This window comes from Rhamphochromis sp. 'chilingali', assembly GCF_963969265.1.
Source record: "Rhamphochromis sp. 'chilingali' genome assembly, chromosome: 6".
NCBI lineage: Eukaryota > Metazoa > Chordata > Actinopteri > Cichliformes > Cichlidae > Rhamphochromis > Rhamphochromis sp. 'chilingali'.
Genome location: NC_137933.1, coordinates 17779648 through 17847237, shown reverse-complemented (window position 1 = coordinate 17847237; position 67590 = coordinate 17779648). Strand labels below are relative to the sequence as shown.

The following is a 67590-nucleotide window of genomic DNA, read 5'->3' as shown; positions in this document are numbered from 1 at the left end:
CTGTAAAAAGTTCAGGCTTTGATATTTTAAAGTTTTTCAAAAACAACTCTTTACAACTGAAACTATTCCTTGTAGAGTGCACATCAGCAACTTTTGCAAAACTATAAAGGCACTAAATTTAATTCCGGCCAGCCAGTTGAACTGGAATGAACCTTTCTCCTTGAGTCTCGCTCTGCTGGCCTCACAGCGAGCTCACCATCATGGACAAAACAGTGGCAGAGTAAGAGGGCTTCAAAGAGCGGGCTGTCTCTACAAAGCAGCAGTTCAAGCTTCAGAAGCAGCTACAAACAGGGAGCCTAATGGCCACCAGCCACAGAGTGCCTTTTCAACGGGACATGAATGTGTGATAGGGTCAGCAACATCAAGGTTGTAATGTTAGATGAAGTTGTGATCTTAAAAAAAAAAAAGTTCAAAAATGCTTCGTCTTAGTTTGGCAAGGACAAGCCAGTCATTTATATGAAAGTTAGCCAGCAGTTTTCGACACAAAATAAGTGACACTGTTCTGTGATTTAAGACCTTTGACTGAAGGCATCCAATTACACATAATGTTATTTTCTTTTAGGCTGCAGTAGATAATGCAAAGAGGACCTGTGGTATTTCATTCACTCAACAGAAAACTGTTATTTGTATATTTATTTATGGCTATGTTCTAGGACCACCCTGGCCTTTCGCATGCAGAGACCAGCAGCAAAAGCTCAGCACAGAAGAGGGCAGGCGTCAGTTACATGATAAATGACACAGATTCAGTCAGACTCTAAATTAAAACGAGATGTGGTTGGAGGAGGGTTGCTAAGTTGCTTGCAGATATACTGTCACTTTGGGCAGGGTAAAGCAGCTACAACACCATGCCCTATATAAAATCTGCCTGTCGATTGGGTAGAAAGGTATCAGCTGCTTTGAGCTGGCACTGAAATGGTCTGATCTGCTGTGGAGAAGCTTGAGTTTGTGGCTCATCTGAATGTTACAGCAGAGTTATAAATTCAGAACCTTAAAAGAATAACTTGACAGCTAGTTAAAAAATGATATCCTACTATCCTCTCTGCTTGATAGCTACAACTCTGTTGCTTGTTGGACCAAAAACTGTCCACAGACTGTCAACCTCTTGCTTAATCACAGACATCCAAAATTCCCTAAACAGATGAGATGTGCAGCTTCTTTCAACTTGTTAAATTCCGGCTATGCACCGTGGCTCGTCCCTGTGACATCCTGCAGTTATAGGGGGCAGGAGAAATGTTACATGCATGGCTTGTTGGCTTTGCAACTGATGGTGCAGCTGCTGTGAGGGACTGATTGAGAGGAACAGTGACAAGATCAACCCAAACCTGACCGTCATTCATGGCATCGATCACAAGTTAGATCAACATGCTGCACACACATTACACAGCCAGGACACTGTCACATAATTATTAACTCTCAAACTATGAACATCTGCTGCTGATCTCATTAGATCTCATCTGTATCTCATCTGTTATTATCATTATTATTATTATTTTAAATCACTCACTGCAAGCATGATGGTACCATGGATCCAGGTTACACTGTGGGGTGAGAGTGGAGTTGTGTCTTTATAATGTATTTGTTGACATTTTAGAGCATAAAGTTAGTTGAATTAGTTAATTAAAACACTTCTTTCTGGTGTGTATAAGATAAAGTTTCCAACTGTATTTTCTTCGGGGTCACTTGGTAGGCCTTTATTTGGGTTTCTGTTTTTGTCCACTTGTTGTTTTATTTTGTTTTTGCTCATTGTTTGATTAGGTTTAGACACCAGAACCACTTAGTTAGGTTTGCTATTAAATCATCCATCCAGCTTCTCCCTCTTATCCAGCTTTATCCAGCACTGGAGCCTAACCCCAGTGCTAACCCCCCCAGCTGTCATAAATTGAGGGGCTAATGAAACATTCAGATCTATGGCCAATTTAAAATCACCAGTTAACCTACCACATGTGGGTGTCACTGGACTGTGGGCGAAAGCCAAAGTACCCAGAAGCACTGGGAGGGCGTGCAAGCTCCACAGAGAAAGGCCCGCCTTTAGTCAATGCAGCAACATGAGATTGTGAACCAATGGGAGCCATAGGTAAAAAAGCTGTTAGACCAATTCTTAATCAGTCATTCATATCCAAATGACTACAAAGACCAACTTACATGCCATATGTTCACTCTGTTTGATTGATTTAAGTCTTAGTTTAGAATAAGCTCTATGCTGAAATGACACCTTCCAGGGAATTTAATGATTTGTTTATTGCCCTAGATTCTCATTTAACATCTGTCCTGCATTTAACGCTTTCCTTAAGAAATGTTTCATCTTCTGGGACTGTTTTTGTTCTGTGTGTCCCCTGGCCACAGCTATTACATATATTTTAGTTACACAGATGACATTGAAAACTATTTTACCACCGAGGCTCTTTGCTGCTTTTGGTTTTGGAAAAATGTTTGATGTTTTGGGCTGAAATTTCACAGGGTGCGTTTGAACTGAAAAATATAGACCCCCTGAATTTGAATGCAAACAGCACTGAAAGCAGCTTTAAAAGAACTAGCAGCTCTCTTCTTAACCAAAGATGTCAAAAAAGAAAAAAAAAATACTATGTTGCTCTTCACAGTCTCTCGATAATCACTGCCTGTCTCTCAGCAAGTGAAGCATCAAGCCATGCTAGTGGTATGGCTCCAGGGATGGCTGCGACTGCCATGAACAGACATTCATGGTAGACATGAGGAGGAAGCTCAGCTTCACAAAGCAACAGCCATTTCTGGAGACTCTTTTTCTTATAAAATATTGAATAAATAGCTAGTAGTCCTTTTCCGACATTGTGTACGCTCACGAGGAGTTCAGCCACTGGACTGAATTAAAGGTCAAATTGTTTGGAGGCTCTCAGAGCTACAATACTGCACAGTTTATGTAGTTATGAAATTAAATGGTATTAATGGCCTTGAAGCAATATCTTTTTTAATCTTTCACTATATGCATAACACAAGATGTTATGTATCTTATGTAGACACCCAAACCGATTAAAATAGATCTGATAGACTGTATACAATCACTTCCCAGATGAATATCCTCTGAAGGATCTGAAAAAGTCTGTCATCCATTGTAGCTCTGACTTTGACAGGACTTTGTATAAATACAAAATCTTCAGTTGATTACTAGTTTTCTGTCCTTACAGTCGACTCAAACCCAGCAGTTTAGACATCCTGTGATAATGACGTGAAGACAAGTCGATGTGACCTGTGACTGCAGTTGGACAGTTTCTTTTAAAAACTTTGTACTGAGAGGAAGCAAGGCGAGAGTGTAATTTGCGTTATTTTCAATCAAAGTTATATAGACCCTCAGAGAAGTTCAATAAAGAACTGCTGGTTGTGAGGTAAGCAGAACCAGGCCTCAGAGAGCCTGAGGAGTAGCAAATAAAATAGATTCATCACAGTGTCTTTCTGGTTCCCACAGGTTTTAAATTACCTTTGAGAAACATTCTGCTAAAAATAGTAACCTAATTAAGGCTGGCATTATAGCTGTAAACATAAAAACTTTAATGAATTCTACTTTCATTTTCACGTCGAGCTTCAAACTGACTTCCACTATGTACATTCAGCCTACAGGCAAAAGAGTCTTTAGTATAGTGAATTAACTATAAGAAATCCATCTTCTTAAGAACAAATCACCAAGGCGATTTACAAAAAAAGCAGAGTTTCTGGAATGAGTAAAAATAATGTCCTCTATTTTGTAGAAGCCCCATTTTCTGGTGCAAAACTGCAACTGGATCATTATTGCAGTATTATAGCTGGAGGAAGATTTTAGCAAGTGATTTCATAAGTACATAATCACCATAGTTACCGCTGCACCTCACATGTAGGTGTCGATTATCAAGCAGCATGTCACGTGGAGGGGGGGGGGGGGGGGGGGGGGGTAGAGACTTTTTCCATCTGTTGCCCCAGTGCTGTCTGTTACCTAATGTGATCAAAGATGAAAAATTAAAGAGCCAAAAAACAGAGAAGCTAATAGATATTACACATGTACTAGACAATGTCCTGAAATAAACGGTGCAGCTGTGTTTCACTGGCTAATCTCAGAAGACTCCGTGTAAGTTTTAACGATCACCATGAGTGAGTTGCAGCATTTATGGAGCTCAGGTTCTTCAGTGTTTCAGTGCACCAGTGATGACTGCATTCATGCCCGTGTGCGCACAAACTGCATCAAACATAACAAACTATTCACACTGCCACACCAAATTCATTTAGAAAAAGAAAACCAAACTAAGGTAAGTAAATAATAAAAAAATACATATAAAGTCTGTACATTGAATAATTAAGCAAGTAAGTCAGGTAAGTAAAATGTATTTATAATGCACCTTTCACGGAAACAGAAAGTACACACAGTAAAGGCACCATGAAAAAGAAATAATACAACACAACCAAAAACAGCCTCATGAAAATGCAAGGTCAGCCATGATTACCTAAATGTTTGTCTAAACATGAAATTCTTTAGCCGTTTTCAATAGGTAGAGACATTCCTTTGTTAAAAAAAAATAAAGGAATGAAGGTAACTCAATCCAAAGTTTTTGGAGCCACTATCCCAAGAGGACTAACCCTGCGATTTTAAAATGAGTGCGAGGCACCCGAAGTAATCTCTGCTCTGAAGACCAAAGGGACCGGTTAGAAGAGTAGATCAATGAAGGCTCTGAGGGATACTTGGGTGCTTTACCGTTCACAGCTTTTTAAAACAAGAATTTTAAAACTGACAGAGAACCGGTGAAGAGAGTTTAAAACTGGAGAGGCATGAGATCTCTTCCTGGAATTAGTTAAAAGGCCAGCCTGCAAGTGACTTTGCTGATCTTGTGTTAGGATACAGAGGTGTGGACTCGAGTCACATGACTTGGACTCGAGTCAGACTCGAGTCATTAATTTTATGACTTTAGACTTGACTTGAAAAAATGTTCTAAGACTTGTGACTTGACTTGGACTTTTACACCAATGACCTGGGACTTGAATTGGACTTGAACCGGTTTACTTGAAAAGACTTGATATTTCACCCCAAATATAAAATTTAACATACATATTATATAGAAAGTGTGCACCATTAATTCAATTCATTGATTCATTTATTCAAACCACACTCCGTACGTATGTGTGCGTGAGCTGTAGCACAGTCAATCAAATTAACCAGATTAAAAAAAAAAAAAAAACGCTCAAAAATGCTGCAAGGAGTTATTTTTTTCAGGTACATAAACTATGAAGTAGTCAACAAAAAACTGAAATGCAATATGCAAAACATGCAAGAAGAGAATCACAGACAGAGATGGAACAACTTCCAACTTTCTCCGACAGTTGAAGTTGCATAAAGAACGGTAGGTGGTGCTTCTCTCTTGATGAGATCACGACTTCATCTAAGCAAACCGTTGGTGATACAGTTTTTTTTAATGTGTATGATATTTTTGTCATGCGATTTTAAAGCCGGCCCTACAAGCGCATCCAAGAATAACATGCAGCTTATCTCAGAACTGTCGGTGAAAATTATTATTGGCACTAAGTTTAATTGAGCTGCATTTTATAGAGGTGCAATTTCACAATTTGTGTATATTTTCCAACTTCACTATTTCGTCATGTGTTGAGAAAAACACAGATTTTAAAATTACATGGTCTAATATTTACATTTAGCATAACTGCAACATTCTTTTTACGTTTTTTTTTTTTAAAGACTTGAAAGGACTTGAAATTCAAAGTTTCAGACTTGTGACTTTACTCGGACTTTTACACCAGTGACTTGAGACTCGACTCTGACTTGCCTGACATTACTTGAGACTTGACTTGTGACTTGAGGATAAAGACTTGAGACTTACTTGAGACTTGCAAAACAATGACTTGGTCCCACCTCTGTTAGGATATTTAAATTGGGAGGCGCAATAGTCCAAATGAAAAAAGATAAAAGCATGATCAATTTGCACCAATTTCTCGTTAAAAATATATTAATCTAAGATTAGCAATTCATTCAGAGGAAACAACTAAGATCACATCAGCTTCGTGACATGACAGAGGTCATGCAAGCTAGGTTTAGTAGAGCAGCGGTTCCCAACCCCCAGGCCACAGACTGGAATGGTCCGTGAATCGTTTCATACCTGGCCGTGAGGGTTGAGGCTCTGGTGTGAAATTTATCGCGTTGTTGTTGCGTGTCTTATTTTGAAAGAAATATTTACACACTACCATAGCGACCAGAGAGAATTAAGGGGCAGAGAGGAGGACGTTACTCTCAATGTTGTTAGTGCATTTCAGGAGGACGCTGCTAATAAAGTTACACAATTACACTGTGAATTTGCCTTTATTATTATATTTACAAAATACCACAGTTTTTGTCTTGGTCGTATTAACACATTAACACCTTAAAGGCCGGTCCGTGAAAATATTGTCTGAAATTAAACCGGGCCGTGGTGCAAAAAAGGTTGGGGACCGCTGTAGTAGAGGAGTCCAGAAACCCAAGACAGTGTTTGATACTTGGGATGGAGCTATCTGGAACAATTATAAGAGTCTCTTTTGTGCAGAAAATGTGGTTTGCTAAATGCCATGAAAAGGAAGAAAAGTACCCCGAAACCCTGATGCTGCCTCCACTGAGCTTCAGTGTTGAAGCAAAATGTTAGTTTTGGTGTACTCTGCCTTTTTGCCTGCTTTCCCCCCAAAAGTAGATTTTTGTCTTATCTGCCCAATGAAAAATGTTTCAGAAGTGTTAGAACATCCAGGTGGTCTTGCACACTTGAAACGTGCTGCAATGTTTTTTGGAGAGCAGTGATTTCCTCCGTTGAGTCCTTCCATTAACACCTTTCTTATTTGATTTTTCTTTTTGTGGACACATGAAAAAAGCTAAAAAATAAAAAACTAACACATTTTCTGCAGGTGTTTTTGCTGTTATTCTTGGATTATTTTCCCCCTTTTTTCTGGCTTGCTTGTTCCAAAGGGAGTAGCAAAAGCCCTAAATCTTCTCTATTTGCGCAGTTTGTTTTTTTGTGGACTGATGGAAATACAGGTCTTTAGAAATGCTGTTGTGGCCTTTCCCAGCTTTGTGCATCTCCTGTTCACACTATAAATCCCATCTCCTTAATTGGAACACCTGACGCCAAGGAGCTTTTAGAGAAGTCAGTAGCACAAAGGTTCACTTAGTTTTTCCAGCCTGGGTTATGAGTGGGATTGCTCAGTGATTTCACTACCCAGGAAAAGTATATTTGTATGTGTTTTCTTACTTCAGCCAGATTGTTTTTGTCTTGACTGTCTCATATGAAATATAGAGGACATTTTATAAGGAAAAGTATCATTTAATTCTCACGGCACCACTGTTTCCCTCTTCCCCCTCATTCACACAATAAAACTGAAATTCAGATTTCAAACTGAAAACAGTCGGAAAGTAAACCCACTTTTAGTTTTTTTGGTAAGCGTCACATCAGTGAGGCGTACCATGGACCAGTCTGTTTACAGAAGATATTCCTGGTCTCTTTCTTCATTTTAATGCACAAGGTGTTTGTGAAATATGACATGGATGGGATTGTGTGATTGTGTTTGTGTACGTGCCTGCTTCTGTGTGTGTTATAACTGAGGGGAAGCTAGAGGAGAGGCAGAAGATGAACATGCTTTATGGCAGTAGTAAAATTCTCCATGGTCCGTCTGCTAGGGAAGAGCCAAGGGCAGAATGTTTATAGCTCCCAAACATTATAAACTACCTCTGTGCATTTACCTCAAGCTGCTGTGTTTGGCCAGCCATGTCCCTGTGTAGCAGAACGGGCGCTGGAGTGGCGTGTCCCTTCATGAATACTAACTATACCTCTGTTTCACTATCATTAAATGTATCTTTGCTATTTCCAGACTCAGCCCGTCTTCTGGTGAAGTCAGGAGCACCGAAGTGTGATTTCATGCTGTGAATATCAACTGGTACACAGTCTACACAACCATATTGGTTGAATGCAAGTGTGTCCTCCTCTGTTACGAGAGTATGACCCGAATGCAAACTGAAAACAAAAAAAACAAACTCACTTATGTCTCGTTGAGGTAAATTCTGATGCCGTTACACCCCAAAAGACAAACGGACTTTTTAAAAACATGCCACTGGATTTATGTGCCAGTTGATGAACTGCTATGACCTGCAAGGTTAGGGTCCCCTAGTCACATGAGTTAAGTAGTGATGAGACATTTGTGAATGTGTGAGTTACACAAACGATTTGCTCTTGGTGATTTTCTTTCCTGTGCAGGTTTTTGGTACTTTACTCTCCTTTGATTATGTGACTTACTGTTGAGATTTAGCGTACTGCTTAACCCTGTTTATGCTAACAGGCAGAGATGGGCAGTAATGCGTTACTTGTAACGCATTACTGTAATCTGATTACTTTTTTCAAGTAACGAGTAAAGTAAGGGATTACTATTGATAAAACGGTAATTAGATTACCGTTACTTTTCCTGTAGGAACGCTGCGTTATTGCATTACTAAAACCGTGATTCTTTTGCAAGAATGTCTCATGACAGTGACGTAAGCGAGTGCGACGTTAGTGACAACAGCTGTGTGCAGATTAACAATGGATCATATATCGAGTGCAGGAGAGAGTATGAGCGTGCAGCGTTTAAAGCGTGGAAGTACTGACCTTACTTTGAGTTTGATTCCATAAAAAGTGACCAAAACATTAGCCTCCGTTGTGCGTGGGAAGAAAACTTCTTTTTACACCGACAAAAACCCTAAACAAGCTCTGAGTGCGCAACGACGTAATGGGAAATTCACAGAGAAGCTCGCGGATTCTTCAACTGACCGCTGCGGCACACCTGCACCAGTGTTGCCAACTCCTCAGTAAGGAAAATCGCTATTGGTTGTCCTAAAAGTCGCTTGAAGTCGCTAAATGACATCATCGCCTAATTTGCATAATTGGTCATGCTAATCTAATTGTAACCTATATTGTTGGAGAGAGAAATAACATCGTGGAAGAGACATAAAGTCAGTAAAAAACGTCCTAAATGCATTTAGAGTTTATTTAGAACTACAAATTAAATTTCTTTTAGCAATTATTGTTTTTTTTAATGTCACAATTCCAACCCTGCTCCTTTACCCGGGCTTGGACAGGCAAAAGTGACCCGAAACAGGCACTCTGGTGGAGTTATTGTGTGTGTGTTTATAAGTAGTTTTAAATCTTGTGATCCACAAAACAGCGTAAGAGTAAAAGAGTAAAAGAAGAACTGACTGCGTTACAGCACCCGCTGCTTGTTGAGAGTAAAAGCACTTTCACGTCTTTTTTTAGCGACATTTTTTAGAAAAAAAGTCACTAAGGGGTCTGAAAACTCGATAAATATAGCGACAAAGTCGCTAAGTTGGCAACACTGACCTGCACCAGGGTAACCCTCCGCCTACCGCAGTCCTGCTTTACAGGTGAAAATAGAGCAACAGGACCGCTAGTCTTTGATTTTATTTATTTTCTGCTGTGTTTTACTTGCATCTATTTGAAAGTCTGAGTGTAAACACAAAAAATATTTTATTTTATGTGCTGGAATGTGCAGAAAATAAGTTTAAATGTTAAACTAATTTCTTCAAGTCAGAGAATGGTGCATATAATTAAATTTTTGCTTGATGCATAAAGTTAAAAGATTAAAAATAATAAAACAAGTTTTAAAAAGAGACTTTTCTATTTGATTACATTTTATTGATGGATTATGCAGAAAAAGTAGAATTGGGCTGACAGATCTATCGCTTTATCACCTATTCAGGTTGTAAATCGTGTTTTTAAAAAGTAACTAAGTAATTAATTACTTTTGAAAAAAAGGCATCAGTAAAGTAACGGGATTACTTTTTTGGGGAAGTAATCAGTAATTAGTTACTGATTACTTTTTTCAAGTAACTTGACTAACACTGCTAACAGGTAACAGACAAGTTGGTGAATGAATCAAAATAAAAAATTGAATTAAACAGAATCACACATCCATCCGTTTCTTTAACTACTTGGGTCACCGAAGGTTTGAGGGTGGGGTGGTTGGAGCCGATCTTTTCTAGGGAGAGAAGCAGGGTACATCACATTCATGACAGGACTAACACAAAGAGAAAGGCAATCAAACAATCTCATTACCACACGTAGAGCCAATTTAGAATACATGTTAGGTAAACTGCTGATTGACCCAAAGAGGCACAGGATGAACATGAAAGTGCCGCACCAAAATGTCTGAGTCGACCCGGAGGTTTGATGAGAAAGAAAAACATCCCATCTGTAAAGCTAAGCTAATCTTCAAGCAGTTTACTGCCTGCTGACTCGTGTTGGTTCTATTACCCAGTACACTGAATATCCAATGATTAGAAACACTTTTCATAATGTGATTTTTATTATACAATCTGAACAAGGTTTCTGATGTTTTTCTTTCAGTTTTCTCTTCTAACCAAGAATACTGTGTTTAAAAAAAAAAGCTACATAAATGCATATTTAGTTATTATTATTATTATTATTATTCATTTTTTCTTAAAACTAAGCTTTTGCTAGTAAAAAGTTTACGAATTTTACATGTAGATAATTTAGCAAGACAATCAAAACAAGCCTACAACACTCATACTCATACACACTCGTGTGTCTTTGCCTGTGGTACAGGCTAACAAAGTTTTCTCTAATACTTGGCGTTAGTTCAAAATGTTCTGATTTTGTATCTACAGCCATGTGAATAATTTACTACTTCCAGAGGAACTAAGAGGGTGAGTAGCAGCCAGGTGCTCATGAGCAAGTGCACTTCATTAATTGAGTAACTGAAGTGTGAGCATCTCTAAAAAAGCAGAAATTTTGGCAGTTAGATGGCTTGGAGCAATCTGCCCAGGAGTAGATATCTCAGTCAGTTCACATGAAGGTCAGACTGTGCAATGCTCAGACAAACTGCAAATAACCCAAGAGCAACATCTCAGACTCTACAGGCCTTTGTTAACATGTGAAATGTTAAAGTTCATGACAATACAATTAGAAAAACACTGAATAAGCATGACTTATTTGGAAGATTTTGGAAGACCAAAACCGAGATGTTTAGCTATGATCTGGGCTAGTTTTGCAGCTACACGACCTGGGCATCTTGGCCACTCAGTTGGCCATGAAGACCTCCTCTATGTACCAAAATGTTCTAGAGTTAAACGTGGGGCCATCTGCCCAACAGCTAAAGCTTGACCCAAACCTAATCATGAAGCAGGTGAACGATCCCAAGCACAACAACAGAAACAGAAAGAATCACAGTGTTGCAATGGCCTTAAGTCCAGACCTCAGCCTGACTGAAATGCTGTGGTGGGACCTTAAGTGAACTGTGCATAAATGAATGCCTGCAAACCTCAATGAACTGAAGCAACACAGTAAACACAACACAGTTCTCAGAGTGAGAAAGTCACACAGACGAGATGACTTCAAGTTATTGCAGAGGGTGGTTCTAGAAGCTACAGAGTCACAGGGTGTAACTTTTAAAGGTAATAATCAAAACTATGGATATAATAAATATCCAGTTACATCCAATGGCATTTACACAAGGAATTCCCCTGCAGCGATATTTACTTTGATGCTTTTGGTACATTATCCTGATAATATCTAGATATACTTACTTAAACGGCATTTACGGTGCACATTTTTTAAATATTTTGACTTATCTTTACTCCCCACACCACAGTGCTCTGGGGGAACTTATTCAATTTAGTTATTTTTATACTTACGCACTGAGGCACTGATTGTGTCTTTATGGGTTCTTCACATGTGCTGCATCCTCACAGCTAAAATCTAATTTGCCAGTTGAAAACAGCCAACAACTCCATATTACAATACAACCAGCAATTACGACGCAAGCGATATCTCCGACATCGTACGAGACAATCAAGTATCTCTGGCCTTAAATTGGGCTCCCACATGTTTCTCAAATTCAAACCATATTTTTTTTTATTGGTTGGCTGCATAGAGAATTAGCCCCTGCAGCTCTTAGTCGCAAGAAGGGGACCTTCCTTCATTTTTAGTAGAGTACATAATGCACACCCAAGTCCTGATGCACAGAAGCACTCCATCTGAATCCTAACACCATTTTACACTCAGACTCTGAAAGCTGCTGTCACAGGATACAAGATTTATTTGCCTGTAATTGCCTAATTTTGCCTTTCCTGGAGGCTCAGAGGGAGCCACAGCCCACCGATAGACAGCCTAACCTTGCCTACTGAGGAACAGTCCAAGGATGTAATACTGTCAGCTTCACATAGTCCTCACTGGTGATTTATCATCACTGCCTCCCTCTCTCGCTCCCTCCTGCACTTCTCCCCACCTTTTGCTTGAACAAACACTTAGTGAGTTGTTATGGCTCTGCTTATTGAAGGTAAAATCCACTGAGTGTTTGCGTTGCAACGCAAAGAAGGGATCTGTTGATAGAGGTAACAGAACTGAGACACGAGGAGAGAAGTGTTAGATGACTGCGACACACCCTGGACAGGTTGTTTGTCAGGATCAATAGCCCGGTCTGAACAAGCAAGCAGAGGAAGTGTCTTTGTTATGCCAGGTTGGATTCAGGTCAGTGATTATGAGTGTTTACTCTTGTGAGGTGCTGAGATTGACAGCTCGGGAGAGGCGATCAGGAGGACATTTTGACAAAACAAGATGGCCTTATTCTTTTAGCATTATTAAATTCATAGGTGTGTGAGTTATTTCTCTTCCAAGCGCAGCGTTTGGTGAGAAAGCACTGATGTGTCCTAGTACTGCAGTCAGACATTTAACTAAACACACACGCTGCTTCAGACAAGGCACGACAATGCTGCTGTCCTACTTTTAGACATTCAGTGAATAATTTCTGCAAAGCTCTTTTAATGGAGTTTGTACCTGGAACATGTTAAAATAACATATTGACGAGACAGTAGACAGCCAGTGATCACAAAGAGTTGATGTACAGGCTGAGGTGCATGATGCGTAAAGTCTATAGCCTATTTTCCACAGCGCATCCAGCAGAGTAAGCCCAATTTTACTGCTTATCTACAGTCGCTCACCGGCTTTAGCTGGGGTAAGCCCGGACTTACTCTTTAAATTGCTCATGCAGTTTTAAGATGTTGTGAGGCTTATGGCTCAAGTGCAAAATTATTACAAACAATTCATTTTTTTTCTTTTTCGAGTCTATAAATATTTTTTTTTTATAGGTAATGGAAAAAATATTTTTTTTGCTTCCAGGAAAATACATGCCAGGAATTTTAAAACTGCTGGGTGAAGAAGAAGAAACCGTGTAAGTGTAAAGTGTTTGTGTGTAAACTAATCTATAATTTATCTAGTCAGTAAGCAATAAATGGCACAACTGATGTCCCGCAGCTAGTGGCTTAGGGCAGAAATTATGAACCAGCCAACGCCACAGACTGTGATAGGAATCTATCGCACAAACATGGTCTTTAGCCACGTGATGATGTAGAGCAAACTGGTTATTGTTGCCAAATAAATCCCGACAAACAGGAAACGCCTCGGCTCTCTCTTATTCTGTTATTCTGCTTAAAATATACTTTTTAAGGATTTATTTTAAATGTTTTATTGATTTGTTGTTGTGTTTTTCTGCACTTTGTCAAACATGTGATTTTACTTTAAGTGCTCTATAGATATAATTTACCACAGCATTAGTTTGAATTGATGACCTAGATTAGCAGTACTGGTAATTACCAAAATATGTTTTTATGTTTCTGTAATGATAACCCACTAGTATGTGCAAGCCCTTTAATTGGAATGATACTTTAATGTTAAAATATAATTACCTCCATCACCGAGGCTATGTTGTTTGCGTGCGCGTCGTTCTTTCTGTCTGTAAACGAGCTTGTCCAAAACACTTGGAATTAATTTTGTAGTATATAAGTCATATGAGCAATCCACTAAGATCTGGCGTACATCTGCTAAGATCTTCAGGGTCAACTGAATGATTTATTGGTTAGAAATTGACAAAAAAAACCCTCATAACCTAAACTATTTGATTCTCACAAGTGTGTTTTGTATCATCAACATATAGAAAACACTGTATAAAGATTTAAAATATCATGTCACATTTGCTCTCTGACCTTTCCTTCAGGGCCAATATATTGATCCTTACAGAGCTATTTTTTTTTACTGTCACTGTTTGTAGGTAATGACGTGAGGAAATGTTGGGTCTGTGTTTCCACATGCCCCGTATTCCTCATGAACAACGCAAGACATAACAGAACATCTTCAACCGGTTTTTCACTCGCTAACGAGGGAAGTTTTGGGTCAGAACCAGCTCTTGGAGCTCACGCTCCTCACCTGACTCCAAACCCAAATCCTTCAAAGAGCAGCTGTCCTCGTAGCCTTTTTATTGACATGACAGTTACAGTACACATCACAGCACAAGCACTTCCCTCCATAAACCCCCCCTTGGTTCTACGACAATGCACTATGTGGGTGTATGTGTAAGCACCTGTATGCATGTGCAAGAACGTGTGTGTATGTGTGTGTGTGTGTGTATATGCATGTGAAAATGTCTGTGTGTGTGTCATGGGTGTGCGTTTGTGTGACCTCCTGCTGACCAAAAGGGCCATAAAAGCAGGAAGCAACATTACAGGAAACAGATCTTTCAGATAGGATGTGTCTGTGATAAAACCTCCCCCAGCACAGAGTGGCTGGAGAGGTGGTCAGAGACAAAGGAATGTCTTGATCCTAATGCTTGAACTAAGACTTTACAAATTTAAGAAACACAATGACAACATTCAACAATTAGACTTAACAGGAAATTATTATTTTGGATCAATGACCTCTTCTTCAAGGTCAGACAACTGAAACTTTCATAAACTGTCTTTTATATTTAAAACTAAGCTTTAAATTATTCTGCCTTCATTTGTATTGGTAACATGCTATCATTTTTTCTGTAAAGCAAATTTACCTGTGGGTATAAATAAAGTAACCTTAACCTTATTTTTGGGAAATGACATCGGTTTATGGGGATTCTAAATATTACATCATAGTTTGCATCCAAAAATGTCAATTTTAACCTCTGACCTCTTCCTTCCGTTCAGATTGACCACAAAATGCGTTACAAAAGTGTCAAGAGAAAGTGAATGAGCTGTAGTATACTGTATATAATATTAAATAATAAGCATGTCCAGTTATTTACAAATAAATACCTATTATCCACTCCTGTTACCTACTCCTACGCCATGTTTGTGTAATCAAAGTAAACATCTGCTGTGCTAATCTTATCTGATGTTTAAAGCACTACAAACTTATTAAAGTATGGTTAAACAAAGAAACAAAGACAACAAATATATACAAAATACAGTAATAGTCCCTTAAAAGTAAATAGAGCCCAGAGAGTGAGCTACTGTGGTGGAGGTTTGTGCTTCTTCTTGTCAATTTTCAAATGTACCGTTTTACAAAAAGCAGATAAAATAGTAAAACATCTTGCTGTGTTTGATTAAGACTCTGTTCCTGAACAGAAAAAATTGTTTTAGTGGTTAAATGTTAGCTTTGATTAGTTTCTGACTTCATTAAAGTCCAGTGTGCCAGCTCAAGTTTGAACTTAAAAATGTGAATTCAGTTCAGTTAATTTTTGTTTTGACAGATTTCTAAATTATCTATTTATTCATATTTTTTTATTACAGGTAGATTAATAAATTTGCTAAGCAATGTATATGAAACTGCCAAAATGAGATGAAGTGATTGTTATCGTATATATTCTTTATAAATCAGTCATGTTGAAGGCCTCCATATGCCGTCAACACGTACACCTACACAGGTTATTTCACCTCCTGATTAGATGCTTTCTCAGGATCGCGTATGAGTTATGCATATTTTAATTAAGCTTATTTGTTAGATTTGTGTGTCAGTTCTACACATATTAATTTTAAATTACAAAGTATACTGAGCCAGTGTAAAATAAGCACATTTTACTCAATTAAATGTTACTAAAAAGAGATATGTAAAACCACGCAGGGCTCTGTTTGCTTCATTTGTGCATGCCTGGACTCATGCCCTGAAGCATAACGTTTTCTCACTCTAGAGGCACCGCCATGTTCTCGCTATTGAATGTTGTTTCAAATGTTTCTGAATTTAATAAGTAAGCATTTGATTATCATACATTTTAGCTTCTAGTGTGTCTCTTTTCATTTCAGTATGTGTTTTGATAGGAAAAACAGTAGCTTCAGCTGTGTGTTATAATGGTTTACATTTATTTCATGCTAAATCTGTATTTATAGTACAGGTTGTTATTTTAACTTGATGTGGTTCGTACATTTAATGTAATTCATTCTCTCTTCTTAGACTATAACTTGTGTTATATTGTGAATGCTACAGATTCAGTGCCTTATAGATTTACATTTATTCGTGTCTTAACTTGTAGACAGTCTAAGTATTACTTATAATAAATAAAAATCAAACTTTTGTAGATTATTTAGGTTTTCTGAAAGTAAAGGAGTAATGTAAAATTCTTATATCTCACATGTGAATATGCATAAGAATTAAACCATTTTGCTCAGTACAAAATTGTTTATAGTAAATAAAATGTTTATACAATTTAAGTACAATCAACATGAGTTAATTAAATATTTTTAAACATTTAATAAATAAGTTCCCCAATTCAAGGTTGGGGATGGGCTGGAGCCTATTTCAGCTGTCATGGATTTCTTTCGTGCAGTCAGACATCTTGCTTTCGTAAACTTTGACATTTTGTCAAAGGCCTGCATTTTCAGGCAAAACAGAGACAATGAAAACAAAGTTTGAAAGTCATTATAATTCATTATATATATATATATATATATATATATATATATATATATATATATATATCCAGCTGCTCAAACGAGCAGCTGGATAGCTAAGCAAGCCTACCGCAGACATGAGTGAGACAGATAAATATGAAGGCATGCCGGCTCGGACGTCGCCCGGATCAACAAGGTCCGCGTCAGGTGTTGAGGAACCAGGGCACCCTGACGAAAAGTGGGCTACTGGAACAAGAAGGCATCGGTGGGCAAGGGACGAAAACAGGGCGTTGTTGGAATGCTACTACGCAAGTAACCCCGGCGGAAGGGGCTACATGAATAGGATGAGGGACCTATGGATTCTTCGATACCCAACATCCACAATGACGGCGAAACAACTAGTAGCTCAGTGTTCCAACATTCGAAAGAAGGGACTGCTCTCACAGCTAGAGATTGACGAGGTACAACACAAATGCTACGGCAAGGAGGAGTCAGGACGCCAGGTCAGGGGGGAGATATCATCACCCCCACCCGAGATTGGGTACATAGCCCCAAGTGTGATAGGAGAAGGATCGTTGAGTGCGAGAGGAACTGACCTGAAAAATAGGATCATGGCCAAGCTTGAAACCTGGATCCCCCGTAGCCGGTTACCAAGATTACGTGAAGTACCCTCAGAAGGTCTGCTAGATGATGTTAATGCAGCACTACGGGCAATACCTACAACCACGATTACCGACACTAACAAGCTGATCTACAATACGGCAGCAGTGATCAGTGAGATGCTTGGCTACAAGTTGAACAGCCATAAGGGGCAGTACCCTCCATGGAGAAGGAGGCTAGAGGGCAAGATCAAAGTAGCACGGAGAGAGGTTAGCCAACTAACGGAGTTGCAGAAAGGTGCGACGAATAAGGTGCCTAAGAAATACAGCAAGCTGTCCATACCTGAGGCCTTGGAAACTGCCAAGCAAAGACTCACAGCCTTGGCCAGCCGCTTGAGGAGGTACACCAGAGAGATAGAAGGCAGGAGAATAAACCAGCTGTTCTCCACAGAACCAGCAAAGGTGTACTCTCAGTGGCAAGGGAACAATAATAATAAGAGAACAGCACCACCAAGGCTGGAGACGGAGCAATACTGGAAGAGCATATGGGAGAAGGATGCAACCCATAACGGCAATGCTCAGTGGCTAGAGGATCTGAGGGCAGACCACAGCGACCTCCCTGAACAGGGTCCAGTAACCATCACAGTGGCAGATATCCAAGAAAGGGTCTCCAGTATGAAGAGTTGGACAGCACCAGGGCCCGACATGGTTCACGCCTACTGGCTGAAGAAGCTGACTGCACTCCACGAGCGTCTGGCAGCACAAATGAACCAGCTGCTAGTTAACGAGAGACACCCGGAATGGCTAACTGAAGGCCGGACGGTCCTGATCCCCAAGGACCCCAAGAAGGGACCGGTCCCCTCCAACTACCGACCAATAACCTGCCTCAGTACTACATGGAAGCTCCTGTCAGGCATCATATCGGCTAAGATGAACAGGCACATGGGTCAATACATGAGCGGGACACAGAAAGGAATTGGCAAGAATACCAGAGGCGCAAAACACCAGCTACTGGTAGACAGAACAATCAGCCGAGACTGCAAGACCAGACTGACCAACCTGTGCACTGCCTGGATTGATTACAAGAAGGCCTATGACTCAATGCCCCACAGCTGGATACTGGAATGCCTAGAATTGTACAAGATCAATGGGACCCTAAGAGCCTTCATCAGGAACTCAATGGGGATGTGGCGTACAACACTAGAGGCCAACTCCAAGCCCATAGCACAAGTCACCATCAAGTGCGGGATCTACCAAGGAGATGCTCTGTCCCCACTGCTGTTCTGCATAGGCCTGAACCCCCTCAGTGAGATCATTAACAAGACTGGCTACGGATACCGACTACGGAACGGAGCAGTTGTCAGCCACCTCCTGTACATGGATGACATCAAGCTGTATGCCAAGAGTGAACGAGACATCGATTCACTGATCCACACTACCAGGCTATACAGCAATGACATTGGAATGTCGTTCGGACTGGAGAAGTGTAGTCGGATGGTAACAAAGAGAGGGAAGGTAGTCAGAACTGAGGGGATTGAACTACCAGAAGGCAACATTGCAGACATAGAGGACAGTTACAAGTACTTGGGGATCCCGCAGGCGAATGGGAACTATGAAGAGGCCGCTAGAAAAACTGCAACCACCAAGTACCTGCAGAGGGTCAGGCAAGTCCTGAGGAGTCAGCTGAATGGTAAGAACAAGATCCGGGCCATCAACACGTACGCCCTGCCCGTGATCAGGTACCCTGCTGGGGTAATAGGCTGGCCAAAGGAGGAGATAGAAGCCACTGACATAAAGACAAGAAAGCTCCTTACCATGCATGGAGGGTTTCACCCCAAGTCCAGCACCCTGAGGCTGTACGCTAAGCGGAAGGAAGGGGGCCGGGGACTGGTGAGTGTCAGCACCACAGTCCAGGATGAGACAACGAACATCCAAGAATACATTGGGAAGATGGCCCCAACTGACCGAGTGCTCAGTGAATACCTCAGGCAGCAGAAACCCAAGAAAGAGGAGGGAGACGAGGAACCATCATGGAAGGACAGAGCCCTGCACGGTATGTACCACCGGCAGATAGAGGAGGTGGCTGATATCCAGAAATCCTACCAGTGGCTGGACAAAGCTGGACTGAAAGACAGCACAGAGGCACTAATCATGGCAGCACAAGAACAAGCTCTGAGCACAAGATCCATAGAGGCTGGGGTCTATCACACCAGGCAAGACCCCAGGTGCAGGCTGTGTAAAGATGCCCCAGAGACAATCCAGCACATAACAGCAGGGTGCAAGATGCTAGCAGGCAAGGCATACATGGAACGCCATAACCAAGTGGCCGGCATAGTGTACAGGAACATCTGTGCGGAGTATAACCTGGAAGTCCCGAGGTCAAAATGGGAGATGCCCCCAAGGGTGGTGGAGAATGACTGAGCTAAGATCCTGTGGGACTTCCAGATACAGACGGACAAAATGGTGGTGGCTAACCAACCGGACATAGTGGTGGTAGACAAACAGAAGAAGACGGCCGTAGTGATCGATGTAGCGGTTCCGAATGACAGCAATATCAGGAAGAAGGAACACGAGAAGCTGGAGAAATACCAAGGGCTCAGAGAAGAGCTCGAGAGGATGTGGAGGGTGAAGGTAACGGTGGTCCCCGTGGTAATCGGAGCACTAGGTGCGGTGACTCCCAAGATAGGCGAGTGGCTCCAGCAGATCCCGGGAACAACATCGGAGATCTCTGTCCAGAAGAGCGCAGTCCTGGGAACAGCTAAGATACTGCGCAGGACCCTCAAGCTCCCAGGCCTCTGGTAGAGGACCCGAGCTTGAAGGATAAACCGCCCGCAGGGGCGTGCTGGGTGTTTTTATACCTCGAAGAGCAAGAAGCAAGACTGCTGTCAGTGAAATGTCATCCCTGCACAATTGGTCAGCACTGCCTGTTTTTAGATACAACATGTGTGCTTGTATGAACTGTAGGGGTGCAGCTAAATATTGGTTTCATTATCAATAATTCTTTTTTTCTTGTTTGAATGGTTACTCATTGATTATTGTAATAGTTGATTCAGTTCTGATTAATTCATTTAAACTGAGCACTTATGATTTTGTATGTTGTTTTTTAATTCTTCTTTTCCCCCTTGCTTAAAGTCGTTTGCCGTCTTAGATGCTTAGAAGAAAGAGGTGTTTATGCATTCAGTGGTTCAGAGGCTTTTTGGTGACCTCCTGTATTTTGCAGCGTATAGCAGGTCAGCCAACAACAGAAGTCTAATTAGCCAGATTATCTGAAAACACCTGTTTGGCTCACTGGGTCTCTGCTGCAGTCTGTACATACAGACTGTGTTTACAGTGGTCTTTACTTCCACTACTGTATGCTATGTCGGACACCTGGTATTTGACAGCATATCTGTGAGTTGTTTGCACTGAACAAATATCTTAGTCTAATGCAATCTGCCTTCTGCAAAGTGATAACAGCTATAGAGCCATAGAGAAGCTATAGAGAAGCTCTACATACTGTGGACCAGGGGTGTCCAAACTTTTTTCACCGAGGGCCACATACATAAAAATATAGGAGGGGCTGGGCCACTTACTAGAAATTAGGTATATAACCTTAACTTTAGTGTATTAAAGTTAGAAAAATCACTTAAAAGTGGTCGAATATGTTATATTGTTGAATATAATTAAAAATGACAAAACTGCCTTCATCACAGCTTTCCATAAATGGATCTTTATTGATTTATTCAGAAAAAGCTTTGGTAGCTCATTCTCAGAACAGCAGCCTCAGATTTCATCTTAGACAGAAGATTTACAGATCAGAGAAAAAACAATAAAGGCTTGCCATGTCTTGCGATGAGTTGGGCGACCTCATAGCTGGCTATTGTAGCCTTTTCCTGGACCTTTTGAGCACGAAAAAAATACTGTTGATGACCCCGCAGGAGAGCTACCCTTTGCTTTAATTTCTGCTCTCGCTCAGCACCAGTGTAGGATGCATAGGCCTGATGTTTGGTTTCATAATGACGTCGTACATTATACTCTTTCATAACTGCCACAGTTTCAGTGCAGATCAAACAGACACACTTCCCCTTGAATTCTTTGAAGAATTCACTCTCCCACCGTGTCTGAAATTTTCTGCACTCACTTTCTACCTTTCGCTTCTTTGGTTCTGCCATGTTTAGTAACTTGGGGTAAATTTCTTCTGTGATTGTCCTTTTTGGTGGAGCAACTGCCTTGATCAACAGTAGCTCCCCCTGGTGTTAAAACTAAGAAGTGCAATACACTCAAGCAAAAGTTGAAGTGCGGGCCATATTCAATTCTATTTATAAAATTACTTGCGGGCCAATTAAAAATGGGCCGCGGGCCAACTGCAGCCCGCAGGCCGGAGTTTGGACACCCCTGCTGTAGACTATATATAACCCACTGACCTGGAATAGTAATTTAATCCAGCATGGGCTTTGGATCTGAAACACTTTAATCTGCTCTTCATTAGTATATTTTGATCTCGCTGATAATTACTGACAGAGGTGAGAGGTCACGATCTAAGTGTGGGTTCTGGTTCCCCAAGCTGCCATCTTAATGTGACCTCTCAATTTACCATTACGTTGATAAAGGGTTCTTTCACCAGCGTGAATTGGCTGGGTTAATTTTTCCCTCACAGAACTAAATGGGAAGATTAGCTTAACAAATTACAACTGATGAATGACCCATTATGAAAATCAAGCATCTAGGGCGATGATTACAGGCTACTTTGCCTGCTCATATCCTTGTTATGTGGCCAGTCACTGAGCTGACCTTGTATTATATCTGAGAGCAGCATCGGCTTTAACATAACAGCATTACTTGTGAGGGAATAAAGCTGAATTTTACTCCCTTTCCGTGGAGGTTTGTGCTTCCAAACAATGCTATGTTAACTTGACGGTTTATTTGTAATGTTTTAAACTTTTTAAATAGTCTCACCTTGACAATAAAACAAAGCACTATTTGACACAATTATAAAAAAAACACAGGACCCATTTTACATGTATATCATTTATTCCGAATTTTCTAATAACTAATTAGTAAGTTCCCTGAAAAGGGCCTTTTTTTTACCAATTAAAATGGATTTTTAAAAAAGAACTGCTTAATTCATATTCATGCTAATATTTGTTAATTATTCATTTATTTATGCAAACTCCCACTGGCTTATTATGTGTTTTTTTCCACTCTCATTTTTTGCATGTTAAGTTCATCTTCTGTCTTACCAGCATTTAATTAGAAATAATTAACTGGAGAAAAAAACGCAACCGAACACTGTCTGAATGACATTAACTTTTATTTGCAATTAGAAGCCTTTTTTTGCAAAAAAATGTCACAGGAAATTGTTTATAAAATTACAGACCTGTGATGGAAAACATTTCCAAATCCACCAACGGTTGCAATCATTGGCCTCATTAGAGGCGATCAGTGAAATCTGCTGATAAATGTCACATCCGTCCGGCTTAGTACAGTATGTCTAGACTTGTTTCTGAAATCACTCTCCTCCATTAGGATGTTTTCTTTTGGACAGTGGCTTGATCAGAGCAGATAATATGCCTGCAAGAGTCTTGTAACTATGGTGATGAGCCACTCATGAAATAATTTGCCTTTGCAATGTGTTATAAGTAACAGCATACAGATACTTCATTACAGTACTTAAGTAAAATACAGATACCTGAAAATTCTACTTGAGTATTTATCAGACAACTTTTCACTGTTATGCCCTAAATTTTAACATATATATATCTACTTTCACCACCTTTCAATTTTTTTACAGGCTTGTTTTAACACATCTGAGATGAGTTATTATTTCATGTCAATGAGCAACTTCCAGATCTGAAACTAATTTTAACCTAAATAGATACAACAATTACAAAGACAGTCCTGCTGGTGTATCCATCACTGGTGCTGATCATAAACCATTAAATAGGCTAAATTCTACTACTCCTACAGAAGAGTAGCGAACATTAAGGGAGTAACATTTTTTAAGTGGCAGGTGATTTTAAATGTAATGTTCCCAACAGCTCAACAAACCTCAGCAAACACACAAACTGTTTCTGTGCAGTTTGTCACACAGTGTGTCTGTGAGCTAAATGTGCAGCTGCTCTATTTCCCAGGGAGAGGAAAGGATGAGCGATAACTTCAGTCAGAGATGGAGGAATATGCAGAAAATACAGGACAGGAGAGGAAGAAGAGAGTTATATAAAAAGGTAAGGACTGCTCACTGACAATTAATAGATAGGAAATTTAAAGCTAATGGTGGTAACTGTGCTGACCTTTATACTAATGCCCTATGTTGGATCAGTACAGAGCAGCTGTGGTGTTCATGGTCATCATCAAGACTCACCACAGCTGCTTTATAGTAGCTTTACGGGGAGTGCAGAATTATTAGGCAAGTTGTATTTTTGAGGAATAATTTTATTATTGAACAACAACCATGTTCTCAATGAACCCAAAAAACTCATTAATATCAAAGCTGAATGTTTTTGGAAGTAGTTTTTAGTTTGTTTTTAGTTTTAGCTATTTTAGGGGGATATCTGTGTGTGCAGGTGACTATTACTGTGCATAATTATTAGGCAACTTAACAAAAAACAAATATATACCCATTTCAATTATTTATTTTTACCAGTGAAACCAATATAACATCTCCACATTCACAAATATACATTTCTGACATTCAAAAACAAAACAAATCAGCGACCAATATAGCCACCTTTCTTTGCAAGGACACTCAAAAGCCTGCCACCCATGGATTCTGTCAGTGTTTTGATCTGTTCACCATCAACATTGCGTGCAGCAGCAACCACAGCCTCCCAGACACTGTTCAGAGAGGTGTACTGTTTTCCCTCCTTGTAAATCTCACATTTGATGATGGACCACAGGTTCTCAATGGGGTTCAGATCAGGTGAACAAGGAGGCCATGTCATTAGTTTTTCTTCTTTTATACCCTTTCTTGCCAGCCACGCTGTGGAGTACTTGGACGCGTGTGATGGAGCATTGTCCTGCATGAAAATCATGTTTTTCTTGAAGGATGCAGACTTCTTCCTGTACCACTGCTTGAAGAAGGTGTCTTCCAGAAACTGGCAGTAGGACTGGGAGTTGAGCTTGACTCCACCCTCAACCCGAAAAGGCCCCACAAGCTCATCTTTGATGATACCAGCCCAAACCAGTACTCTACCTCCACCTTGCTGGTGTCTGAGTCGGACTGGAGCTCTCTGCCCTTTACCAATCCAGCCACGGGCCCATCCATCTGGCCCATCAAGACTCACTCTCATTTCATCAGTCCATAAAACCTTAGAAAAACCAGTCTTGAGATATTTCTTGGCCCAGTCTTGACGTTTCAGCTTGTGTGTCTTGTTCAGTGGTGGTCGTCTTTCAGCCTTTCTTACCTTGGCCATGTCTCTGAGTACTGCACACCTTGTGCTTTTGGGCACTCCAGTGATGTTGCAGCTCTGAAATATGGCCAAACTGGTGGCAAGTGGCATCTTGGCAGCTGCACGCTTGACTTTTCTCAGTTCATGGGCAGTTATTTGGCGCCTTGGTTTTTCCACACGCTTCTTGCGACCCTGTTGACTATTTTGAATGAAACGCTTGATTGTTCGATGATCACGCTTCAGAAGCTTTGCAATTTTGAGACTGCTGCATCCCTCTGCAAGATATCTCACTATTTTTGACTTTTCTGAGCCTGTCAAGTCCTTCTTTTGACCCATTTTGCCAAAGGAAAGGAAGTTGCCTAATAATTATGCACACCTGATATAGGGTGTTGATGTCATTAGACCACACCCCTTCTCATGACAGAGATGCATATCACCTAATATGCTTAATTGGTAGTAGGCTTTCGAGCCTATACAGCTTGGAGTAAGACAACATGCATGAAGAGGATGATGTGGACAAAATACTCATTTGCCTAATAATTCTGCACTCCCTGTATACCGTCTACAGGTTGGAAATGCGATAGTTCATGTAACATCTGCTTATATCATTTTGAATTCAGTTTTGTAAATCCACAAAGAGTAGAGGCACAGCTACAGATGGGACTTCAGAATTGGTTCTTGTAGAGTTCAGTTCTCAGTAGTTCAGTTCCTTCAAATTGTTAATCTGCTTGCTTTTAGATCCCAGATGATCTTTAGAAAGATCATATGTGTGTCTTTAAATGGATTTGCCTCGTATGAGGGATTGTAGCCTATAGGTTTATATTGTTAAATGATAATAATAAGACAATGCTTTCAGGTCATTTTACAAAAAAACATGAAAGTAACGCAATGCGTAGTATAAAGAATGACTTTCTCCTGGGAGTAATTAAATAATTTACGGCATTACTTTTAATAAAAGCTTTATGTGCATATAATTACTTTTTTGAGTAGTGACCCCAACACTGATCACAACAAAGAGTTAAAATATCTCCAACATGCCCAAACATGCTATTAATTTGCACAATGGCAATGTCTTTCATATGCTGCTTAGCATTGTGGTGACTCCAGGTGGTGAGCCAATGAGATCCTAATGAGAATCGATAAAAGAATTGATAAGGAATTGAATTGATAAGTGATATCGATAATGAAATCGGAATTGCAAAATTCTTTTCAATTCCCATCCCTAAGCACAACTCAGAAAATCTACCGAGGCTCACAATAGCACTTATTGTGAGTTACTTCTGAGTGAATCTTTTCACCACACTGCACTGCTACAACCTACCTGCCAAACTGCATTTTAACCCCTGACTATATTCATTTTCCTGTTTGGTTGTGGAGGCAAAGTCAGTCATCTACAGTACAGGCAGCAGCAAATAGATTTTTGTGCTCTACATAATATTGAAGGTGAGAAATTTAGTAGAGTTTAAGTTAAAATAAAGATTGTATTCCTTAAATTAATAAGATTTTATTATAGAATGGAAACAAGTGGAGTTTGTACCAAAAGAGCTTTCTAGAAGTCCCACTTTTTACTTTTATGCTTTGAGTACATTTTAGAGCCTGCGCTTTTTCACTTTTCCTTGAGTAAGGAAGTCAAATTAGTATTTTAAGATAAGATAAGAGATAAGATAAGATAACCTTTATTAGTCCCACACGTGGGAAATTTGTTTTGTCACAGCAGGAAGTGGACAGTGCAAAAGTTATGAGGCAAAAATTAGAATACAATAAGAATAAATACAGTACACAGCTGTACAGAATAGAATAAAATAAAATAAAATACTATATACAGTAGAATAAAATAAAATAAATATACAATAAGATAAAAATAGAATACAAATACAAATACTATATACAACTGAGTAAAAATACAACGATGACAGAAAGAAACACAAGTATCTGTATTTCTTCTTAGGTGAAGAATGTGTGTACTTTTGCCACCTCTGATTATTGGCACAAACACACAGAGAAAGTCCTTTTTTCAAGTGTATTAACTACACCTGCAGTGTCCACAGCAACACTGCCACTTTTGTTAAGAGACATTTAAGCTTTTTTTCTTTTTTTTTGGGTAACTGAATGCTGCTCAGAAATATTGGCAGCCACTGGGTTTGTTTTGCTGGGCTTGTTGTCGAAATGTGCTTGGTCTTTACAGTCTTGTTTTTGTTCACCTAATACACAGAAAACAACACAGCCAGACAATCTCAGATGAAATGCAACCTGCCAATCACTAACCCCCCACTGCCCCGCTTCTGATACTTGCTGAAACCGGTGGACCTGTCTACACAAAGAACCTGCACTGTTTGTCCTCTTGTACCTGTCTGTTAATCTCGCTCTCTCTCTCTCTTGCTCCCAAAATATAAAGCTGTGGTGCCAAAAAAGAGTGCATTGGAGAAACAGTCTAGCAATTAAAAATAATTGACCAAACACATCAAACTAACTTCATAAATGAAGCAAATATTCGGTAACAACTGAATTCAATTTAAATAATTTGCTTCATCAGTGGTAATAAAATGGTGATCAAACTGATTTATTAATAGACCAACTAAGATGAGGGTGCAGTTGTTGTATTTTTGTTAATTATCTATTTTTTAGCTTCACTTCAATGAGTGCTGTTTGTCTCATATAATATATAATGATATGATATATCATTTAGGAGTCACCTGTACAACTGATTCATTGAGGAAAATGTCTAATCTTTTAGCCTATCACATGGCAGCAACTTAGGCATGTACAGTGGGGCAAAAAAGTATTTAGTCAGCCACCGATTGTGCAAGTTCCCCCACCTAAAATGATGACAGAGGTCAGTAATTTGCACACCAGAGGTACACTTCAACTGTGAGAGACAGAATGTGAAAAAAAAATCCATGAATCCACATGGTAGGATTTGTAAAGAATTTATTCGTAAATCAGGGTGGAAAATAAGTATTTGGTCAATAACAAAAATACAACTTAATACTTTGTAACATAACCTTTGTTGGCAATAACAGAGGTCAAACGTTTACTATAGGTCTTTACCAGGTTTGCACACACAGTAGCTGGTATTTTGGCCCATTCCTCCATGCAGATCTTCTCGAGAGCAGTGATGTTTTGGGGCTGTCGCCGAGCAACACGGACTTTCAACTCCCGCCACAGATTTTCTATGGGGTTGAGGTCTGGAGACTGGCTAGGCCACTCCAGGACTTTCAAATGCTTCTTACGGAGCCACTCCTTTGTTGCCCGGGCGGTGTGTTTTGGATCATTGTCATGTTGGAAGACCCAGCCTCGTTTCATCTTCAAAGTTCTCACTGATGGAAGGAGGTTTTAGCTCAAAATCTCACGATACATGGCCCCATTCATTCTGTCCTTAACACGGATCAGTCGTCCTGTCCCCTTGGCAGAAAAACAGCCCCATAGCATGATGTTTCCACCCCCATGCTTCACAGTAGGTATGGTGTTCTTGGGATGCAACTCAGTATTCTGCTTCCTCCAAACACGACGAGTTGAGTTTATACCAAAAAGTTCTACTTTGGTTTCATCTGACCACATGACATTCTCCCAATCCTCTGCTGTATCATCCATGTGCTCTCTGGCAAACTTCAGACGGGCCTGGACATGCACTGGCTTCAGCAGCGGAACACGTCTGGCACTGCGGGATTTGATTCCCTGCCGTTGTAGTGTGTTACTGATGGTGACCTTTGTTACTTTGGTCCCAGCTCTCTGCAGGTCATTCACCAGGTCCCCCCGTGTGGTTCTGGGATCTTTGCTCACCGTTCTCATGATCATTTTGACCCCACGGGATGAGATCTTGCGTGGAGCCCCAGATCGTGGGAGATTATCAGTGGTCTTGTATGTCTTCCATTTTCTGATGATTGCTCCCACAGTTGATTTTTTCACACCAAGCTGCTTGCCTATTGTAGATTCACTCTTCCCAGTCTGGTGCAGGTCTACAATACTTTTCCTGGTGTCCTTCGAAAGCTCTTTGGTCTTGGCCATGGCGGAGTTTGGAGTCTGACTGTTTGAGGCTGTGGACAGGTGTCTTTTATACAGATGATGAGTTCAAACAGGTGCCATTCATACAGGTAACGAGTGGGGGACAGAAAAGCTTCTTACAGAAGACGTTACAGGTCTGTGAGAGCCAGAGATTTTCCTTGTTTGAGGTGACCAAATACTTATTTTCCACCCTAATTTACGAATAAATTCTTTACAAATCCTACCATGTGAATTCATGGATTTTTTTTTCACATTCTGTCTCTCACAGTTGAAGTGTACCTCTGGTGCAAATTACTGACCTCTGTCATCATTTTAAGTGGGGGAACTTGCACAATCGGTGGCTGACTAAATACTTTTTTGCCCCACTGTAGATGTGATCAAGGCTTACAGAGAACGGTCTGAAAAAGAGAAAATATTCAGTTAGCAGCAGCTCTGTGTGAGAAAATATCATGGTGATGACTTTTTAAAAATCAATTTTTTACATCACAATAAATGTGGCCTCACTGTTTTGACCTAATAGAAAGGCAAAAGTAAGACAAAAAAAACCCCACTTGCTACAAACATGCAGAAGAGCATCTCTGAACACACAACATTTTGAAGCAGGTGGGATACAGCAGCAGAAGACCACAGCATCTGCTGCTCCCAACAGCTTAAAAGAGGAAAGTGAGTCTGCACCTTTAGGATGTGGTTCATCACGGATGTTCAGCAGACAAATCTGAAGCAACTGTGTGATGCTATCATATCAATGTAGACCAAAATATCTAAGGCTTATTTCCAGCACCTTGTTGAATCTGTGCCATGAACAGTTAAAGTAATTCTGAAGGCAAAAAGAGGCCCAACATAGTAGAAGAAAGTTGTACTTAATAATGTGACACATCAACGTATACCAGAAATACTGTAGGTATTCATACTTACCTTAAAGTGATACTTAAATAATCTTTTAAACATCCTTCTGGGGACTGAAGGTGCTGAACCAACAATCTCACATCACTTGGTATCTACTCCTGTCTCCTGCAGATGTCAATGCAGAAAACAGTAACATAAAATTCTCAGTCAGTCCTGAAGCATTTTCGAGTTGTCCATTATCTATGCTGTCACAGATGAAAACACACACACACACACACACACACACACACACACACACACACACACACACACACACACACACACACACACACACACACACACACACACACACACACACACACACACACACGAAAAGTGTGATATGATAAAAAGTGTGAGGTGCTTATGCTGGAACATTTAGTGTAACCACACTACATGAGTTAGATGAGCAAACATGTCTATGAGTTTGAAAAGCACCACTTCAGTGTAACATCTCTGAACCTGGGTAATATACGCTGTCCATTTCTTGTTCTCTATATACTTAAAGTATATAAAAGTATTTGTACACCTGCACTACTTTTGTTTTCCATATTCTGTACTTTTGAACCTGCTTATTTTGACCATGTGCCACTTTAATGTAATTATGATTTTCAGTCTTCATCTGAAAAGTGATCATGTACCTGATCAAACCCTTGTTTATCTGTATCATGCTTTCTTACATTGTCTCCTCTGTATTGTTTTCCTTCCTCCGGTTTGAGCATATTAACTCATTCACTGCCAGCCATTGGCAGTGAATGAGTTAAACCCATTGACTCATACACTGCCATTGACGGCTATAGACGTCAATGGCAGTGAATGAGTTAACAAGGAACAAATCACTCGGATTTAGCCTCCCATAGTTTATTATGAATGTCTGGCTGTTAGTGCCTTCTGTGGTTTCGTCTGCTATATGAGCATCCCTCCTCAGGGTATCTGTTCTGTAAAACTGTGCTGTCAGGGGAGGACCTGGATTGATGTTGTCAGGAAGTCACCAGGCTTTCATGTTAATTCATCAGCTGGCAACGGTAGAGACCATGTGGTTTAGTGACTGTGGGTGTGAAGATTGTGTTGATGTACTGTACTGTACCACCAGTTATTATCATTGTTAAATACCTATGGACGCTGTTGACACACAGTAAAAAAAAAAAAAATTCCTGGAATTGAAATATTTTCTTTGGAATAATTTTTCCATTCTCAAATGATTGGCATTGCAAACTGTAATGTTATAAGAGGAATTAGTAAAAAGAGTGGAGGCAATAGTCATTTGCCTTTTCTGACAGCAGCAGTACACTTATTCCTTAACTTTCTAAAGGCGAGCCTGTGCCAAGGGTCTTTTGGTGTGTTTAACCAGAGCCGTTGCTTTGTTTCCGAAGCTCAGCAGTGATCTGGGGAGTAAAGCTACAGTTTGTTCTTGTGTTTCTGTGAGTGCATATCTAAATCAGAGTTTTAAACATAAGTATAATAACTTAAGGCTAGTTCAGTGAACATGTCAGAAGTTGGAGTTGAGTAGGAGGTCAAGTAAAAAGTTTTTCCTGACCCAATTAGTTTTGCTGTGCTTCACATTTCTAATACAAACTACTGGGCAATGGTCGCTAACACTTAGGTCAAAAATACCAGAGGCAAAATATTTCTCTGGTCTTTCTGATAATATTGAATCATTTGTTTTGACTTGGATGGTCCTTTAGATTTGAGCGAATGAGATGAGAATAAAAAAAATGTTTTGGTGAGGTGAGCTTGTCTAAATTGAGAATAATCGCCTCCTGATCAGCTAATGGCGTAATTATCTTGCACTAGTATTTTGGGCCTTAATAAGGGGCAGAAGGGGGCTTGTAGACACTGATTACTATAGCCATATTACTGCGTCTAAATCAAATTTCAGAAAATAAATTAAAACTATTAAGGTACTGAGGCTGAAGTCAGAGAAGACTGTACACAAACACAAAAAGAAAAAAAAGGGTAAATGCACTTTGCTTTCTCTAGAAGCGCTTAAAGCATATATAGACTCAACCGCGGTGTTGCATCATGCTGAGTGCAGGCGTATTCTCGCCACTCTTCTTAAAATACACACGCTGTCAGGAGTGAACTACATTTGAACTTAATTAGCATTAAAACCTGCAATTAGATAAGGTGCTGCCACTACAGAGTAAACTAATTTACAGGCGGGTACACAACTGAACGAGCAGCAACAGTCATTTGGATTCAAACGCAGTAACAGCAGTATTGACCACCTGGCTGTAGGACTGGACGAGCAGGAAGCCAGAGATTACTAGTAGTAATTTAGAGTGGAAATACTGTGCAATACCAGTAAAAGTCCCTGCAGCTTTCCCTGCAGCTTTCATGCTTATTCTCATTCTTATTCAGTATCATTCTTATTCAGTATCATTAATTTGTTCAGTTTTTGATTTATTATTCACATGTAGTTAAAATCGATAAACAGAAGGAGCCTGACAGGTGGGAGCCAAATATGACTTTACCAGTTCTTAATGTAGAAAATGTAAGCGTTCAGGTAAATTTGATGCCTAACTTTACATGCATGCATTGCATGACTAAAAATAGCTTTTAGTTAAAGCTTTTTTTTTTCCGCCTTCACCATTTGTTTTATGAATAATGAATGAATTAAAAATGATTGCGTTACACTGAGAATCCAGTTCCAGGATCCCGATATAAATATGCATGCTGGCTCGCTGTCACAGACATCGTTAAAGAAATTTGTCACACCTGTGCTTTACCTACTGTGACAACTCTAAAGTCTGCAGTGAGAACGGTTTATTGGCTCAGTGTGTACAGTACCGTGCAAAAATCTCGAGCCACCTCTTATTTCTTTACATTTTGTGTCCAAGTAGCCAGACTTTCTTACAATTTCTATAACTTTTTGAACGTCTTTCAAAGTTTTTCTTTGGACACTGGCTGCTTTTACATTACTCTACCATGACTATTTTCAGAGGAATGTTTTGTTTTGGTGGTTAAATCATTCAACAGTAAGCTAAGGCTCATTCAAGCATAAAAACTTGTTGTGTCCTTAAGAAATATAAGGAAACTGGACAATGAGACAAGTGGAACAGTGTCTGAAAGTTTTCTATTTCCTGTTTCGTTTGAGATATATTTGGGCCTGCAGCTGATCCATCTGCTGTTCACTGAAGCCTTATAAGAAATAATCTCAGTGGAAGTGGAGCTTCTTAAGGAAGGGAAACGGGGAGTTATGCCAAAATACACAATAACGAGACTGAAAAACAGTGGCAACAGGTCTTGTGGAGTGATGAATCAAAATATCAAATTTCTGGTAAGTCCTTTCTATAACCACAGAGGAGGTCAGGAGAGAGGTACAAGAGTGTTTGTCTACAGCCACCTGTAAAACACATTCCCAGCACAGCAAAAGCATACGTGGATAGAAAAACAAACAATGTAACACTATCAGTCATGGACTGACCTCAGACCGCAGACCTCAACATTAATGAAACAGTGTGGGATCATCTCAACAGAGAACAAAAGGCAGCCAACATCTAAAGAAGAGCTTTGAATGTCCTTCAGTAAGCCTGGAGAACTATTCCTAAAGAAGAAAGCTTGCAGAATAAACGAAAACATTGACTTTCAATTTCATTCGAATTGCACAAACTCAGTTTTTTACCTTATAGACTGCATTTCCATATATGTTTGCACATGTGTCGATAAATCAGTGCACCTGTTTCTAATTTTCCTGGTTAAATACAAAGAAATGGGGGGCGGATGATGCCAGAATTACTGTGCACTACACACATCCGAGCTGTAAATAGTAATATCTTACTAAAGAGAGCAGTAAAATGATGCCAGGAACAGTAACCATATCCAAAGCAAAGATAACTCACATTGCTACACACATATGCTTAAGAGGCCAACAGTTTTTTTTTTTGTGTGTCAGAAACACAAGGTACAATCTTTACATTACATCAAAATAAGCTGCTGTAGTGACGTCAGCCACAGTGACTTCGATAAACCCTTCGAGCGTGCTTGTTATATTTGTTACTGTCAGTCTTGCAGACATTATGTTTTGCTTTTCCAAACAACATAAGGCTGGTTATAAATATCTCTGGCAGACAATGGCATTTTAAATGTTAGTGCCTGTTACTCATCAAACTACTCGGCATGGACACGGTTACTAAAATGTACAGACTTCCGAAGAACTTCCTTAAAACTTGCAGCAAATGATCTGGTAAATTTTTCATTTATAGAGTAAAAATGCAACAATTATTCTAGTTTGGTAAGCAGCACTGATTGCTTTGTATTTCACGGCACAGTGGCTTCAAATGTGGAGGATGCCTTTGCACAGTACTTTTCTTTTACGTCAGTTTAGGAACTGCATAAAATGCTCCCAGATATTCATATCCCTTTCTGGTTCTGGTCCTCAGTTAAAAAGAGTCTTACATATATATGAAATGCATCCTCGTATGAGCTAGGACAAATTTCTGAAGTGCTTTACGAAGATTCGAGCCTTGATCGTCTTTTGGGCAGGAAAAGAAATAATTGAGCCTTTTGGGCGGAGGAATGCTTCTTTCTCCAGGCCCCTGAAAGTTGAACACTAGCCAATGTCTGAGAGCATTTATCATAGAGAAACCCTCTCCGAGTCACACTCAGTCACTCTGGGATTTTTGAGTCGAATCCTTCAATACATATTAGCTTACTCAGAATGAAATATGACATGCATCTATTGGACAGGAAGAAAAAGTGGTGTGATTGGGCACAGCGTGTCTCTTCTCGTTCACCACGAAGCTAGGCTATTCACAGTGGTTATAATGACAGCCCAAACAGGCAGCCTTGTCTGGGAATAAAGATAAGGCAGACCAAGTGCGTGTGCATGTGTGTGTTTGGGTACAAGGTGGGGTTGCATGGGAACAGACAGGAAGGCGACGAGGCAAGACAGATGGACAGTTGTGAGGGAAAGACACAGATGGAGGGAAAGAGAAGAGAGAGCGAGAGAGGGAGAGAGACTGCATAATAGCACAGAAACTGCTATGATTGCTCACTGCAGCATAATTTAAAGTATTGCTACCCATCACAGCTTATCTATTGCCCTTTCTCTTTCATTAAACTTTTCTATCATTTTCTCTCTGCTCGTCTCATTTCATAACCGACGGAATCAATTTTATTCTCAGAACACTTGCAAGGCAAGTGTCACATAATACACGCGGTAAAAGTGGCATCCAAAAAGGTCAAAATTACAGACCAATAAACAGAACAAATAGCGCTAATAAAAAGCACAATGCAAATCAGCCATTAAAACGGAAACAGGAAGCCACGCTTGCAGCTGCGCGCCACATTGAGCGGGGAGTGAAGCTGCGAGGTGAGCGAGGACGCTGCACGCTTAAAGATGCTGCAAGTGGAAAAGTCCACGTCATGCACGTGGGAGCCTTTTTTCGAGTTGTTGTGGTTGAGGGAGGAAATTGTGGAATGTGTATGAATGTTAAAGTAAACCAGATAATAGCCACACTCCCAGACAGAGGTGGAGATGGGAATGAAGGCTTTTTCACATTCAGATTGCAGTAGTTTGACATTATTGAAAATACACCAGTGTTAACACTCATTCCCTTCTTCCCAGCTTTAATACCGAGGTTAGCTAACTAGCTGCCGCTTTTATATAAACAGCGACTCGGGGGACTACATGAATGCGAGAGGTGTCGCTTGTAGTGTTGAACTCATCGTACCCGCTCGCTAAGCTCTGTGGGACTTTATTAAATCTTTCGGCTCCATGTTTTGCTGCTTTGGCCTCACACCTTACTGTTTCAGGTCACTCTTACTGTTTGTATGCCTGTTCTGTTGGGAGGTTCCTCTGGCAACAGTTTCGGTGAAAAAGAATGATAGAAAAAAAAAGGTGTCATGGCTGTGCAAGCACTCTAATTCTCAACCTAGACAAAAAGTACTGGAAGCCTTTACAAAATCATAACAAAACCAGATGGGAAAAAATTAGTGTAGTTTCTAGATTCTGATTTCAAATCTGCAAAAATTGTGCTGATATGGATTGATGTAGGTAAACACTGTGAATATACAACCATTACAGTTGCTCTGAGGTATTAAAGGTAAAAAGTATTTTTAATGAAATATATTTTATGTAGTGGAAAAGGTAGTTATATATTCTTTTGTTTTAATAGCTCCATAGTGTAGTGTTTACACATTTATGTGATAAGTGAAAGATCCCGGTTTGACCGTGAATCCGTTAGGGGGTTTATCCGGTTTACTTCCCCGCTGCGGCGAGCCCTTCGTCAATAAGGAAGCAGCCGGAAGTAGCTGTACATTTACATCTAAACCCTGGAATGCCAAATATATCATATTTGATGCAATAATATTCATATTATAAACCTCATTATCATTGTGAAACCCTACCCCCTTATATGTACATATATTTTTAAGACAAACAAAATGTGAGCATTCAATAACACAAAAATGCTGAATGTAGCAAAAATGATACAAGTCAAAACTCATCTATGCAATGAATACTTTTAATTTATTTAATTTCTTTGTTAAAAATTTGTCGTAATAGTCAGAGTCAATTATTTCATGGCTCAGGGTTTACAGGGTTAAACACTGGGTGAGGATTCACCTGCACAATTGTTACCTTAACCTGAGAGAAAACTCAGCAGTCGTCTGTATAACCTTGTAGTCCAAATGCAAACATCTGTTCATTTTTTCTGTCGTCTGACTATACATATTATTAAACATGTGCAATAAGAATGCGAAAAGAGTTATCACCAGCTCCTCCACTATCCCTGCTTTGTATTCTGTAACCAAAATGTCTTTACTGGCTGCCACTTCATCCTTCAGTGGGCAGAGTGGTGGTGGAAACTCCTGCTGGTCTCTGGCGGAGAGAAGATGTGCAAGGCCTAGTGGTGTCTGGCCGGGGCTAGAGGCCGGGTCCGGACCTATAGGTGGATATTATAATTCATTCAGCTTTGCACACTGGCTGGGGATAAGCTCACCTCAAGGTCAGGAATCTGTGAGTGGAATACTCATTGGGAAGTCTGGGCTTTATTTTCACATGTCTGCAGAGCCTTCTCTACTTCCTCACAAATGAGGAGAGCTCCTACTATGTGTTGGAACACTGGCAATCAAAACTCTGGTAACAGAAACCCTATTGCTGCTTTAGGAGGGCTGTGTGTATGTTTTTCTATACTGAAAACATGGAAAATTGCCAAAATTGCCCACAATAACTCGACCCACTGAGCAGAGATACTTATCGCAAGTGACGTTTGACAGCGCTTTTACCACTTATGCACACAAACACATTGTTAGTCAAAAGAAATGCACATTTTAATGCATATTTCATGTTATTACAAGAATATGCTTCTTGCATGTTTGTTCAGGAAAAAAAAGTGCAAGTGTGGGAGTCCTGTGTATATCCAGAACCTTTCAGCACATAATGCACATACTGTAAACCCACCACCAAATGTGTGGAAAAAGTAAAATACCATATAAATCTTCCATGACACACACACAGACACACACACACATGCATGCATGCATGCGCACAAATGAAAGGAGATCCCAAGAGCTCTGACAAGTGTGCTTATAGCCGGAGGTAAAGCAGAAACAAAACAGAAACAGACTGCTCTCTAGACATCCATGACAATAACAAATTGATAGAGTTTACCGCTCATATTTTATTTATATTATTTGATAGGGTTTTAGGCGATCTACATGGCAGAGAAATTCTGGAGAGAATACAGAACATCTCGGATGGTTGGATGAAAGCAGGCATTCCCCTTCAAGGCTTGTTGGATGCATGTTTTCATCTGTCACATTTAGGTGTGGATAGGAGACGCTTGTTTGTGTCCTCTTGCGAGCTGCAGTGCTGAAAAACACACAAACATTGAGACGCTATAAATCAGTCGGTTTACTTAAAAAAACAACAACTTGTGTATAACAGTTATGCGCTTTCTAGTAAGCAAATGTGTCTGCTTTATTTGTATTTTGCTGACTTAATTACAGAAAAAGGGTATTCTTATGTTAATGCTTCATGGGAGCAAAGAACAGCAGACCTTGAGGGGGGGACGTCTTTGTCACCGAGAAGGCTGCCGATGATTCAGACCTCTGGCTCCAGTGAAATTAACACTTCGGACAGCCGCCCTCTCGCTCACACAATTATTATCCTTTGCAAAGCCATACTGGCTGTATAATAGCAAATTTAGAGTCATGTGCTGCGCTGCTTTAGTGCCCACACCTCCCCACGTGTAATGCATACGGTATGTGTGAATAAAGCAATTTTCCGTACTCCACATGAGCGCTGCATTTCTGGTTGCTTAATCATTTTGCGGTGGGTATTCTTTGGTTTTAGGGAATCAAATCTTGATTACTAGCAGGGCTATCATGCAACTGTGTGCGTGCAAGTGTCTCGATGTGTGTGTGTTTTTTTTAATGCAAGCGAGCCCACCTGCTGCTGGTATAGTTACCTATTTTGTTTAAGGAAGTAATTTGGTTTTAATCCACCGCTTTAATTTTGTACCCCACTGATTATAATTCCCCTCCCACAGTTTTACTCCGGAGAGACGACTGATGTGTAGAAAGCCCGAGCGAGGAGAGTTTGTGTCAAACACACTCTGTTTCATTACTTCAATTAGAAAGTTTGCACGGCAACTGTGAAAAATAATGCTGCTTTTTGAGTCCAGGTATGTATGTACTTTGAAAAGTCAAATTTGGTGAATGGATGTGTTGCAGTAAGGTTTTTCTAGATGACTTGTGTTTATATTTATGACATTATTTTTTTGAGTCTATAAGGTAGACTAAGAGAAGAAAAGGTAAGAAAAAAGTAGAATAATGACGATAAAAGAAGCGCAGAGCAGCACATTCACATACACTCTTCTCAGAAAAACATGTGCATGTATGTGAATTCTGATGGTTAATAGACCATGGATTCTGAGATTAGTTTAAAGGACTCAGAAAGGCAATAAAAATATAAAGCTGGGTAGCTCCTTTTCTGCTTTTGATAGGTAGAATAAAGAAGCAGTGAGGTTTTTTCTTCTTCTTTTCTGAGTGTTCATAATGTATGCATTTGGCCTTATGGGCTGTAAATTCTCTCCTTGATCTCTTTTCACTTTTTCCTCAGTGTGGATGTTGTCTTTGAGTTTTGCTTCCTTTGTGTTTGTGTAAATCATTTTCTTTCAAGGGTTTAAAGCGACAGAGGAGGCAACAGCATCCATATTTCCTTGTATTATAATTCTGTCTCTTTCCATTTTGTCTGCACACATAATGTAATGTCTGTCTCTCTATGTGTCTTTTGCTCTTTCTCTCCCTTTTTTCCTCCATTAAAGTCTTTTTTCTGTCCTAATCTGAATTGAAAATCTAAAGAGGGTGTCACATTTTGCACGTATTGTAAAGCCCTCTCAAACTTGCGATTCTTTTGGGCCACACAACTAAAATTGGATTGTGTTGAAATAGCCTTAAGTGCAAAAAACCAGATTTTGCATTGCATGGGTTTGATCTCATTCTAAAAGGTGGCAACACCGACATGACAGTTTTACAAAGCACTTTATTTAAGCTTGCAGAGAATGGAAAACTAAACACAAAAGAGAGCCAGTCTGTGGCATAGGGGACGTAGGCCTAAATGAAATATCAATGGTAGGGCCAGTGCGCAACAAAAGATCCAGTTTTGTTGCAGTTTTTCCCAATTGCTAAAATATATTTCTTAAGGCTTTCCAGTCTTGTCTAAAAACTTACATCACTCAGTTTTCATTCACAAAACCCCTGAGTCTCCTGGCAAAACCTCACAGATGCATCAAAGCAGTTTTATCTGTGCCCAAAACGACACGTTTTCAGATTACACACACAGCTCGTCAAAAATATTAACACTACCACACAACATCAGCGTGCTGAAAACACGGTGTTCAGGACATGTTACTGAAGTCTTTCCAACCTCACGAGGCCGTCTTGTAATTCAGCAAAAATGACAAAAGCATAAAGAGCCGCCACGCCTTCCCTCCATTCTCCATTATATTTACAAAGTGATCGGTATTCAGAAAAGATTCAAGACTGTGGTGGCAACAGGGGCTCTGCTGAGACTGGGTTGTTCACTTTGTCTTCCTGCTCTCGTTCACATAAGGAATAGAAACAGAAAATTGCTTTATATGTATTACAGGAGCGCGCAAAAGTCATGAAATACACCTAACCTATTTACGTTTTGCAAGAAAATTAAGCCATGAATGTAAATACAGTATAAAAGGTAAACAGTTTGTACAGTTCTAATTAGCTTAAAAGTCAATGTTTGGTATGACCACCTTTATTCTTCAACACAGCCTGAACTCTCTTAGGAAATGGTTTTTGTTACTTCTATAAGTAGTTTAAGGACATTTAAATCTCCCGCACTGCTACAGTAATGATGATGTGTGGGCTCTGGGGAAGCCAATCCATGACTGGTTGTATCCCACTGTTTGTTTTTCTATCAATGAGTTTTGTCACAGTTCTTAAGCAGACTCAGGCGCAGACTAGGGATCCTTGCAGAAAAGACAGTGTGTTTATTTACAGTGACAACACCAAGTGATTATTTATACAATGTGGTAGAGGGGGTCCAGGGCTCCAGGGTCTGTGGGGGGTAAAGGAAGGGATCAAACACACTCCACTCTCCTCAGATGGCTCTCACGCTGCCACACATTCGCTCGCAGGATTTCAGGTAGGCAGGGACGGGTCCAGGAAAGTTCTACGCACAGAAGCTTCAGTTAGAAACAGACTCAAAGACAACAACTCACAGATTCTAGTTTTCAGATTACAGAGTGACTGACGCAGATTGCTCAGCAATCCAGTGATCAGTGGTGAAGCGCTGCTGTCTTATGTAGGGCTCAGGATTATTGGAGATCAGCAGCAGGTGTGGGTCAGGGGCGGGAGCCCATAATGAGCACCGCCCCGGCAGAGGAGAGAGAAAGAGAGCAGAAAACAAAACAAAACAAAACATGGGGACCATGACAATTTTACTGTATTGGCAGTGTGTTTGGCTTCATTTTACAACATGACAACGATCCCAATCAGTTTTTTTCCAGATGATATTACACAGTTGATCAAAATCTGATGGGACTTTTCTGCCACTGGCTGAAATGCACCCTGGAACCATTTTATAGATAGCTGTAGACACTGTTGTACATTTATCAATCCAAAATACCTGTTGCCTCTGATTTTCAGTCAGGTTCTCTTTAAGGAGATTGCTTTCAGAAGACACACTCCACATCATGCAGAGATATGTAGAGTTTTTTTGTGTGTTATATTGGCAAATGTTTTTAGAGATTCAGAGTGTTTTTGCAACATGCTGCTAGTAACAGTGCCTAACGATGCGATTTAAAACTGGTTCTTTGCTAAGTTGTCTGTTATGTCTAAACTCTTTCTTAACTCATCATTGATTTATGTGTGTTTATTATACTTGAATAACCACCAACAAAAAAACAACAACTCAGTCCTCTGAAAATGTTCAGATACAAGGACTAGACTGAAAACGAGTGAAAAAGCAACATTTAAAAAAAAAAAAGCATCTATAACTATAAATCAAGTAAAAATTATGCGGCGTGGGAATGACAGTCACACGTAAAAAAATGTCTCATCCTATACAGTTCCTTAGTTTCATGTCTCATGAGTTGTCATCCCATGTTGAAAAATATGGTCCATCAACAGGATCATTTCTGTTCCTGATGTTGCTCTTTCTCATTTTCCTCCTCTGCCTGTCACATTGTTTCTGTCTTTTGTTGTCACCCTTCAGCACACTCTTGCCAGCTGTGCACTCTGAACTGGCTAATACTTTATCAGCTTTATCACATTATTAGCATCAAGTGTGAACGATTTTGAGACGCTGGGATTAAGAAGTTACACCTGTGCTGGAGTTATGTTTAACTCCTGCCTCCCGTGGTTACCACTGCGAATCACAAGTGAATCACTGTGCAAAATGAGTTTTAGTAAGTGAGAACGTGTTAAGAAAGGTTAAATGAGATCTGCAGATTGGGTCTAACAAGTTGAAAACCATTTAAGGTTTTGCCAAAAGAGTGGCTGATTCAATGAATTAGTTTAGAGCACTGAGATTTTGGTTCAGGGAAGGAGATTTAGTGTTTTAGCATTTCAAAAAAACAACAACTTATCTGCCAGGGTTACAGTAACAATTTGATCAACATCTTACTCACAAGTTGACAACATAATAAAAAAGGCAGTGCATGGTAGCATTTTCACTATCATCTGTTGCAAAAGCAAACAAACTATAAGCATCAGCAAAAGGCATTAAAACTTCACAGGTTAAAAAAGACTTCTCTGCAAACAGAAAAAAGAAAAATACAGAACCACAAGCTTTTTTCTGCTTCTTAGAAATGACACCACTGGTCTATAAACACAGCGAACTAAAGACACAGCTTTCTTCTAAGGAGCTTAGAAAGAAAAGCAAGCCGCCACCTAATCACATGAGCCAAGGTGTGAAAACGGGTGTAGGTCACAATCAGCCATGTTTTCAGGTGAGCTCATTGGGAAACTTTTGTCCCTCTCGGGGGAGGGGTTATGGTTTTTATTCCTTGTTAATTGTTATTTTCATCTGCCAAATATATTTTTTATTACAATTCAGGCATAAAAAACTATTTGCTTTATTTATCTGGAAAGGTGCTATATAAATAAAATTTACTTACTTTACTTACTTACTAAACACAATTACATACAGCGTGGATAACAACATCATCTGTATTATCTACTCTTTCTTCTTTCACTTGCTCCCTTTTGGCAACTCCACAGTGGATAATCTGCCTTCATCTCATTCTATCTTTGGTACCTCACATGTCCTCCTTCACTGCATCCATGAACCCTCTCTGTGGTCTTCCTCTTTCCCCCCTGCCTGGCAGCTCCATGTTCAACATCCTTTGACAAAAATATATCCACTATCCACATGCCCAAACCCTCTCAGCCTTGCCTCTCTAACTTTGTCTCTAAACTGCTTGAACTGAGCTGTCCCTCTGATATACTCATTTGTAAATCATTATTTGCATTATATTGTAACCATGTTATAATTCTGCATTTTAAATAATTATATCTCTATTACACTTTTGCTTACAGTTAAATACTAGTGTTATTTTACATCAATTAACCAATCAACAAACATGATCACAGTGACAATGTATATTTTATATTACAGTGTAAACATCTTTTAGTCATACTTGCAGTGTCGGCATAGCATCCAAAATAAGATCCCAGTGTCAGATATATTCTGACTTTCCTCATAAAACAAATTAACATACTGATAAAGAGAAACACACCGATAAAGGTTTCACATAGACAAACCACAAACAGGCGAAGCAATAACAAAACAGCCAAAGCTACTTATTAATAGGACACAAGTGAGCAGATTTGCATGATACTTATAATTAGTTTTAGTGATAAAATCTCACCAGTAACTAAGCGGTCTTGTCTGTCATAACAATGATAACAAGATAATTAATTACCAATAACACCTATTTTTTGCTTGTAAAGAAACTACGGGAGCTTGGATGTGTCAGCCTGGTACAAGTAGCTCTTGATGAGTGGATTTGTGAAAACTGTTCACATCCATCACCCACTTCTAATTCCAAGTCAAATATGTCAGTAATTTATTCTGTCAACATGTCAACAAACCTTTGCCAGGATGACTGCAAAGCCATCATTGCTGGCTGCTATATTGTTGTGGCAAAATCATTTTTAGGAGCAATTTCGAGTTTGTGATGACTATTGAAGAGCGTAGCATAATGTAGTGTTTCCATCCTGGTTCCACAGTCCACAGGAATTATTTCAGAAGTGCAGCATCTTGAAGCAGTCAACAACATTTCCAATGTTGTTTTGACATGTTTGTGAGATGCAAGCCGGCCCTGCATAAACAGACTTGACATGTGAAAGATCAGAGCACAGAAAAGAGCCTCGTGCGAGCTTTGAGCGCGGCGCTTTGATGTCATTTCCAGTGGACACCAACACACTGGCAACACTATCTCTGGCAGTCACAACGCAGCTGCATTCGGGAGAAGACGTCTTAAAGGAAGTTTGCACCAAACATGAAATTACCTTTCCTAAACCATTCCACCAGTTTTTTACCTTTGTACTTTTGAAGCTTGCTCTTAATAAACTGTATATTCCTGCCGTCAAGGCTCAGAAAGATTTAGTTGTTCCACCCGACTCAGCTGGGTAGTTTCCAAAAGCTGGTACATGTTGGTGTGTTAGGTAATGACACTATAAATTGTCTCCAAATAAACAAAGACTTTATTCAAAAATATATTTTATATGCTTTTTTATATGATTTTATTCTGATTTATCTCTGTGCCAAAACAAACTGTCATCTGATTACATTTAACGCCAAAAGTGTTTAGCTTCTTAATTCACTGACGATATTACCCCTGGTGCCTTTCATTATTCACTTTTGATTTATGCAGTGCAGCACCATAAATACATGTCAAGTACTGATCAGATGATGCGTTCTAATGCAAAATTAAATGTTAGACTTCACACACACAGATAACACATAGATGTAAATGTGCATAGGCAGTAATAAATGATCTGTCCCCATGTAGTACGTGTACAGCACATGTGTGAAGGTGATATACTTTCAGATATACTTTCACCTGCTCCCTCTGACTGAAGGAGAAAGTGACCCTGACATCCACTAGGGGACAGAGTGTCTCCTGCAGAGATTTGCTCTGGTGAAGTGAAGCTCGTCCTTTGTTTTTCTGTCTCCCTCTCAAAATAAGGACATATCCAAGAATCTAAGCTGGCTGCTTAGAAAGCCCATTTTAGATACGTAACAGTGGAAAGGACAGAAAAAAGACAGGTTTATATTTCTTCCCATATATCTATTTACATAGTTATCCTATGTTGCACTTGTTAATGTATTACTAATATACAAGATCTTGTTTTATATTCGGGTCAATTTTAAATATTCACATGGATTATTAAAACAAAACTCAACAAAAACAAAAACAAAAGACAACAAATGGGCTATGCTAAGCTGCTGTGATGTGTTTACAGGTGCTGCTTTCTTGATGTAGTCCAAATTCACAACAGGGATTACTTCAGCATATTATGTTGTAAGGAAAAGACCTCATTATTTTATAGTTATTCTTCATAAAGGAGAAACACATTTAAATATGACATTACTATCAGCTTAACAGTTTGAAGATGAAATAGAAACTCTGGTAATGGCCACATTAAAATACTCAGATGAAATTATGTTCCATTTTCAATGTAAAACTATAAAAATGTATTTAATTCTATAACTTTGTATGCAGGAATATTTGTGCTGGTTTCTCTTTAATAACTATAAATCTATAGAGGCTAAAGCAACTATTTACATTTGATATTCATATTTATTTCTTATTAATATTACCTTAAACAAACCACAGGAAGCATAATGATTAAATTCAAATTCAAATTTTATTTGTCACGTACACAGTCATACACAGTACGATATGTAGTGAAATGCTTAGACAACTGCTCGTGACCTAAAGAAAAAAAGGAAAAGGCTATGAATAAGATAGGAAATAAATATGAAAAATTTAAAAGGGTAAATTTAACTAAGAAGGAATAAAATATAAATTAAGGTTAAAAATGAAATAACTGTACAACACAAATTAGAATGAAGGGTAAATTTAACTGGGAAAGAATAAGATAAAATATATAAATTAAAGTTGAAAATAAAATAATTGTACAACAAAATACACAATATAGAACTATATAAGAATGTATGAAGAAATATAAATATATACACAATAACAGCAGCTGTACAAGTATTAACTGGAAATGAAGAATATAGTGTCCAGTGTTGTGCAATCCACATTGTCTTGTGCAGTGCAAATATGCTTAAAGTGATTTAAGTGATGAAGTGAAAACAATGTCCAGAATGTCCAGTGTGTGTAAGAACCATATGTGTGGGTCAGTACTGTGTGGTGGTGTGATTGAGAGACCGTATCGCCTGCGGGAAGAAGCTCCTCCTCAGTCTCTCTGTGTTGGTCTTCAAGGAGCGGAATCGCTTTCCTGACCTCAACAGAGAGAACAGTCCATTGTTGGGATGGCTGAGGTCCTTCACGATCTTCCTGGCCTTGGTCCAGCACCGCCTGCTGTAGATTGAGTGCAGGTCAGGGAGCTCGGAGCGGATGGTGTGCTCAGCTGATCGCACAACCCTCTGTAGAGCTCGTCTGTCCTGCATGGTGCTGTTCCCGAACCAGGTTAAGATGTTTCCTGCCAGGATGCTCTCTATGGTGCACGAGTAAAAGTTCCTGAGCACCTTGGAGGGCAAGGAAATGTGTGGGAGTGACTTTAAAATAATTATGAAATCTATTTAATTTCATTGCAATATTATGCAAATCACAATTCCCCAAAAAGTTGGTACAGTGGCACGATCTGATATCCTCGTGTCGGTGTTGTCCGGTACAGTGTGTCAACCATAGAAAACAAAACGCAGTGATCTGGATATATTAGAAACCCATATTCAATTTATGATTTATCACATTCGCATATGGCTTCTGCTTTGAGAGCTTTAACCTGCATTTGTGGATGATACAGTGAACTGTGTTCATAGACTCTGATTCTGGAAGTTTTCCTGAGCCCAAGCAATGCTTCTCTTTGACAGATTCATGACTGTTTTTAAAGCAGTGCTGCCTCAATGGATTTATAAATGAGCTTAATGTGTTCCTGTCTATTGTACAATTTGTCTTTTTTTGTCTTTATTTTTTTTATAATTATTTTTGAAATGAACCAAGATTGTCTTTTAGAATATAAGTAGCAAATAAACAGTAGCAAATAAAAACAACAACCTAAAAATACAAAAATCAACACACATATCAAACCAAATACTCTATAATTTACTGTATAGAATAACTCTGACAGACTTTCTGTTAGATATACAGTATTGTCCAAAAGTTTTAGGCAGGCGTGAAAAAATGCTGTAAACAAAGAATTCTTTCAGAAATATAAATGATTGTTTATTGGCCCCAAATGTATTCTTCAGCAGGACCTCAAACACACACCCACAGTCATTAAGAACTGTCTTCAGCGTAAAGAAGAACAAGAAGTAGTGGAAGTGATGGCACGTCCCCCACAGAGCCCTGATCTCGACATCATCGAGTGTGTCTGGGATTACATGAAGAGACAGAAGGACGTCAGGAAGCCTACACCCACAGAAGATCTGTGGTTAGTTCTCCAAGATGTTTGGAACAACCTATGAGACGAGTTCCTTCAAAAACCGTGTGCAAGTGTACCTAAGAATAGATGTTGTTTTGAAGGCAACGGGTGGTCTCACCAAATATTGATTTAAAAAAAAAAAAATTTTAAATCTAAAAATATTACTTAAAATGCGCTAATGATTTTGTTAATAACTTATAATAATAAAACTAATACTTATAAGCAATGCTCTTTCGTTTGTTTCTGTTTAATTTAGCATGCAATAAACTTTCCTGACTTATGATGTTTGTCTAAGTCTCAAGGGACTTGCATTTGCTCTGGATGGTATTAACCTTTTATACCTGTACTCATATTACACCATGTCATTATTTATTTAACAAAAACTAAGCCAAAATGCTGCTATGTGCTGATAATTATATGCTAATCATATCCAGAGTATTCAAGCGCATGTTCATACATTGCCAAGGAGGAAAAACATCAGCAATGATCTTAAAGAAGCAATTGTTGATGTCTATCAGTCTGGGAAAGAGTATAAGGCCATTTCCAAATAATTTGAAGGACATCATTTTACAGTGAGAACGGTTATTCTCAAGTTTAAACATTCAATGCAGTTACCAACCATCCCACAAGCAGTGTTGGGAAGGTTACTTTTAAAATGTATTCCACTACAGATTACAGAATACATGCCCCAAAATGTATTTTGTAACGTATTCTGTTACGTTACTCAGTGAGAGTAACGTATTCTGAATACATTGGATTACCTATTATATTATCGTGCTTTTTACAACTACATGAATGTACTATTGCTGTGTGATTTATTACTATTACTGAAGGTTACTCGCCATACCAATACCAACTAGATTTTTAAATCTTTATATGAAATGAGTAACAGTAGGGTGGGCATTAGGTAAGGCTGCACTTTTTGCAGCAATCTCGTATAGAAAACTATTCCACGCGTATATAAAACAGGTCTGCGGCTCCGAACCGTAGTAAAGGGACCTCTGGCTAATACGTCGGGTTCTGTGTTGGACTCCTAGCCGAAAAATAGCTTTACTTTGTTGTCTGGGTCAAGTTTGCTAGCGAGAGACAGAGAAGTGTTGAAAGGCTGCTGCAACGGAACTTATTGTTTCAGAGGAAAACACAAAAAAACTGTAGTCGAGTCTTAATAGCTTACTTACAGCTGGGCTCGTCAGGCACTCTTTTTGGCTGCAGGGGTTATTATTATATTTACATGCTTCCAGCTCCCGTTTCTGGCCGTTGCCAACTTGTACTTTTCCACTCGCCCTTTTCTCCCTCCCTCGTGCTCACAGACACATAAAGGGGATGGCAGTCCATTCTCCCTGCAGCACGGACTACACTGCCCATGAGGCTACAATCTTTAGGGCAAAGCCTATTGCCTTAATATTAAATGAATAAAATAAGTAAAAAATATTTCTTCATGTCATTATGAGAAGCTAGATTGAGACACAGGCATTTGAACCTCTTAATGCGTGTTTTGTTTGGGTTTCCACCGGCGTGGAATTACCAGAAATAGAGAGGGCAGCCTAACAAATGAAACAGGAAAAGACCGCTGTGTAATCCCTTTATTTCAACAAAGTAATTGTATTTTGAAAACCACCTTTTTAAACGGTAACTGTAACGGAATACAGTTACTCATATTTTGTATTTTAAATACGTAACGGTACATGTATTCCATTACTCCCCAACACTGCCCACAAGTGGACGTTTCAGCAAGCCCACTCCAAGGTCAGTCCATGCAATCCTCAGACAAACCGCAAAACAAAACCCAAAAGCTACATCTCAGACTCTACAGGCCTCAGTTAGCATGTTAAATGTCAAAGTTCATGAAGTACAATTAGAAAAAGGCTTGTTTAAACAGACAAAGCGGCAATGTGGTGGAGCCATGATGAACCATGCTTGGAAAAAATAAACAGCATATCATCACAAGCATTAAGATCAGGCAACTGACTTGGCCATTCAAGAATATTCCACTTCTTTGCTTTAATAAACTCCTGGATTGCTTTGGCTGTATGCTTTGGGTCATCGGCCATGTGTATAATGAAATGCCACCTGACCAATTTGACTGCATTTAGCTGGATTTGAACGGACAATATTTATCTGAACACCTCAGAATTCATTCGGCTGCTCCTGTCCTGTGTCACATCGTCAATAAACACTAGTGTCCGAGTGCAACTGGCAGCCATGCACACCCAAACCAGCACACTGTCTCTGCCGTGTTTTACAGATGGTATGGTGTGTTTTGGATCATGAGCCACTCCACACCTTCTCCATACTTTTTTCTTGCCATCATTCTGGTAGAGGTTGATCTTGGTTTCATCTGTCCAAAGAATGTTTTTCCAGAACTGTGCTGGCTTTTATAGATGTTTTATTTATTTATTTTTTTAGCACAGTCCAATCTAGATTTTCTATTCTTGAGGCTTATGAATAGCTTGCACTTTGCAGTGAACCCTCTGTATTTACTTTCATTCAGTCTTCTCTTTATGGTAGACTTGGATATTAGTTGTGTCCAAATTAATGGGCTGCATCCTCCTGAGGAGCCAGCCTTCGCGGTCTACGTGGGCCGGGTCCTCAGAAGGTCGGGTAGGCCGGAAGTAAACGGCTGGGGAAATTGGACGGTCTAGCCTTCTGATTAGCGTCACCACTGTCTCGGTGGAGTTTAATAAACTCAGCCGTCTGCTCCTTGCTATCTAAAATATAACAGGACACTGTTTCTCGACCATCTCATACTTCTGTTTAATCAGTTTTCTGTTTGATGTTTATTCAGCTGTGTAAAAACCAAGGAGGAACCCATCTGGGGGATTAATAAAGTTTTATTTTATCTAATCTAATCTAATAACTTTAATCTCAGCCAAACCGATTGACTCACAAACAAATAAAACACTGAAAAAAGCCCAACAATAACATTTTAGGTTGTCTAAGTGACTTATATATTACGTTTAACCCGAGCAGCGAAAGTCCACGGTGATCTGAAAATGATGTGCCGGGAGTTGTGCCGTCCTCGGCGGCTTCAGTGACCCTTGAGCTCCCAGCTAGCTATCGAGCTGGTGGGTAGCAGACGCCTCTGAAAACGTCGAAGCACTTTTGCAAATATGCGATATCTTGATAAACCGAGCAGATATTTGATGTTTACACAACTACTTTCTCGCCTGAAAATATACTAAAAGTTTATTTTGTGACCCACAAAGATTAGTAAGAGTAATTTTAAAACTTAGTAGCGGCCGCCATTGTTGGAAACTGGAGTTTGGCTGGGCCGCGCTATGAATTATGGGATATGGAAGGGCAAGAAGGACACACCCGACCCATCCTTCAAATTCAGGGAAAAGGAGGACGCATTTGTCGGCTGCATTTGTCGGCTGCATTTGTCGGAGTCTACGAATTTTGACAGCCTTCGGCGCGTCGCTGTGACGTAATCGGTCTACAAATGCGGCCTCAGGAGGATGCAGCCCATGAATTTGGACACGACCATTGATACGCCTACCTCCCGGAGAGTGTTGTTCACATGGTTGGCTGTTGTGAACATGTTTCTTTTCACCATGGAAATGATTCTGCGATCATCCACCACTGTTGTCTTCTATGGCTGTCCAGGTCTTTTTGGGTTGCTGGGTTCACCAGTGATTTTCTTTCTTTCTCAGGATGAATCAAACTGTAGATTTTGCCACTCCTACTATTACAGCAATTTCTCTGATGGGTGTTTTCTGTTTTCACAGCTTGAGGATGGCTTTGACCACATGTTGTCTGTTCACAGTAAAATCTTCCAAATCCAAGCGCCACACCTCAGATCAACTCCAGGCCTTTTATCTGCTTAATTGATAATGACGTGACAATGACATGGACCTGACTGTAAATGAAAGGCGTTAAACCTCATTGAACTGAAACAATGTTGTAAAGAAGAGTTGGCTAAAATCCTTCCACAACAATGTGAGACAAATGAAGTCATGCAGACAAAATGACTTCAAGTTATTTATTAACACAAGTGTCTCGACGTGAACATTTGAAGAATTAAAAATAATAATCATATTAGCATTACTGTTAGAAAAAGCCTGGTGAAAACATGAGGAGAATTAATTTCAACATTGTAATATCGCGATTATTATCATTTGTCGTGCTATAACATCGACCTATAGTCAGTTTAATTTTTTATGATTTCTTTTTGCTGATTAATGTCATCAAATAACAATTGTTTTAATCCCAATTTTTTGCATTATTGCCACTTTCTTGTTAGCAAGTTATCATGTTGATATGAAAAAGCTGAATGGACATTTTATGTTTTCTTATTGTTATTCTAATGCTTTTGAGATATTCCCACTAAGACTAGTAACTTTAAATCATTATCTCATACTCTACTATTTGATTGAGTAAAGTAAGAGGCAAGGGAAATGGCGTTTGTTCCTTTTTGATTCCTGATTAATTTATTCGTCTTTTGTGACAACACAAAACATTCATAGCAATTTCATTTTGCTTTACCAAACTACAAGTATAATACATTTGTCTTGTTTTATTGGCCCTTATTCGTATTATTAACCCTAAACCAAAGTTATCACACAGTTGTACTGTAAAATCAGTAATCATGTGTAAATTTGATACAGTTATGGCCAGAAAAATGCACATAATATTAGTTGCTAAAACACTAACGGTTTGGTTCGTGTTTTATCTGCTGATGTGCAAGACAAAACCGGCTTCATAAATAAAACAACAGCACTGTTTGTTTAAACTTCCCTTGACATACGCTTCCATTATTCTGTCTACGGTCTCTCATGGCTACAGTGGGGCAAAAAAGTATTTAGTCAGCCACCGATTGTACAAGTTCCCCCACCTAAAATGATGACAGAGGTCAGTAATTTGCACCAGAGGTACACTTCAACTGTGAGAGACAGAATGTGAAAAAAAAATCCATGAATCCACATGGTAGGATTTGTAAAGAATTTATTCGTAAATCAGGGTGGAAAATAAGTATTTGGTCAATAACAAAAATACAACTCAATACTTTGTAACATAACCTTTGTTGGCAATAACAGAGGTCAAACGTTTACTATAGGTCTTTACCAGGTTTGCACACACAGTAGCTGGTATTTTGGCCCATTCCTCCATGCAGATCTTCTCGAGAGCAGTGATGTTTTGGGGCTGTCGCCGAGCAACACGGACTTTCAACTCCCGCCACAGATTTTCTATGGGGTTGAGGTCTGGAGACTGGCTAGGCCACTCCAGGACTTTCAAATGCTTCTTACGGAGCCACTCCTTTGTTGCCCGGGCGGTGTGTTTTGGATCATTGTCATGTTGTAAGACCCAGCCTCGTTTCATCTTCAAAGTTCTCACTGATGGAAGGAGGTTTTGGCTCAAAATCTCACGATACATGGCCCCATTCATTCTGTCCTTAACACGGATCAGTCGTCCTGTCCCCTTGGCAGAAAAACAGCCCCATAGCATGATGTTTCCACCCCCATGCTTCACAGTAGGTATGGTGTTCTTGGGATGCAACTCAGTATTCTTCTTCCTCCAAACACGACGAGTTGAGTTTATACCAAAAAGTTCTACTTTGGTTTCATCTGACCACATGACATTCTCCCAATCCTCTGCTGTATCATCCATGTGCTCTCTGGCAAACTTCAGACGGGCCTGGACATGTACTGGCTTCAGCAGCGGAACACGTCTGGCACTGCGGGATTTGATTCCCTGCCGTTGTAGTGTGTTACTGATGGTGACCTTTATTACTTTGGTCCCAGCTCTCTGCAGGTCATTCACCAGGTCCCCCCGTGTGGTTCTGGGATCTTTGCTCACCCTTCTCATGATCATTTTGACCCCACGAGATGAGATCTTGCGTGGAGCCCCAGATCGAGGGAGATTATCAGTGGTCTTGTATGTCTTCCATTTTCTGATGATTGCTCCCACAGTTGATTTTTTTCACACCAAGCTGCTTGCCTATTGTAGATTCACTCTTCCCAGTCTGGTGCAGGTCTACGATACTTTTCCTGGTGTCCTTCGAAAGCTGTTTGGTCTTGGCCATGGCGGAGTTTGGAGTCTGACTGTTTGAGGCTGTGGACAGGTGTCTTTTATACAGATGATGAGTTCAAACAGGTGCCATTCATACAGGTAACAAGTGGGGGACAGAAAAGCTTCTTACAGAAGACGTTACAGGTCTGTGAGAGCCAGAGATTTTCCTTGTTTGAGGTGACTAAATACTTATTTTCCACCCTAATTTACGAATAAATTCTTTACAAATCCTACCATGTGGATTCATGGATTTTTTTTTCACATTCTGTCTCTCACAGTTGAAGTGTACCTCTGGTGCAAATTACTGACCTCTGTCATCATTTTAAGTGGGGGAATTTGCACAATCGGTGGCTGACTAAATACTTTTTTGCCCCACTGTATGTGAATAATGATGTCAGGAATAAAAGTGGGAGTTAAATGATTATTATGCCTCCAAACAAGCGGTTTAATTGTCTAAATACTTCCCAAAATTAGCCATAAGCACAACTCCTGTAACAATCATGTGTAGTGTTTATAACATGTCTTGACGAATCACCTGTTTAGGAAGAAATTGTGTTAAAGGCCAATTTTAACTTGCTTTGTTGACAGACATGTTGTGCTAGACAGACCTTACACAACATCCATCTCAGACAGAATGGCCTTGCATCACCATCAGGGTGTGCATTTATGCAGCAAGGGAAGGGTGCTGACTAACAAAGGGGCCAGTTTTGCTAAAAGACCATAGGCCACAGGGTATGTCAAAAGCAAAGCAGCAATGTTACTCATCAGATGAAATGAAGAAACATTATGCAATCCACACGCTATGGATTGATTAACTGACTTGTCAAGTGCATGAATTAACTCTAGGCATATATGATAAGGAAGAACATGTCACCGCATCAGCAGCTAAAACTGGTTTTTATTGGTTATATTTGAATGATTATACAACACCAAAACAGCTGGAACCTCATCACTTAGAAAATGCTTGGTGGGCCAGCTGGCACCCTCGTTTGCACTAACGTTTCCAAAATTCCTTTAGATGGGAAACAGTGAAGCAGCTCCTGTGCTTTACCTGTGTGGTGCACTTTAAATCTTTTATCATCCATCAAACATAATCCTTGTGCACCTCTGCTTTGCAAACTTACAGTGCTGCATCATCTGTCGCCTGTTGTCTCATTATCCCACTGTGAATTTAAACCTCTTGTCCTCTTTGACTGTCACTACGGTTGTTTTGAATATTTTGCACTGACAGTAATAGTCTCATGAGGTATTTTGCCTGTATGTTTACCCTTCGGTCTATTACCGCGTGTCTGCAGTTGGACTGTGCTACCCAACTATGCCATGAGTTCACTTGAATGATATTATGTTGTATCACTAAGGTGGATGTTATCTGCTCTTCTGTCGCCCCTCTGTTGTAAATTTGCTGCTGTACTTTGCTGATTATTGCAGTATTGTATGACAGCCAAACCACAGACGGCCTTACACCTGACTCTAGAATACTTTGGTATACAGACGACATTGTTCCAGGGGTCTTGTGTTTTTTTTTTAGATGCAATTTACTTTTTAGAGAGAAGAGCCGTTTTTTAAGGCAATCCATCCAAAGAAGCCATACTTGTTCAGTCATTTTCTAATTGGACTGTCATGAACTTTAATATTGTAAATATTAGAGTCTGAGATGTAGCCGTTTGTCTTTTTTTGCAGTTTCTCTGAGCATTGCATGGGCTGATCTTGGGGTGAGTTTGCTGCGGTATCCACTCCGGGGAAAAATGCGACATTTGTATTAACACACCTGAATGCAGGTCTGCCAAAACTTCTGCTTTTACCGACGTGCTCACACTTGATGATGATCAGTTAATCAAGTGCATCTGATTAGAAGCACCTGGCTGCCACTTACCCTCTTAATTCCAATGGAAAGAATAAGGATGTACTTTCTTTTTCACAGGACTGTACATGAAATCACTGCCCGCTAATTTATCATGCTCATTTACCGGTAACTGCTTTGGTGTTTTTGCATATAATACGATTGACTGACAAAGCTGCACAACACTGACAACTGCACAAAAATGTAGTAGCAATTACTGAAATAAAAGATTGTGGACTAATCCTGTCTCTGGTGTCATTTATTTGTCATGTGGTGTCATTTATTTGTCATGTGGTGTCATTTGTAGTTCACAAATTGTGTCACAGACACAGGATTATTATTTTGGTCTACAGTCAATTTTCTTGATGAATTTGTAGCTGCTGGGCAAAACATTGTATATGTATATATATGCATATGCCTGCATATATATATTTAGATATGTGTGTTTCAGTACTTAATTGAGTGTTACCTCAAAAATCCTCATTAAAAGATATTGGTTAAGCTTTAAGACTTTATTTGAATTAAATGTGTGTTTAAGCAATTAGTTATGGTGGTTAAGGTTGTGTTAAAGGGCTAAAAATTGTAATGTTAGCCAGGGTCCTCACAGACATAGATGTATCAACGTGTGTGTGATGGATGCATTTACAAGCTTCCCTTTCTGTCTCACTCCACATACATCTTACTCTATTGCTCTGTATTACTCTCTCTCTGTTGTGTAGAGCTTGTCAGAAGGGAAGCTGGGATTAGGGAGGCTTTAGCTTCAAATCAGACAAAGGTAATACCAGTAATTAGCATTCAGTAGAAGAGTGTGAAAAGATGGTCGTGATCAAAGCCTGTGCCAAAGAATTTTTCGCCAATGTACTTGAGTCAACAAAGCAAAATGTCTTTTTTGTAATTTCTCTGCAGTTTGGATTTCTTTTTTAAGTGCCCATGTGTCTTCAAGTGTTCAGTTTGACGGTATATCTGCAAACCACAAAGCGGACATGTAAAAATGCCACAAATGAGATAGGGGGAAATAAAACCTTTTTGATAACATTTGATGTTTTTCTTCACCCTGTGAATCAATTTAAGAAGTGTTATAATTCATACTTAAACCACTTCATGCAACAAGGTGTGGACTTTGACTGATATTTTCATTATTACAAATATTACAGGCGATGGCTAATTTAGAGAGATTAGAAAATCTTTGCAAAGCAGGAGAATAATCAAAATGAATTTCATATTTAACCAAATGAGGTAAGCCATTAGTCTTCATTATTGTCTCATTTTGTTACATTAACTGAAAACAATTGCTGGAATAGATAAAACTGCCTTTTAGCAAGCCTTGTCTAGCAACGCATGCATTTTCACTCTGGCCACGCTACATGTTACACAGATAGAAAACAGAAAGACAGGAAAACACAGGGGAGTAAAGAAAACAAAAAACCCCCCAAAATAATAAAAACAAAACAAGCAAACCCCACAATGATATGCATGCCTGAAGAAAAGGAATTAACAAGGAAAATTTAATTACGGCATTTGAGCCGAAGACCAACTTCTTCATATTTTTGCATCAAATGAGATCTTGCGCAGCTCAAACCCCTCATCTGTTAATCCTGTGTTTAGACGTGTGATTCGATGACGCCACTTTGCCTTTCGAGGCCACATTTCCAGGGCCATTTATGTTGATTTGTTTCACAAGTGCCGCAATTAAGGAACACCCTTCATTGGCAGGTTGACTTACATCCACTTAACTGCAATATCTGCTCTTCTGTCGCCCCTCTGTTGCTTCAGATTTGTCAAAGTAAGGCCATGAGTGCCAGGACATAGGAAAAGGATGAGGGGAACAATGTGAATTAAGGGTGTCAATATCCAGGGGCACTGAGTCACCCCGGAGCTGCGAGGCTACAATGCCTTCCTTGTCTATACTGAGTTTTGTTTGAACAATGGGCCATTGTTTGCCATGCGGACGCCGTGTCATTCTGACCCAAAACAACATGAAACAAGATCTTTTTAGGTGCACAGAGACAAACAGGGTTCTTGTTTGGTAGAATGTGAAATTTCAAAAAGTATACACTTGAAGAAAGCAGTCTCTTAATCCTGTAAACTATGTTTCTTCACATGGCTGAAAGTGGCAGACAATATAGCACGAACAGAGGAGGAAATCAAAGAAAACAGTGAAATGTTTGGATTTATAAAGAAATAAAACTTAAAAAACAGCATAGAATTTCAGGAAATAAGTTCAAGATCACAGTCTAAGCCCCCACGGCTAGGTGGTGCCTATGTAAATACTGCTGTTTAACATTTCCCTTACTAGTGCAACGCTGGAAGCCTCGTCAGCCCCTGTTGGGCAGCCTGCTGAGGTCAGCATCCACAACACGACAGGTCCTGCTGCCCATCTCCTTTTGGGGCACTACATTACCATATAAACTTTGTTAATGACCTTGTCATTTTCACAACTTAATTACCAGCGTTGTGTCCCTTGAACATCTTCCCATATGAATTATACATCAGGAGTATGGTTTAAAACGAGGGCCTGAAGGTTTTGATATATAGGAAGGTATCCCAGCGCAATGCTGCAATTCTGATTTGCCTTGTAAGCAAAAAAACAACTAAACAAACAAACAAAATACAAGATGGGGAAGCCACTTTTGACGAGTATCCAGTGTGGTCTTGGAGAATGAGATACATCTATGTATTTATGTATTATTGTTTATTATTAAATGTATTAATGGGAAGACTATTCAGCTTCACTAACAGGGAATAAAATGAGGATACAATGCTTAAAAACTGTGTAATTCACTTAAAAAACAAACTAACAATAACAATGGTTACTGGATATCATTTATCACTGAACATTTGTAAAAATAAAAAACAGGATGATCAAATTTGCGCTGTAATGTCTTTCAGTAATCTATATGGCCTCCACGTTCCTCTGTGGTTTTTAACAACATCTGAGCATGTTTCTTATGGGATAGTGGATGAGATCCTGGGGGATCTCCTCTCACATATGGATCAGGGCATCAATGAGCTGTTGGATAATCAGTGGTGCAATTTTGCAGCGTCATGTGCAGCAATAAATAATGTTCCAGTGGTGCTCAGTTGGATTTAGGTCTGGCAAACATGAGGGCCAGTAATGGCATCCATGCCTTTGATATCCAGGAACTTCCTTCACACTCAGCCCACACGGGGCAAGACATTTTCCCGCACCACAAGGAACCCAGGGCCCACTGCACCAGTAGAAGGTCTAACATTGGGTCTGATAAATTCATCCTGGTGCCTAAGAGCAGTCTAGCAACTGGAGTTTTGAGTAACCCTCCAAAGATTTGTCTCCCTAGGTCAACACTGACCCCAGAGCCAAACTAGTCATGCTGGATGATGTCACTGATGATGGTCATTTTTAAAGAAAACGGGGGTCCACTGGTGGACCAGCCAGCCCATTAGCCCTCATGCCACCATCATTAACAGTTTAGTCAGATCCATATACATGAGTAGCCCTTTGGAGGTCATTGTATAGGGCTTGCAGTGCTCCGACTTGTACAAAGGAGCAGATATCAATCCTGTTGGTTTGAAGGTCTTCCACAGGCCTGTTCTGCTCTCCTTGTGTTATGGCCCATCTCCAGACTTTGCTGGGAGCACAGCAAACCTTCTGTCCACATCAAATAAGGATGTGCGTAGTGGGTCTACCTGTGCAACCTGATTTTTCAAGTATTATCTCATGCTATCGGCAGTGACAAGGGAACTGAGAAAGAAAGAAGAAAAGTCAGTAAGGAAAGATCAGGACAGAGGAAGAGTCTGTGGCCACCAACTGCAAAACACTTCCCTTTTGGGGGTTGTCTTATTGCTGCTGTTCCACTAAAGGAGGTGAAATGGAGTCACAATGGTTCACGCTTCCTGGCCGGGCAGATTAACATCCCGATATGTAACTGACTTGTGTGTTATACTGTAATGATCTTAGTTATAGATATATGCATTTAGATGCTATACTATGGCATGTACGGTGTGTCTCTAACTTTATGGGTCTGACTTGCTTATGTTAAGAAATTAAAAAAAGATGAACATGTTTATTTAATTATTAGTAAGATGCTGAAAACATTTCAAGATTCACTGTGTGACATGAAGGAGTAAGACGTAGGAGACAGACACGGGGCATAAACTAAAAAGCAGCTTTAGGGAACAAAATAGAAACTACAAAAAAACCCTCAGATTAGACAAAAAGCACGAACTTACTAATCTGCAACATGGAAGAAACGCAGAACACACAGCAAGAGGGATACAGAGGCAATATATACAAACAGGCTGATGAGCAACAGGTGTGAACGTAGCTGATGCTAATTACAGGTAACTGGGGAGTTAAACTTGGCAAAAGGAACAGAGAAGAACAGTGACCAAAAAAACAAAAACAAAAAACAGGAAATGAGTGACACTTAAGACCTGGACTACGACACACAGCTTGATGCAGACAGAAGACAAAAAGCGGAGACCAGAGAAGGAAGAGAGTAAAAGGGCATAAACAACCTCTCATTAATGAAATGCACAGATAAGTGGAACATAACCATAACACCATAACAAAAAGCCAGAAAGCCAACAACACAGACTACAGAACCATCAAAACCAAGAATAATCAAAAATACAAAACCAGAGAAAGATCCTAAAACTCAAAACCCACGACAATCTGCTACGGTCTTAACATACATTTCTAAAATATCAAAGTGTGTTGATGTTAACTCGTTTATGTGCCTCAATTTTATTTACAATTTTATTTCATTTATTTGGTTCAGATGGATGTGTTCTGAAAGCAGGAACCCAAGGATTAGACAGAAGCTCGTTTACATGGAGTCAGTTTAATTCAAACCCGTTTCTTCATAATGACAATTTGTAATATAATTTTAGTCTTTTACTGATATATATGTCATTCCCACTAAACCTAACAATAATAAAACTTGAAAACAGGTCTTGAGCAGGAAAAAAACCCTCATAATGCCAAGCCAGCATTTGTTTTCTATATAATATTTACATCTATATGATGACCTACACATCAAATGAGTCACACAAGGCCTTCAAAATGAAGAATAAGTAGGAGGAGGAGTGGGAGTGTCAGCTGTCAGGTTCTCCACAGTCTGATAATAGTCAGCTATCAATAAAACAGTTGAAGCATAGTTTACAATGCATTTGATATCCCCGAGTGCTGTCAAACCCAAGGTCTCATGTTTTGTCTTGAATGAAATGATCTAATTTAATGATTTAAAGTAATGAGGAAAGACACTGGAGCCAGTATGTTCTTTTAATGAGCTATAACTGAACAGCAATCCCTGGAAAGAATTAAAAGGTTGTGTGTTTTATTCAGTAATCACTAAGGCTGCTAATATGCTTCAGAGATGTTCACTGTCATCCTCCATCATACACGCACATCACAGCGAAGTCAAAAACACGTTTGAGGACCTTGATATTTAAAAGCTATTTTTCAATTAGATTCACTCGCATTCTGGTGGGATGATGCACATTTTTGCTCATCACTGGATGGTCTTAACTGTGCAGCTGTGCTACTTAATATCTCTTTTCTGTTTTCTTTTTAGTGCTAAGTGTTACAGTAATGAGAGACAAGCTCTTGCTCTATACGCTGTTCACTTGTTTGGCTCTACTAAGCACAGAGTAAGTGTGAAGTGATAAATCTCTTGCAGAAATAAGGAGGTATGGACCTTCGTGACTAACAGCAGCTGTAAACAATACAGTGTGTTCCAATATGGGAGTATTACTGATGACCCTGACACTGATACATCTTTAAGCATTTTGTGATATGATGCAAAACTAATTATTTTTTCCCGGTCACCAACCTGCAATGGGGCCTCCATAACAGTTTGATATCCACCTGCCTAAACGTTCATTGGCAAACTGCTGTTTTTCTCTAACGTCCTTCCTTGATAAATAAAGGCTTTTTCCCTGACGTGCCTCAGTGTAAATACAAAATCCCTTTTTGAATGATAATTTCATTTATTATGGGGAAAAAACCACCTCAGCTGGCCCTATGTGAAAAAGTAATAAACCTAATAACCAGTTGTGCCAACCTTAGCAGCAAGAACTGCAATCAAGTGTTTGTGATAACTGGCAATGAGTCTTTCACACATTGCTGTGGAGGAGTTTTTGCTCACTCTTCTTTGCAGTATTATTTTAATTCAGCCACAGTGGAGAGTTTTCGAATATGACGAGTGTGTTTAAGGTCACACCAAAGCATCTCAATGTGGTACTGTTTGGATCTTGACAAAGCCATGCCAAAACCATCATTTTTTTTTACCCTTTGACAGGTGGACTTGCTAGTTGGTTTCAGATCCTTGTCCTGCTGCATAATCCAAGTGTCTTGAGTGTCAGAGCACAAAGAGATTCTCAGAGATCCTTCTTCAGGATTTTCTGGTAGAGAGCAGAATTCATGATTTCATCGATTACAGCAAGTCGTTCAGGTCCTGAAGCAGCAAAGCAGCCCCAGACTACACACTTCCTCCACCATGTTTGAAAGTTGGTATGTTCTTTTCATGAAATGCTATGTTAGCTTTATGCCAGATATAACTGTACTTAACTTTTGTGTCGTCAGTCCACAGAATATTTTCCCAAACAGTTTTGATGATCATAAAGATATTTTCTGTCGAATGTGAGACAAGCCATTGCTTTCTTGTTGGTCAGCAGTGATTTCTCCTTGAACGCTCCTCATGATCCCGTTTTTCTTATTGTTGAATTATGAACACTGACATTGACTGAGACAATTAAGGTCTGCAATTCTTTCAAAGTTGTTGTGGGTTCACTTGTTACCTCCCGAATGAGTCGTAGATGCACTATTGGCCAAGCAGTTTTGGATCACCTTTTTCCCTTGAATTTAGATCATTGTCAGTTTTTACACTGGCAGAACATCCATCCATCCATCCATCCATCCATCCATCCATCCATCCATCCATCCATCCATCCATCCATCCATCCGTCCATCCAGACGTCAGTGGTTGAAAGGTTGGGTACTCCTGGAGCAGGTTATAGGGCCATCACACTGTAATTGAAAAGTTTATTTGCAAACAGTGTGGTTATGCATATCTGTTATCTGCAGTAAACTCATCATAATTCTGGGAATGTAAAACCTTTTAACATTTTGACAGAATCTGACAGTGCTCCTGCGTGTTTGAAAGAAAGGTTGAGTCTTCACCAGACACATAGACCTTACTGATGAAAAGGTCATTTCACTCTAAATAGTCAATGTTTCTGGAGCCATTTCCATGATAGAACCACTGATAACGCTCTAAAATGAAATCTATCTTTGCCTTTGATACATTGCAGTTTCACCGCCATTGGCATTAATTCATTACAGGAGAACTAAGCAGAGATTACAGCTTTGTATTCCTTGACAATGTCATGCAGGCCTGCGCCATACAGATAATTATGAATCGAGAGCTGCAGCCTCAAAATGAGAAAGCTCTCTGAGCTCATCTCATTCTTCTGAATGGGCCTCTGTCAGATACTGACAATGAGTGACCTTGTGCTTGGAAAATCGCACTGAATTAACCATGGAGCAGATATCACTTATACACCCTGGCTTCCTTCCTCTTGAGGGGCCTCGAGTCATCTTTCAAAAATGAATCAGCTCAGCCGACTAAATTATGCCCCCCTCAAACCCCATGCCACACAAAGGAGACATGCTAATTTTTTTAAACACCATAATTTGACTTTACACTATTTTGGCTGTTACTTAGAGGCTAAAATTGACGTGATTGCCATCAGTGTGGATAACTGATTCTGAATCTATTGCATGCACTAGCTAGAAATTAGAGCACCGACTGTAAATCTCAATATTACAAACTTTCTTTATAAAACACGACTTATACCTGTGGTCAGGTCCCGACACAACATATTTAAAATGTGTTTATTTATAATTTAAGTGAAGTATTAATCTTCACAAACAATTTCAAAAAATCCCAACAGTGCACTTGTTGAATATCGATAAGTGAGTGAAATAAAACACTGTTAACAGAGTTACTACTGCTACTACTAATAAATTAATAGTTAAAACAGATTTTAACTATGTGCTGTAATCCATCCTTAATAACTGGATCGCAAATTGAAATATTCTAAAGCTGGAAATTAATGTTTATACATGGTACCATAATTTTGATAACCACGCTCACTTTGACAACCTGTGCAGTAAAAGCATTTTTTACAGGTTCACTACATGAAATAAGACGGTGAACTTTCCATCTTCTGACCAATCTGTTGCTTACAGAATTGTTACACACAGTCTGGCTCCATACCTGCACTGTGGGATTTTTCTGCTGCAGAGTCTCGTGGTGGTTCCAGAATGAAGACAGGAATTAAAAGAAGATTTGTCTGTGACACCATAGACGAACACATGGCAGGCTGTTGTTTGGCTTAAGAGTTGGCACATATCTTGGCAGTAACCACCTAATTTAGATTTTCTAAAACACAGTAATTGTTGTGACCAATGCGAGTTATTCTGTTAAAATACTTAATACAAATGCTGTCACTTTGTATTTATCTAAATTAATGAAATTACTGAATTTTACAGCTGTTAGCTGTGTCCCAAAACCTGAAGGTTATATTGTTCCATTTCACAGCCTCGCACTTCCGGCCTCCTCGGTCTTCGAAGGAACCGGCCCACGTAGACCGCAAAGGCCGGGTCCTCCAAAGGATGCGGCCTACGTTTTGGGACACAGCTTTTGTCTGCATGGTTAACACTAGCACATCAAGTTTGATGGTAGATTTGATGCAAGTAACAACAAGTAATAATGCAGTTTTCTCTTACTGAGATCTAATTTTAGCTGGTATGTGCATGTAGTTTTAGATTGCAATCATGTTTACATCTATCTTTTATATTATTTATGTTCTTTGGTGTGCTAACACCTCACCAGCTGCTAGTAGCATTACACAAATGTGTTATGCTGAAACATGGGGAGTCTATAATGTGTAAAATTCAGCTGTGACATGGCTTTGAAAAAACACACTGTACCTATCACCACGGTTATCATCTGAAGTGCTTTCTACCAAAATGAAGATAAATTAATATGGATCGTCCAGTCTGAATGTTGCTTTTGTTCTCTGTGTCTTTCTGTGACCTTTTTAATCCGCTTTATTGTGAGTTTCCTGCTCAGTAAAAGGAAAAATAGATGAAACGAAATAGATGTTTGTTTTGCTTGCTGTTTTGCAATTAATGCTGTCCACCTTTCGCTCGCTAACTGTGCAGTCCCGCATTGTCTGGCTGACTGATCGGAGCTTTTGACTGAAACCTGCATGCCCTTGTTGGCTTTCTTGAGTGAGAAAGTACCAATTAATCTGTTGTGACTGCTCAGCTGAACATTCAATAAGAGCCGTGGTCATTCATTTGTTAGTTCATTTGTTTTGTTTATTTTTCTGTGTGTTTAGTTTTGTGTGCTATTTTTCACTCAGTTGGCGAAGAAATTATCCTACACACTGGCACATTTAAATAGCATTATTTGCTTCTCATTTGTTTTGTGGGTTATGGTTTTGTTTGTGCATTACACTATATGTCATTATGGTCTTTCATGGGCTGCATAATGCACAGAATTTCTCACACAGGAGTACGTTGGAAATTATTCTGTTTATTCCTGCTGGGAGTTTTCCTCAGTTGTCCCAGCTTTTAGAAAAGGACTTTATGGTTTTCAATGAACCCCCAGAATCAAATGCAAAGACATCTCAGAGTGCTGCCTTAGGGGACAGGCGATGTGTGTTGGTTCTTTGTGAAACCTAAGCACAGCTTTGCAGATCTCCATGTTGTAGCTGTTTACTGTCACCAGGGGGCACTATCAAGAATATGTGGAACAGGTCGATAGGACACTTGGTCCTTTAGCCAGCTGTGAAGTCCAAAATCAGTTAAATGGAGTGTTAAAAAAAAACTATCCACTTTCTGTGCTTCTTATCCTGCTTTTTAAAAAAGTTTTTTTTAATTTCTGATGTTTCTTCTTTTTTTTGTCGTGAACTTTGCTGCGTTCAACCAATGCACAGCATCATCATTGTTGCACCGATGTCTTACTAGTGAACTGCAAACAAACATGTCTGCATAGGTTGCATACCCCCAATCCTACACTCTGCATAGAAAAGTACTTAAGAGGACACAAATGCGCCTTTAATCTGCTACACAGTACTAAGTGTTGGGAAAAAGTCACATATCAGGGACACACAAATGCCACAAACTGCACAGTAGGGATTTGCAGAGAGTGCATTAGCTGTAAAGAATTCATATGACTGTGGTTTGTTTTCATTACTCTTGTGATTTTAAGATATTGAAGTGTTAACATAGGTATTGTTCAATACATTACCACAATAATCATAAAACACTTGAAGGTAATATCAGTATGTACAACTACAGTATTAGCATCACTGAACAGAAAATCTCATTCTGCTAATAGGGCACAATTTCTCAATGTAACATCTGCAACCATGCAGCACAAACACTGACTGTGCAAAGCATGTAGGCAAGTACAGTACATACTATCCATGTACTGGATATGAACTGGATGTTTAGTGTCGATATCCATCATTCAGCCCTTTAGAAAAGGCATTTACTTTTGCGATTGATGTGAATACTTTCTCTTTATGTCTACAAGTATGCTGCAAATACCTGCTGTTAACATTCAACATATTTACAAGTGAACTAGTTGTGACTTCACTTTCAGGTGTCTTCAGTTTAGTTTTGACTTTTGCGACCTTGTGATGGCTTTGGCTGTGGATATTATGCAATAAGATTTTTCCAGGGCAAATAGAAATAATTATAAAATGAGGCATATATGTGTATTTTCCCCCCACAACATTTCTAAACAAATACAATTTTTCAATGGAAATTGAGGTTTGAAAGTTTAATGCAATCAAGCTAATCTAATTACACTTAATCAGACTGTGACTTAATCCAAAATGATAGAATATAAAAATGCAGCTTGCTCTAAGTGTAAAAGCAATAGAAAGAAACTGCAAATAAAACTAAACAAACAAAAAAAGATTGGTCCAGTGTGGGATTTAACATTTAGTCTCTTGAGAGAATGATTGTGATCGAGTGAGTTACGCCAGCTACGCGTCTTCTTTTAATGTGGACTTGCTCTTGTGGACTCTTGATTTACAAAGCTGGAAATGCTACAATTCACATTTATGAATGCAACATTTGCAAACACTTGCAGTTTGTTCTTTACTGTGTCATTTTAAAAATCTTTTGTGCAATGCTTTGTGATTTCATGTCGGGGATGAAAGGGATTTTGTACTAACACTCTATACACGTTCAGGACCTCAAAATTTAAACATGCAGCTCGGTCCCTACTTGAGATTTCTACTATTATAATTAAGATTTATAATTAAGCAAACATATGCCAAAAGATTTTTAGGGCAACTATTGAAACTATAAACAGCATATACTACCAATTTAGTGATATAAACATGAACCTGATATATTTTACAGCCTAAACAAGTGTATCTAAATAACTCCATAAAATGATACTTCAGTTTTACTGTAGTTGTAAAATCACTAAAGTTGCTGGCTCAGAGTAAACAGGAGTATTTCAGACTAAATGACTCAGAATATGAGTTAAAAGAAAATGAGATGCACCTACATCTTTCCTCAGTCCCTTCTCATTTTCATCTTGAAAAGGCAATGTAGATGTTCATTCAGGCTTTGGCTCAAAGACAGTCTCTTTGTAAGAGCACTGCCTTCCTCTCAGCAATTAATGTTTCTCTTTTCCTCAAATTTTCTCGTGGTTTTGGTGTGGGTGCTGTTCTTATTTGAGCTACTGGGCCCATCAATGTAAAATACCTAATTTTACGGAGATGAAAAAGAAGAAAAAATGTGCTTGCAGCGATTGTAAATCATCCGTGAGCATATAAACTGTTAGAGATAAAACTTACCGCACAGTTCTTGTCCAATATCTTTGCCATCATGAGAAAGGTTAGATTTTGTATTTCATTTAATTAATTAATTAATTGTACCTTTTTCAAAATGTGTAAATAGAAAAAATAAAAGCAGACAGAAGACAGAAAAGATGTATGTAGATAACTTATGTAGAGCTGAGGTTGCCAAGTTCAGCCATACAGAGAACAGACCTTTAATTTTCATGACTTAGTCTTAAACCAGAGACCCTCACAGCACTTCTGCTGCACTTGAAGTAAGCATGTGAGTAAAATTAAAAAAGTATTGCTCCAATTCTTTCTATCCAGTTGCTGGTGAGCAGCAAATGCAGTTTGTAGCAGTCACTCTATAGATGTGCATAAATTATTCCCTGTCCCACATTAATGTGATCAGACTGTTAATTACTGTAGCTAGCAAGTTAGATATATACCCTATTGGGCTGTTTCCACTCACATCTTTCTACCACAATACCCACTAGTAGGGAAGCGCTCACGACTAGTAATTACTAAAAGACGTTTTCTAGTTTAATATAAAAAATTACACGGTTAACAGTCTGGTTGCAATGCCCAGTATTTGCATACCCTACATCCACGTCAACCATTTCCTTCTAAAGCCAGTTTGGTTCTTAACTGCATTTCATCCATTTAGAAAAAAAATAGCCTCTGAGCATAATGTAGTAAGTGATTACATTGCACGTAAAATGAATTTGGGATAATAATTTAGTTGTATAGAAACGTAATTTCAGGGTTGAGCATGCAGGTATATTAGGTGTGCTATCTTCCCTGTGAAACGCACTCCCTCCTAGTTATTTAGAGGATTATTGAGCTACGTCTGCTTTGTTGGTTTCAAGGTAATAATCTGAGTGTCTTTCCTAAAAGCTGAAAAGCAGTGTGCAGCTGTGTGCCCATTTGAGACCAAATCATCTCATCAGGTATCGTGCATTGAGATTCAACAAGTAAGCAGCAGTCTCGCATTGCTCACTTCCTGTCATCTCTGCATCTCTGGCACATCCACCCCCAGCCCTGCTGTCTGGTATGGTAATACACATCACTGCCTGGAGCACACTTCCACACTTGAGATGAAACCATCGGAAATCATGCATGGTTATCCAGATTGAATAGTCAATCCCCGCACATATTAAACAGTGAAGGAACAGTTTTACATTATAGGATTTGGGCAAAAAGCACCACTCACATACTTTGTGAGCGACGTGATTTAATTTCACCTGCTTTCAACAAGCAAGATTCATC

The 67590-nt window shown here is 39.5% G+C and overlaps 1 long non-coding RNA gene across 1 annotated transcript; it reads left to right on the top strand.

Moving 5' to 3' along the window:
• Positions 1–14592: 14592 nt before the first annotated feature.
• Positions 14593–27361, top strand: LOC308398316. Its single transcript, XR_013971912.1, has 3 exons — positions 14593–14728; positions 23367–23459; positions 26836–27361. It is a non-coding gene; the product is annotated as an uncharacterized lncRNA (long non-coding RNA).
• Positions 27362–67590: the final 40229 nt, after the last annotated feature.